This window comes from Malus sylvestris, chromosome 11 (assembly GCF_916048215.2).
Source record: "Malus sylvestris chromosome 11, drMalSylv7.2, whole genome shotgun sequence".
Lineage (NCBI taxonomy): Eukaryota > Viridiplantae > Streptophyta > Magnoliopsida > Rosales > Rosaceae > Malus > Malus sylvestris.
This window is the reverse complement of record NC_062270.1, coordinates 31,796,873-31,867,956: the sequence shown is the minus strand read 5'-3', so window position 1 is coordinate 31,867,956 and position 71,084 is coordinate 31,796,873. Positions and strand designations below refer to the sequence as shown.

Sequence of the window (71,084 nt, the reverse complement as noted above, 5' to 3'; positions counted from 1 at the left end):
GCCAACCTAGAGTTCCCGGAAGGTGTAGCCCCTGCCCGAATCCTAGCTGAAGCTGCTCCTACTGACCACTCCACCTTTGCCTGCTTTTATTTTTTCAAGGTTTGTAGGACTCGATTAGATCTGGAATTGGGTGCATCAGTCTTGAGAAGATATCCTTGGTTCTTCAATCAGGCCTTCCAAGATGCTCCTGGTGAAGATGCCACCTCCTTTTGTAGGGAAAAATTTATTAGTTGCATTCAACCGAGAGATATGGCCTGGGGAGTTCGGGGCAATCGGTATGATCGAGGGTTGGAGGTATATCACCCTAACTTTTGCAGCAGGCAATTGGGTTTCAGGCAAACCATCCCCATCCCATTTTTCGACTCTGTTCACTGTGGCACCTCTTTTCGTTTAGTATCTCCTTCTGAGGTGACCTTTAGAGCTGCCCAACGCAGCCTTGAAGTCATGAGTCAAGCTGCCTGAAAGTCCATCGTCCTTAATTTTGAATGTACTTCACTCTTCTCTTCTTGATGGGAAGACAAATGGACCAAGAAATATGGAGGAAACTTGAAAGAGACTCATGATCGCCTGTTTGGTCAACTTTCCCTTAAATCATATCCTAGCTCGGGCGAACTTGAAAATTGGAAGGAGATGATTCAAGAGAAGAATCGGGTTCTTCTGATAGGTATCCTTTTCTCATCTTGATTCCACAATATTTCCCTTAAACCCTTTTAACTTTTTCTCCTTTTAACCCTGCAGCCCAAGTGGATGTTGAATCAGTACCTACTGAGTCCGAGGATGACTCAGCTGATGCAGCAGTTCTTCATGGAGCCGCAGCAGAGGCTGAAAGGCGAGAAGCTGGAGGAAGTGGGGACGTTTCAGAAGATTCAGGGGCTGAAAAAGAAGCATCTGAAGCTACCATCCAAGTGTCTAGGCGAAAGAAAGCAGTCGTGATTGAGAACTCAGATTCTGATCCTGCATCCCCCCCCAAGACTAAACGATGAATTCCTACTCCTGCTAGAAAGAGTAAGAGAACCAGAACCGCTCAAACTGTTAAGTCCTCAGACCCACCTACTCCAGTCGTTGAGGCAGGCAGAAAGAAGCAAAAATCTTCAAGTAAGTTGTGTCTCCTTCTATTAGGCTGCTACCTTTCTTCTTTATCTAGTTCCTTATGTTTGAATACAGGACCTCAAGCATCCAAGAAACCAACCATTGCCTCCAAGGATGAACCCTTAAGAGCTGCAATGTATAAAGAGGCTGAAGAATTGAGAAACCTAACCCTTAAAGAACTTGAGGTATAATTTACTTGTATGTCTACATAATCTTTCCTGTTTTTCACAAAAAAAAACCCTGAACAAGGTTTACTTGAATCAGGCTGCAAGAAACGAAAAGCTCCATCCGCCCGAGGTCTCTTCACCACTTACTCAAGAGACGAACCTCTCCCCCCCCCCCCCCCGGGTTGACCCTCCGAAGGTATACTCCCTTTCTCAATCCTTAGGTAACTTTATGATTTCTGGGGGTAATGCTTGATCATTTCTTTCTTCTGACTTCAACCAGGTCGGGGTATCTGCCCCCTTGCCTAGTCAAAGTTCTCCTTTGATTTCTCCTTCTATCCTTGAGGCAACTCCCTCTTCTCAATTTGATCCATCCACGGGGGTAATGTTGCACTTCGTAGAGGAGGACAGTAATTTGGTGAGTAGCCATCCTCACAGTGATCTCCCGTACATTTTTTTGATAGTAACCTCTATCTACCTCTTTCTCAGCCTTCTTCAACACAAAATCTGTCAGTGGCAACAAGAACAAATGACGAACCCATAATTCCTGAGATTCCTGTGACTTTAGAAGCAACTGTTTTGCAAGTGTTTAACTGCCCGACAGTTACTCTTGATGAACTTCCTTCATCTCTTCAGGGTCGAACTCTGGTAAGAAGATATTTCCTTTTTGCTCTTTCCTTACCATCTGCTTAATAACCATTGATGCCCTTCATGGACACTTCCAGGGTATTGGTGAAGGTTCAGGTGCAGTTTCTTCTTCCCCCATCAGTGGTAGTGGTAGGGGGATTGGTACTCTTCCTTGTGAGACTCCGAGGCTTAGTCAGGTATATTTCTTCCTCCCAAACTTCCTTCATTTCAAATTGTCTATTTAACCATCTGATCTTCTTTTGGTCTTTGCAGCAAGTTCCTGGAGAAACTTTGCCTCCTTGCTTGGTTCGTAAACCAAAGCTCCCCCGACCTCATTTGACTATTGGGAGTGCTGGGACTGTTCATCCCGGAATGGAGAAGGTCGGAGAGCCAAAAACTGCCCCATCAGTAGGCGCTACTTCACTAAAGGAAACTGGAGTGCGAAGTCCCCCATCAGCTCCAAAAATAGCTAAGTTGCCCGAACTGTTTGAAAAATTCGGGCAGCTTGAGACAAGGCTGAAATCTTCGAAGTAATCTTCACCTCTAGGTTTTCCAGAATAGAAGCGAGTCTTTCAAGAATGGGCAAGGAAGGATTTCTCCGCTTCATTTAGCCTTAAGGCCCTTCATGATCTGGAAAAGGTTACAAGTAAGCTTTTCAAAGCCGGCCAACTGTCAAAAACCCAACATGATTCCTTCTTCTCCTTCTTTGAAAATTTGAGGGCTCTTTGAGATCAACATAAGAAGGCAGAAAGACAAGCCAATCATGTAAGGTGTTTCCAGGATAAGGAATCAAACACTTCTGCTCAAGTGGACAAGTTAATGAATGATGGTTCATTAACGAAAGAAAGAATTTGAGTGGTGACTGCTGAAATCCAAAAGCTAGAGGAACAACTAGTTGTTCTCAAGGCTGAGCAAACAACTCTTCTGGACTCCCTCGAAAATCAAATCGAAGAAGTGAAGAAGACAAACTCGGAGTTGGAACATTCTAGATCTCAGCTTGCAAGCAGCCATACTGTCCTGGCCGAACCTAGTAGGATTTTTACCATTATGCAGACATATCACTCCCGAATAATCACCCTGAGTGAAGATGTAAATTTATTAGACTAGGAGCACTTGTAACCCCTCTCTTAGTGGAATGAACATGTATTTGTCTTTTGCTCGCTTTGCTTCTGGCCCCTATCAAAAAAAAAAATATTTCTCTCGGGCAACTATTTGCCCCCTTGTTTACTTTCTTCTTTATTTGAGCGAGGGTGTCTTGACGATCTGCGATGGATCTCAACCATCATATTAGCTTGTGGTTTGTCAAGTAACAACTTTCCCTTCACTATAAGGTCTTGTACCCAGTCTCTGAACTGGACACAATTAGTTATAGAATGGTTAAAGGTATAGTGTAACTTGCAATACTCATTTCCCCTCAGCTCTTCTAGTTTGGGCATCTTTTTTGTACCGTCGGGCACAATCACTCTTCATAAATCTCAGGTGCCTTAGCCAGATCGAACGAATAGCTCTGATATTTGAGAGGTTTTATCGGGACAAAGCCTCCATCGTTCATCACGATCTTCTGGTCCTTGATGGGCTGAACTAATCCTTTTACCATTAATGGTTTGAAAGGTGTAGTCATCTCAGCAACACACACCTTGATTTCCTCTCTATCATGATCGTCCTCCTGCTCTGGCCCAATTTCTCCTACCTCCACATAATGAATTGTAGCTTTGTTTTTGTAGAAGGGAGGAGTTTTAGACGTATGCTTCACTTGCTGTTCTTCTAGCAATAACTTCTCATATCTTGTGGCAGCAATGACTAATTCCTGTAGCTCATTAAATTATGTATCGTAAAATCTTTTCCTCAAAGGTAATTTCAGAGCCCTTTGAGCAATTGATATGAGTTGAGCTTGGTTAACAGGGAATTGGCACCTCATCCTTGTCTTCCTGAACCTCATCATGAAGTCATCCGTGGACTCATGCTCGTACTGTTTGACTTCAACCAGATCATTAATAGTCATTTCTAGTTCTATTCTATAAAATTGTTCATGGAAAGCCATCTCCATTTGCCCCCAGTTGGCAATAGAGTTAAGGGGTAATAGAGAATACCACTGGGATGCAAGTCCTGCTAATGAATTCCCAAACAACCTTAACTTGTAGTTCAGGTTGTCCTCATATGCCACACAATGATTAAATAACTTGAAAATGTGATCTCTGGAGGACACACCGCTGTCTTCACCCGTGAATGTTGGGAATGCGGGCATCTTGAAGTTAAGAGGAAACGGATTATGTTCATCAATGTATTCAGGATAAGGTTTTTGATAGTTAACCCTGAATACTGGGCGAGCTCGTGGTTGAGTATTTTGAACCACTGCCCTCCTCAATTCGGCCAACTCATCTTTTAGTTGTTGAGTAGCTATATTATTCTGGAAGAGAAGGGCAGACTCGTCCTTCGGGCTTCGGTCATTGCCTATGAATGCTTCTTTCTTTGACTCAGGCTTCCTCCAGTTGGTTCCCCCTCCCTTATGAGCCAATGGGGGTGGCCTATAAGGAAAAGGTTTGTCTGGGGCCGCGGAGCTTTCCTTTTGGCTGGACTCTCCCGTTGTTATGGGCATCCCATACTTTGTCCTTTCCTGCTCGCTTTGCTTCCTGTTATTAAATGTTAACAACGGGAAGCTAGGAAACTCTTTCCCGAGGACGGGCTCTATCGCGGGTTGACTCCCTTCAGGAACTGCTTTCTTCTTTCCCCTATCCGTTTCTTCTTCTAATAGTGGAAATAGGGGAATTACTGGCTCACTTCTGATGGTAACCTGGCTCATCCCACTTTCCTAAGCGCCTTTTGGGGTGGAAAACTCCAGATCGAGCCTTCTCTGTAAATTTCCTATTAAGGTACACAGTCTACTAACTTCCCCCTTGGTCTCCAAAGAGATTTTTTCCATACTTATCAGTACTTGTATCATAGTAGCCTGTAATTCCTCATTCGTTCCTCTTTTCCTTCCGACTTCTCGGATGAAGATGGGCTTTCTAAGACCACTTGTCCTGATGGGGAAGAAGGATTTCCTGATTGATCCGTCATTGATAGCAAAAGTTGAGAAGAATAGCTCTTCGTTTCCTTTCTACAAAGTATATGGCTTTTCTTTTTGGGCATGCAAGATCTACACAAATGAAATCCCACCGGGCGTGCTAAAACTATGTTCGTGGCGGGAATTTCCGTGGGGAATGCTTCCTGGCCGACGAGCACACAGCTCCCCGAGAGGTTGGCGCCGGTTGATGCTTTATGTCGGGCTTCTACTTTACTGGCAGGCTTATCGGGCAAAGCTCGTCGGGCAAGGCTGAAAGAGAAGGACAGAGTTAACTTTGAAATGTGCCTTTATGGGGCCTTGAATGTAGGCCTTGAGACTCACGATCAAGATTAACTTTGAATTGCTCAGGCGTGCCACTACCATCTTCAGCATGGTAGATGTAGAGTGGATGTTTGGGTTTTAGTTATATGTGTTCGAAAGCCTATGTTAGGTATTGACAGGTGCCTTTGTAGGGCCTTAGGTGTAGGTCTTGAGGCTTCCCGTAACTAACTTAGTACTCAAACACATAAGGTTCATTTTGTGAGTTATATGGTTCTTATAACCATTATACTTCTGATTACCTGAGCTCAAAGAGCAGAATTGATCCAAATAGGTACCTTTGTGGGGCCTTGAATAGGCCTTGAGGCTTCCTATCAGAACCCCTTCTATACTCAATGTTCTTGCCCGAGAAATATGATGAATCCAAATAGGTGCCTTTGTGGGGCCTTGAATAGGCCTTGAGGCTTCCTATTAGAATTCATCTCATACTCGAACGTTATATGGTCATCATAATATAACAGAAATAAAACTAAGTAGCAGGTCAATTACTTGCGCCCCAAGTAACTTCGGACTTCTTGTTATCAAAGCTTGTCGTGGATGGGTTAAGTTCACATCAGGTTCTTTTTTATGCCTTGAGGCCAAGGACTTTTAGAATGATCAAATCTTATATGCCCGAGGGCTTAGAACTTAGATCTGGTTTGAACTGTGAAGACATATTCAAATCGGATTCAAGTGTTGAGAGAGAGCCTTTTAATAGCCATATTACTAGAAATAACTTGGATATAACGTGAAGTATACAACATATTGCTAGGCTAATGAATGAAAAAAGACAAAAACAAAGAAGGTCGGGCAAGGTTTAACCTTGTCGGGTAAGGCTGATCGTCTTGCAACTTCCTATCTTTGTGGGTTAACAGAAGGTTTGAAGGCTTAGAAAAGGGGTTGGGAAATGAGTTTGCAGAAAGAAAATCGATGAACCGGGTAGCAAAGCTATTACAAAAGGTTTATCCCGAAAGGGATGAGGGCTTGGGTTGACTACAACTTCGTTTTGAAGGCAAATCTGGCTTTAAGCAGAGTTTGTGCTTGTATTTGTTTGTTTTGAGTGTCCTTAATTCTGACTTCTCCTTCTCCTTTTATAGCCACCTTGGTTTGGCCTCCTGTAGCAATAATCTTGCCGGAATGTAGTTTGAAGAATAGTGACTCATCAGCTATTTACTTGTACTGCCATTAAAAAGTACTTTTTGGGCTGATTAGCTGGCTGGTCTATACCACTTGACCATTGGGTAGGTGAGCAAGTAGTCTGCATGGCCTGCACCTAGTCAGAACTGGGCCTCTCTTGTCTTCTAGACTTCGGCTGGGTCTCTTCCTTTTAGGCTGCTCTTTGGGCCAACCTCCCCTGGGCCCAAAGTTTCAGTTTTGATCCAAACAAAAGGTTTCACCAAGAACCTCTTGATTCCCTGCAAACCAAATTCAATCCTAATTTCCTTGACCAATCGTCTCCTCTAATCCCATCTAACTATTCATCAACATAAGTTCATATCCTATATGCCATGAAATGCTAAACTTACGATTCACAAACCTGCAATTCCAAAATCGAAATACAAACATGAATCAGAAGACCACCAAATATAAATCCAAATCTCAGGAAGTTTGAATATTATAAATAAATAAAGAAAAATCCATGATCTAAAGACAACCAACAACAAACATTCATTTCTTTAAAAATACCCAAATTAATTTCAAACAAAATCTGGTGAGGGTTACTTCAAACGAAATCTGGTGGGGGTTGCTTCAAACGAAATATGTACAAACCAAGCTAAATTAATTCATTCAAATAATTATTTGCATCCTCTGCCCAACCCAAATTAATTCAAATAAAATTGGGTAAATTACACAAAACTACCTCAACTATTGGGTCATTAACAGTTTCATACCTCATCTTTAAAAAGTTTCAATGTCATACCTCATCTACGAATTTGTTACAATTTCATACCTTCCTTCAATTGTCTATCAATTCCTCCATTAAAATGCTGACGTGGCTTGAGGCGGGACCCATTTTCTATTAAAAATTCAATTAAATATTAAAAAAATTAAATATAAATAAATAACCCAAAAACCCCAAATACATATCCATTTCCCCTCGAAACCCCCCATTCCCTTCCCATCTTCCTAGTCGGTCCCCATGCCCCCCCCACCCCGCCCCTCAAAACCTTCCTTCTAAGCCCAGAACCCCTCCCCACCCCTCTTCTCCCTCCCAAGCCTCCCAACCACCTCCCTCGCATCCACTTTCTTCACCTCCCCTCCCATTCAAAACTTCAAAAAATAAAAAATAAAAAAAACAACCAGTTGAGGTGGTCCGACTTAGACAGGAAGGATAAGTCCGACTTCGACAGGAAAGATGAGTCCGACTTCGACGGGAAGGAAGGGTTGGATGGGATTGCTAGAAGGGGTGGGTGGGATTTGGGTTTAGGTTTGGGGAAGATGAGAAAGGAAGAAAGGAAAGCAGATGAACGGAATGAGGGGAGGAGATGAACGGAGGGAGGGGGAGTCAAAAAGATGGCGGAGGAGAGGTGGGAGTGGTTTTGGATTTGGGTTGCAGGGAAGGACATCGGCCCTGGGTTTGGGTTGGGTGTGGTGGATGGGATTGCTGGAATGGGTGGGTGGGATCTGGGTTTGGGTTTAGGGAAGAAAGGAAAGAGATGCAGGGTCCGAGGTGGGGTGCGGGAATGATGGATGTGCAGAGGAGGAAGGGAGGGAGAATGGAGGGGGAAGAAAGGTAGAAGGAGAAGGGATGGTCAGGGAAGATGAATGGGATTTTTATTTTTTATTTTTTATTTTTTTTAAGGGTAATTTATTATTTTATTAATATTTTAATAGAAAGTGGACCCCGTCTCAAGCCACGTTAGCATTTAACAGAAGAATTGACAAACAACTGACGGAAGGTATGACATTGCAACAAATTCGAAGATAAGGTATGACATTGAAACTTTTTAAAGACGATGTATGAAACTGTTAATGACCCAATAGTTGAGGTAGTTCTGTGTAATTTACCTAATAAAATTTGCATAAACACAAATTAAAAGATCAAACCAAATATACACAATGCAAATTAAGAGATCAAAACCAAGCTAATCCTTTTCTTTTGGATTTCTGAGTCTCCTTCGGAGTTGGCGAATCGAGCTGGGCGAGGTGGGCGACATCGACGGTGAGAAGAAACGGCATCGTGGTTTGGTGAAGGAGGAGAGAGAGGACTTTTAGATAGAGAAGCCAGAATCTTTTAGAGATGCCATACCCAGAGAGTTCTAATTGCCGAAAAACACAGAGATTTCGATTAGCTTTAAAACTCAACCATTGCACACCAAATTCACAACCTAAGCTAATATGAGGGTGTAGACTAAGAATAACACCTTCGCAGGACCCAAAAAAGGTCAAAAATGCTTGAAACCAATCGAAGAAAACTCAAATCTTTGTCGAAAAAACCCACAACAAGCTGGGTTATGGAATTCCTCGATCGAGGGGCAAATTCGAGCATGCAAAACTCAAATGTTGTTGTGGGACTCTCCTAAGTTGAATAGATGTGGTTGAAGGGCCGGCTGGGACCGAAAAACTTATGAAAGTCGACGGGAATGTCAAAACCAAATTAGGTTCGAGGGTTCGGGTGCGGATTAAGATTGATGGAAGGCATGGTTGTGTTGGTTTGGAGAAGGAGATGAAATTGATGATTTTTGGGTTTGTCGTTCAAACGGTGAGTCGCAACGCGGCAACGAAAGGAAAGAAGGAAGAGGGAAGAGGGAAGTAGAAAAAAAAAATTGTATATACATTTTCTCAAACAGTGGCAGAAACGTAATAAAACAAACTTAGTTGGGACCCAATAAGAAGCACACTATGCTTATGAACAGTGAATCAGTTATATTTGGGTTTTAGTATATATTCAATTTATATACATATATCAGTATATGATTGATGATCAATGATGTATGTAATACATGTTCTGTCGATTTTTATTCTCATGCATGCAATCCTTGTATTGAGCTAACCCTAATCAATAAAGTTCTTACAGGCAGTGCCACTGGATGAATGTTGTCTAGTTTGATTGGTGTTGCCATGTTGGGAAAACATAGATGGCACTTTTTAGTGAATGGTGATACCACAACTTAACTTGGAAATTCTCTTTAGGTGGTATTGACTAACTCCTAACTCTTGTTATCGAATTATCCAACTTAAGATAATTAAGAAGTTATGGGCTGATTTGGCCGTTTTGTTTGAACAGTTGAGATCCATGGTGTTTCTTTTAGCCTCTCGTCCATGCAAAGTGGCACATGCGATCGAGTAGGACTATTTATTCTGATGAGCTACGTAGGTAAAAACTAGCTTTAATAGCATAGTTAGGCAATTGAATAAGCAAACTATAAAATAGGCAAATCGAGCCCTGTATCTCATTTTTTATAAAGTATTTTATATGGAGAAGGATGACAAAGCTAAGAGAAAAAAAACTATATCTTTTAGATTAAAAAAATAAAAAACATTTTTGCTAACTTAGTTTGCCTAATTCATTGTAGTTAGAAACTTTTTTTATAAGACAATTGAATAGACAACATGTTGCGTCGATCCTTATAACGTTGAAGATGCTCTATTGTAGGAAGGAAATTCACAACCAAAACTGTTATGATTGTTTAATATATAGCAAGGAATGTAAACGTCACTACTTGTATCTAGTAGACTTTCCTAGTCTGAAGAAAAAGAAAATCTTGTATTTTCTCCAAAGATATATCCGAGGAAAAAACAAATACTAAGATATATTGTTCACAAAAAAAAAAACTCTAAGATATGTTGATTAGGTTAGTCAAACAATGTGTCTACTCTTTACATTCAAGTTTGAATGTCTTTGTCCTCCGAGTTATCTGGATGGTTTTATCGCAAACCATTAACAATTCACTTGAGAAATTTCTAGGCTTCCAAACAAAAATAGAGCAAATCACAAGTACGTACATCATTACTAGCAGAGGGGAACAGGGATCCTCTCAAAATCCCTTCCACCAAATCTTCCTCATCAACCAATCTAGGCCCTTGAAATTTGATCTAACAGCTAAAGTTATTATAACTTTTAAAATGAGCCTCTGTTTTTAGCTGTTGGATCAAATTTCAAGGCCCCGGATAAGTTGATGGGGAGGATTTAGTAGAAGGGATCCAGAGAGAATCCCTTTCTGAGGGGAACACCTAGCTATCAATTAGCGTTCAATTAGCATTCATGTTCAATTCAAGGGCAGAGTACTAGAGCAATCATATAACAACGAGACATGATTAAGGGTGACTGCAGGAGAGGTGAATGAGAGGGGAGAAAGTTCAAAGGTCCGATTAGTTGATGAGGAGGATTTGGTGAAAGGGATCCAGAGATGATTCCTTTCCGAGAGCAACACTTAGCTATCAATTAGCATTCTTGTTCAGTTCAAGGGCAGAGTACCAAAGCAATCATATAACAACGAGATATGATTGAGGGTGACGGCACGAGAGGTGAACGAGAGAGGAGAAAGTTGGATATTGATAGAGAAATTGGACCATGCTTTTTGCGACAATTTATCAAACAGTGATGGAGATTGCGGTCAATAAAATATACCAAAATAAGGTGAAAATGATCGTAAGCAGTCAATAAATATACCAAAATAAGGTCAAATTGTAGTAACGAAAGAGAAATTTAAATCATCTGTTTATTAACTTATAAGAGTATTTATCAAAAAATGCAAGGAGATAAAATGTGTCATATTAAGCGCTAGTTTGGTATTACTGTGCTTTAAAAAAAATTATTTCTGTTGTGCTGTGAGATTAAACAGTTGTAAAATAAAATTGTTGAGTGTTTGGTAAACCTTTTTTTATGTAAAAGTGTTTTTAATAAAACAAAAGTGTCTAAATGTTTGGTAAACTTTTTTATATAAAAGTGTTTTTACTAAAAAAGCAATGTCTAAGTGTTTGATAAATTTTTATATAAATTACTTTGAATATATTAAATAACTAAAAAAGATATGGTATTTACTATGCTATAATAATTGTTAAAGACAATAATGTAAAGGAAAAAATTGTAATTTTGTAAAACATGTTGGGGTATACTTGTTATTTGAAAATTTCATTAAATGAGCATTGATTACTATGCTTGAAAAAAAAAAACATTTCTGTTTTTCTATGTTTTTCTACTTTCAATGACAGTAGTTTAAAAAAAAAAAACATTTTTTTTTGTTTTACCAAACACATTTCATGTTTCAAATTTTTTTATAAGCTGCTTTTTTTTAAGCACCACAATCTCAAACCAACCCTAATTATATGCTTACATGAGTAGTCATTTTTTGTAAGTACGTGTCCTATATGGACATGCAAAATAGTACGATTAATTATGACATGACATGAAATATAAACCTAACAATATTGATTGAAACGACCCATTTAAAAAAAAAAATGAAAGATTTTTTGTTTACGTAACAATATTCAATAATCAAACAATTTCAAGTGGCAAAATTTGTTTTTAGGGTATCACGTATGCCTACAAAACACTCATTCATCCATAGTTTTCTTTTTTCGTTAACAAAAAGTTTAGCCGGATGGGAGGCTACCTCATTTCAAGATCATTTTATATATACTACAAATCTCTTCGAGAATTTACAGAGGGGTCATAGCCCTTTTTTAGGTTTTTAAATCGCTCATCAAGAGAGACTACCGACATCGAGACTTGAACCTAAGTTTTGGTATAGTGAAAAGAACAATTCTTACCAATTCAATCAGCCTTCGTTGGCCTCATTCATCCTTATTTGCCGCATACTGAACTTTGCCATTTTTATAAGAATTAGCTCACTCACAGTGGCATAATCACATTACACACTCTCAAGAACAAAACTAGAAATATTTACAGAATTAAGATATAACTTATTTTTTCAACGATTATAATGTGTGAGTGACAAACTAGTATTGTCTAAGAGATATGTCAATGGAGTTAGCTAATTTTTGTTGAGGGTTAATTTCTATTAAGTAGGGTAAACTTCTTAAAAGTTAGCACTAAATGTTTGTTATTTCAAAAACTTGAACTAAGCTAGAGCGAAACCCTAATCTAGGGTGCTCTCTTCATCTCCTTCTAGCTTGCTCCTATTAAATTGCAGCATATCTGACTAATGCATCAGATTTAGGATTTTGACCAAAAAATAAATAATCCTATAAGAAACACAACATCTCTGAGATATACGGTTTATGCCGGAAAGGTACGAAGTTGGACTAATTTGGAAACATTGGGCAATTTACTTTATACCTACTGCTATTTCAATTTTTTGGTTCCTATCTAAAAAAGCGATTGATCCACTTAAGATAAGATCGATAGATAGTGTACGGATCATAACCAACACTAACAGGGAACGTAGAACAAATTTATTTAAAAAAATCGCTAGACAAAATAAAAAGTTTGAAGAAAGGTGACTGGGGTCGGAAATCCAACTATAGTACATGAAAATAATGATTTTTAAATCACAAGGACCCCCCAAAGCAGCAAAACGAGGGTGTGTGACAACAAAACACTACACCAAAATCATTATAATATTTAAAATGATTAGGCAAAGAGGCGAGGGCCAATTAATTTAACTTAAATTAATTAAAAGGATCCGAAAAATGGCCCAAATTTCACGCGAAATGTCACCGTCGCGTCCGACTGAGGATGGCGACAGCCCAACTTTAGCCATTGTAGTTGTGGCATGTCACCTCACACGTGGGCTGTGGGCCCTTTCAAAAGCCTCCGACTTTCCCCACCCTCCACCACTCGCACGTGAGACATATCTGATTTGTTTTCTTGCCGGGCTCACACCATGGGCCCTCTTGGGTCGGGTCGGGCCCAAAACTTCGGTCATCCACAGTCTTATTGTTACTTGTTGCTATTACTTTTAAAGTTGCAAGAGAAGAAAGAGAGAACATTGTTCTTCTTTTCTCTTCTACTCGGGTTTTGATGTAAGTTGTTTGGGTTATAGTTGTTTCTTGAATCCTAATCTTTTGTTTTCATCATAAATATTTGGGAAATAGTTGTTGGTAATTGTCAATTTGTGGGATTCAGCTTGTTCGTTTGTATGTATCTATCAATTTTTCACGTGCACGTGAACGATTGACGCTAACATTTCTCTCAATCAAGAAGCGTGAATTGAACAGAACTAAAACCATTAAATCGTTGACAAATGAAACAACAAAAAATGCAACCACACTGCTACCTAACTCCATTCAAACATACATTGGTTTTGATTGGTTAATAACTTAATACCCGATTAATTATTTTTGATTAATTTCAACTTTTTGGACAATGGTTTTCTCTTTTTAAAATTACATTGTAGAGAAGTATGGAAGCATTCTTCTGGATTGGCCAACCACTAAAATTATTCCTGAGGTCAGTACTGCGGTTTCATGATATATACTTGTAGTTATTTTTCAATATTTGTGTTTAAAAATGGATTTAAATATATATATTAAGTAGGAAGAATTATTATTATTGTTATCATGTTTGGGTTTGTTGGGAAAGCTCATAATTTTTCTAGTCCATAGTATTTTTAACACCTAGCACTGTTGAATTTGACAACCCCTAACATGATGCTATCATGTTTCATCACAGCTAATATAAAAAAAATAGGATACAATTAATTAAGTAAATGGGTGTTCCATGTTAGAACAAACAGGAAAAAATAAATAAAATTTTAACGAAAAGCTTCCGGTATCGATTATTTTAACGAAAAATCACATTTTTATACTAAAAAGTCAATCCTAGCACTATTCACTTTACCCTTTATTTTGTTCTTATCGTTAAAACTCAAAGTATTCGAGTTTTTTTCATTAGTTTTTCTAAAAAAAAAATTATAACATGATTTAATTTATACGACAACTACAACAACCAAGTTTTATCCTATTAAGTGAGATCGACTCTATGATTCTTAGTGCTACTGCACTCTATTTTGCGTCAAGTCTGCCGTTAGCTCAAAGTTGATAGACATATATTGTGTGGCTGAGATACTGCCACTTGTATTCATATTAGAGAGTTAGTTAGGCAGTTTGGTAAGAATATTGAGAAGGGTATAAATACTGTTGTATGTGAGATTGCTTAGGAATTAAGAAAAGCAATATACTGAAAGTTTATGTTTTCTACTTCTCTCTCTAGAATTTCTTGAATCTCTTCTTCCTCTCACTACATTTCTGTAGATTAACATGGTATCAATCGCCATTAGAGCTTGATCAGCTTCTTTGATCCGAGTCTTCCGCAGCTCCAACACTTCGTCTTCCTCTGAATTCTTGCTTCTTGCACGAGTTTCTTGATTGATTTGACTTCATCTTCTCTGATTTCTAGGTTTTTATTGTTTCCGAGTGCTCTGCAACTACGATCTGGTTGCGTCTTCGTCTTCTTCAACTATTGCACTCCAGGTGTTTGGTACATTGTCTCAGTGAGTTTCCGCAGATATTTGATTGCTGTTTAACGTGTACTTCCGCAACGATGGTAACAGCTTCTCAACTTCAGCTTCTTCAATCTCCAATAACTGCTCTAGTTTTGTCAATTTCTACATCTGTGAATGTTAAGTTGGATGATTCGAACTATCTCAATTGGCATTTTCAAATGAAATTACTACTTGAGAGTAATGGAATTCTAGGGTTTTTCGACGGCACTCACCCTTGTCCTCCTCGACATTCCTCACAATCTGGAGATTCTGGTGTCAATTCCTCAAATTCAACGACTTCTTCTGCTAGTGATGAGTATTTGATTTGGATGATGCATGATAAAGCCCTAATGCAGTTACTTACTGCTTCTTTGAGTCCAATGGCTATGTCTTGTGCTATTGGCAGTACAAGCTCTAGGGATCTCTGGATTCGATTGCAAGAACAGTTCTCCACAGTCTCCAAGACTAGCATATTTCAGATGAAGTCCAATCTACAAACAATTAAAAAGGGATCTGATTCTGTTGCTCAATACTTACAGAAAATCAAATAGGCCAGAGATTATCTTTTTGCTGCTGGGGTGTATTTTGTTGATGAAGATATTGTCATTCTTGCGTTAAATGGCTTGCCACCAGAGTATAATATATTCAAAACAGTAATAAGGGGGCGTGAGAATGTTATCTCTCTGAAAGAGTTTAGGACACAATTATTTGCTGAAGAAGCTATTCTGGAGTCAACTGTCAATACACCATTTATGACTGCAATGGTTGCCAATAATTCACCTCAGAGAGCACCTACTCAATCTAATTTTGTATCTGGTGGATTCAAGCAGTTCAATGCTCACAAAAACAAGGGGAAGGGCCGGTTTCATCAAAATAACAAGAGTTATTCATCCAGGCCATATTTTCCCACTCAAACTCATGTTCTCCAAACTCCAAGTCCTGGTGTTCTTGGTTCCTTTCCTCATCAGCAGCAATCCACTTCTTCTACTCCACCACTACTATCCTGTCAGCTTTGCAACTGTGATGGTCATTCTGCGCCTTTTTGTCCATCAAATTCTCCTGCGAAATCAAGATGTCAGATTTGTGGCCAGTTTAATCACAGTACATGGTTCTGTTTTTACAATGAAAATGGTCCCAACTATATTGGTGCTAGCCATAGTTCATCTCACTCTCAGATGGTTTCTTATCCACAACAAGGGCATCCATATTCTCAGCTGTCCTCTTATCCACAGCAAGGGTCTTCATCCCAGTTTCATGCCCAACAACAACTTCAGTCTCAACCACCAATGCAGGCTTTTCATACTATGGTGACACACACATCTTATCCAGCAACATCTTCATCTAATTCACAAGTCTGGATAACTGATTCTAGCGCAACGAATCATATGACTGCTGATCTCTCCAATCTGTCTCTAGCCTCACCCTATCCCACTAATGAAGTCATACAAACTGCCAATGGTGAAGGTTTGCCTGTATCTCACATTGGTAGTACTGTTATAAAACCATCTATACATCCTCTAAAATTGAATTATGTGTTATATGTTCCCAAATTAACACAGAATCTTCTATCCGTACATCGAATATGTTTGGATAATAATTGTTAGCTTATCTTTGATGCCTTCTGTTTTTGGATCCAGGACAAGGCCACAGGGAGGGTACTCTATAAAGGGTTGTGCAGTAATGGACTCTACCCACTCTCATCTCTAGCCAATGTGTATCATGCCGCTTCTCAAAGCATTGCTCAAAATAAAGCCCTACTTGGTCAGTTGGTTACCTCTACTACTTGGCACAATAGATTAGGACATCCATCTAATTCGATTGTGTCTCTCATGTTGCATAAGTCCAAAGTTGCATTTACAAAAGAATCAAATCCTGTTATGTGTCAAAGTTGTCTCGAGGGTAAATTTTGTAAACTTCCCTTTGCATTAAGTGTCAATAAATCTGTAACTCCTTTTGAAGTAGTGCATAGTGATCTTTGGGGTCTTGCACCTTGTAAATCTGTGGATGGATATCGGTACTATGTTACCTTCATTGATGAATGTACCCGGTATTCCTGGATTTTCCCGTTGATTAATAAATCAGATCTTTGTGCCATTTTTATTGCTTTTCATGCTTATGTTCTCACTCAATTCTCTGCAAACATTAAAATATTGCAAAGTGATGGTAGTGGTGAGTACATTAGCAAATCTCTTCAATATTTTCTTCTCCAAAAGGGCATTTCCCATCAAAAATCATGTCCTTATACCCCTGAACAAAATGGCATGGCTGAGAGAAAACACAGACACGTTATTGAAACCACAATTACTCTGTTGCAAACAGCTAAACTACCTTCAAAGTTTTGGTCATTTGCATGTCAAACCGCCATTTATCTCATTAATAGAATGCCTACTCCCATTCTACAGAACAAGTCTCCTTTTGAAGCTTTATATGGTGCTGTTCCAGTGATTCATCACTTGAGAACATTTAGTTATGCTTGTTATCCTTTCTTAAGACCTTATACTGCTACCAAACTTCAAGCTAAGACTACAAAATGTGTGTTTTTAAGGTATGCATCCAAATTCAAGGGATTTATATGTTATGCAGTTTCCCAACATAAATTCTTTGTGTCTAGACATGTGGTGTTTAGTGAACATGAGTTTCCTTATACATATTTGTTGACACGAACCACATCTCAATCTACCAATTCTGTTCACATTACTGATATGCCATCTCTTCCTGTGGTCACCTCACAACATGTAGTCACTATACCCTCATCTAATACTTCTATTCCTCCTAAGTCTCCATTTCATTCCCCTTCTGCTCCAAGGTCTTCATCCTTCTCACCAACCACATCTCCTTTCCTTGATACACCAACCTCTCCTCAGTCCATTACTGGTGCAGTTTCAAACACTAATCACATCCATGTGGTACTTGATCATAGTCCTGTTACACTGCAAGTGGTTCATTCCATACCACCATTGAATATACATCCTATGCAGACTAGGAGTAAGAGTGGTATCAGCAAAAAGAAGGTTCTTTTGTCTACACTTGCTACTTCCATGGATGCTGACTTGTATATGTGTGAACCCAAAACATATAAATCTGCTCTCAAGAGTTCTGTGTGGTTTCAAGCAATGAAGGAGGAGATCAATGCTTTGCATACTCAAGGAACATGGAGCTTAGTTCCTTTACCAGCAAACAAGAATTTAGTAGGGTGTAAATGGATTTTCAAACTCAAGAGACATTCAGATGGTTCAATTGCACGGCATAAAGCTCGATTGGTTGCCAAGGGATTTAGTCAAGAACCTGGTTTGGATTACAGTGAGACCTTTAGTCCAGTTGTTAAACCCACCACAGTGAGGATTGTTTTAGCACTTGCTGCTCAATTTAATTGGTCACTTAGGCAACTAGATGTCAAGAATGCGTTTCTCCATAGAATCTTACAGGATGAGGTGTATATGGCTCAGCCACCTGGCTTTACGGATCCCCAGAATCCAACTTTGGTATGTTAATTGCATAAATCCCTTTATGGATTAAAACAGGCCCCGAGGGCATGGAATGACAGGTTTACTTCTTTTCTGCCTAAGTTGGGCTTCCATAACACCTATTCTGATTCCTCATTATTTGTGAAAACTGTTGGTGCCAATATTGTGATCTTATTGTTATATGTCGATGATATTATCATCACATGCAGTGCAACCACTGAGATTCAGCAAGTCATCAGTGCTTTAACTTCTGAATTTGACATCAAGGACTTAGGTCCTCTTCACTACTTTCTGGGAATTCAGATTTCCAAGACTGCCAATGGGTTATTTCTGTCACAACAGAAATATGTGCAGGATTTACTTGTCAAAACAGAAATGCTTGACTCCAAACCTTGTGAAACACCATGTTTACCTTATAACAGATTACTCAAGGATGATGGTGAACCTTATTCTAATCCTACTTTATATAGGAGTGTGGTGGGTGCTCTTCAATATCTAACTTTCACGTGACCTGATATAGATTTTTCTGTGCATCAAGTCTGTCAGTTTATGCAGCATCCCATGGTCTCTCATTTCACTGCAGTTAAACGGATTTTGAGGTATTTGAAGGGCATTATGACTCTTGGCATTACCTACTCTAAAGGGGACTTGGCACTATTTGCGTTTAGTGATGCCGATTGGGCTGGAGATCCCAATGATCGGCGATCTACAACAGGGTCCGTTGTGTTATTAGGGAATAACCCTATATCATGGTCCTCTAAGAAACAGCAAACAGTGTCACGATCTTCCACTGAAGCAGAGTATCGTGCTTTATCTTCCACTGCAGCAGAACTTGATTGGATTCAACAAATCCTTGCATTTCTGTATTTTCCGATATCTGCACCTCCTATGTTATTCTGTGACAACCTTTCTGCTATAGCATTGTTTTTCAACCCAGTACAACATCAACGGACAAAACACATTGAAATTGATGTGCATTTTGTTCGAGAGCTGGTTTCCAAGAACAAGCTTTTGGTGCAGTTTATGTCCTCAAAGGAGCAGTTTGCTGACATATTAACCAAAGGCCTCAGCTCCCCATTGTTTCTTTTTCATTGTAACAATCTCATGTTAGGATCATCCAAACATGAGATTGAGGGAGGATGATAGACATATATTGTGTGGCTGAGATACTGCCTCTTGTATTCAGATTAGAAAGTTAGTTAGGCAGTTTGGTAAGAATATTGAGAAGGGTATAAATAATGTTGTATGTGAGATTGCTTAGGAATTAAGAAAAGCAACATACTGAAAGTTTATGTTTTCTACTTCTCTCTCTACAATTTCTTGAATCTCTTCTTCCTCTCACTACATTTCTGTAGATTAACAAAAGTACTCCATATATTTTATTATAGTCTATTTCCAAGTCTTCCTAGGTGTTCTTCTACTTCTTTTGACATGAGCAGGGCCTCCCTTGAGGGTGTATGAGGTGTGCAACTGCACAGAGCCCCCGTTTCAATGGGGCCCCGAAATTTTAATATCCTATATAGTAAATACATATATAACAAAAACGTAAACATAGTTAACAAAATTCCCATGGCGGAGATGGCAAACGCTGATGTTTTTAGTTACAGGGCATCAATTCGACCCCGACCTTCACATGCCTTTTAATTATGAGTTGTTTTTTTTTTCGGGGTAACCATTCTGGGCCTCTTTAGTTAGACTATCTTTTTCTTGCTACACTTTACCTAAAAAACAAAATCTTTTCTTGCTACACTATTTTTTTCTTGTTTTAATTATATGTAGTTAATTTCTTTCATTATAAAAGCTCACTTTTGCTAATAAATCTATAATTAGGAATATCATAATAAATTAAAGTTCTTAAAAAGTTGAAGATATAATCTTTAAAAGCCCACTATTTTCTTATATGACATCATTTAGTCATTTATTTAGTCATTGTTTAAATGTCACACTCCTAAAGTACCCTATTGATTACCGCTGGGTTAATTTAGTATAATTAATTTAAGACACGAATCTCAAAATTTTAACAAATCTAACGACAATCAACCGAGGCGGGGTGAGAAACATCCTTACTTTAGAAGGTGAGCAAAAATGCACTAAAAAAACCGACAATTCATCATAAGCATGCTACTAATATCATAATATGTAATTTGTTTAACACATAATTTTTTCTTGAGATGAACTCTACTGATAACAAGAGCAAGAATGGTCCTATTACAATATTTGTAGGGTAATATGTTTGCTACATAGTCACCACACCATGCTTTTTGTATTAAAAACTAAGGAGGTTCGAACCCAAAAACATTGGGGAAGCAGATGAGTACATAGCCACCACATCATGCTTCATTTTTATTTATTTTATTTTACGCTATGTTAATTTATACACAATGAAATATAAAAGAAAATATAGCAACCAAAATTCTAGACTATGTAAGGATTTCCGTTTGAGTATCGCATAGGGCTTCTAAAATCTCACGACCGGCCCTAGACATGAGCCTCAACATCTCATAGTTGCCTCTTTTAATCAAAAGATCTGTAAATTTTCGATTCACGTGTTCAATCAAACCACCTGAATAAACTGTTCGGTTTTTTAAGACGGATAGGGAAACAATCAAACCAACTGAATATATTAATATGAGTCTTATGTTACTCTTCACCTGCCACTGAAGACTGAAGTCATATGGAAGAGAAAAATTCATTAAACAAAATAACTTTGGTTGAAAGCTCATATCACTAATAATAATTAGGGACATTCTATACAAAATAAGCTACAGGAATCTGATGATAATCTTTTTTATGTTCTAAATGTAGAGCGAAAAAAGGAAAGAAAACATGTCGCATGTTCAAAGATGGCGTCCTCGGACTTTAATGAGGAAACCCTAATTAAACTAGTAAATTAATAAACCCTAAACCCAGGAAAGTCTAAATAGTTGTTGCAAATAATTAGCTTTCTCCGGTCATACTGCAGTTTTTCAACCTTCTTTAGCCAGGAAAGTCTACATTTTGTTAAGATCTTTAAGAATAATTGTTATTTTGGAAAATAATAATAATAATTGCTACACATATAAATGTGTAAGCTGTCACATATCATTGATAAAATGAAACTATATCTGAATAAGCAAAGAAATCCATAAGAGATGTAAAATGTCCATATTATATTTTTTTTCATTGACAAAAAAACTCTTTAATAGTGAAATGTAATTTATTCATCTTCGACATAAGATATGAATAAACTATTTCACCGTTCAATTATTGGGCTAATTATTGTTGTTTAGCGTTGTGTTAAGATGTTAAGATCATTAATGTCAATGTCTTCCAACCGCCATCAAAAGATTATACTAAAATAAACTACTACAGTTCATGTGTCAATGGTTACGTCTTTAAAACTGTAATACATAAAATGTATAAACAAGTTAACAGATAATGTTGACGAAGATCAAGGACACTAAAAACTATTGCAGATAATTTGACTAGTAGGAAATGGTGACGCGAACTTGGAGGTTGCTTCCTACTATGAAACAGTTCTAAAAACTACTAGTTGCAGTTGGTAAAGCAAACAGTTGGGTCTTCAAAGATAAATTATTAAGAATTAATTTTGTATTACGTTAATTAGTGGATATATAACTAATCATGCAAGACACGACTGAACTAGTTAGACCTGAATAATGATGCAGTTAATTATTCTTCTCAATTATTATCTTCAGTTTTGTCCTCTTGGGTGCTGTAGTTAGCTTGGAATGCTTACACTCTCATCCGACTAAAGTAATGATATTGAGAATAAATCTCACATTGATAGCAGAAGACGTAAAATCTTATTCTAGATGTTAATGGATTACCGTTAAAGTCACTTAGCTCTCAAGTAACTTGCATATCAAGTTACTTGATACTCAAGTGATCTTAAATGATTTGGTTAGTATCTCCTTCTTGTAATAGGCTAGATCGAGAGAAACCTTAAACATATAAAAAGAGGTGTCCCTGTTCTCACACACATCCTTCTTCCCATTGTGCTAAACCGTATTCATAAAGCATAGAACATACTTAGTGATGAGAGTAAGAAGATCTCCTCCCATTTGCCAGCCATGTCTTCATCTGCAGTTAACTAGACTTGCAGTCTACTACTTCTAGTCATTATATTGACAGTGGCGGATCTAAAGAGGGACCTGGGAGGTCCCAGGACCCCTCGGAGACCCTAAATCGTGCCTTGAAATTTTATGGGGACCCCTTGTACTCGAAGACGACGGCCGGTGTAGGTTGCAGCGACGGCGTCTTCCTGGAGAAGACGACCGAGCAAAGAAAGGTTTTTTTTTTTTTTTTTTCTGTTTTAAGACTCGGCCCATAAAGCTTGTTTAGGCCAATTGTTTGGTTTTGTTCGATTTTTGTTGTTTGTTTGTGGGCCTAATATTTTGTTTAGGCTTTTGGTGAGATGGTTGGCGTTTTGGCCCACTTTTTCTTTGTGTTACTTTTTTGGGTCCTTATTTTTTCACGTTTCTTGGTAACTAATGAATTTTACCTTTGTATCATTAAAAAATAAAAATAAAAAACCCAAACCCCCAACACGTCCCCTGCAGTCCCACCCCATCCTTCCTCAACTTGATATTATATTCTCCCTTTTAAAACAAAAACTTGATATTTATATTCATTTTGTGCATTTTGATAATGATTTTTCTCAATTAAGAGGAATTAGCAATCTTGCTAATAAAAATGGTGGAAGAAAGGGTTGCAGCAAACGTTTGCATATGTATATTTGGTTATTCATTGGGCTTTGGTTTTACTGGTTGCAACTACTTCAATGGAGAGGACATTTTTTGCTATGAATATCATTAAAGGTCTACTCCGCAACAAAATGAGAGATCAATAGTTATGTGAAGAAGACATTTTTCACTATAAATTTTTTTATCTTTATTATCGGGACCCTCTGAGTCCAAAATCCTGGATCCACCACTATATTGATGCATGTTTGTTTCATCATCTACTATAATTCTATATACATGTTGATGCTTTTATTTAATGTCTTGCTAAAGGGACCTTGCATGGACGTATAAGGAGTTGGACTAGGGTGTGGGCACATTCCCTTAATTAATTTCCTTAGCTCATGTGCAAAGAGATTTTGTGTATTAAGAAGTCATTATTTTCACGTAGTGCGGTAAAGTGGGATAATATTTAGAATTATGATAGGTCAAGAATCAATCCTTCAAAAATTTTAAATATAGCAATAATATTTTTTTTATTTTTATGATGGAAAAAACAATGACTTTATTTCGTGTTTGTAGATTAAGATAGTCAATGAAGAAAATTGAGATTCTACTAAATAATTAATTAGTAAAATAGAGAATAGTCCACACTTTATAAGTACATGCAAAGTTCGATAAACTTCCTATATGAGACATTTCTTCACATCCTCGGTCAGCAGGCTCATTATTGTGGCATTATAACACAACTAGATTGGAACATTGGTATATGATGTCAAACACAACAGCATATATTTTGGGTCATTTGGATGTATTGGTCAAATCTTTCGGCACATTCAGAGGCTTTCATAATCAGCAGACCCAGCCCAAAGAAACTTGTGTGTAAATTGTAGCCCAATACTATTAGCCAGTTTAACGAAGCCAATTCCAATTTGGGTAGCCATTTTCCAACACCATCTTTAACTTCTAATGCGCATTTGTTTAATATTGACCGTCAATTTTGTTTGATTTATTTGATTTGATATCCATAAATTAAAAGCCTAAGAAGCTAAAAAGGGTGTGTTAAAATCACTTCCCTTCCAATTTTTAACTAGATTTGTGCTTATTTTTTTGTCAAATTAGAACTCAAACATTTTTTTTTTATTACAATGATATTTGTTTATGCTAAAAATTCACATTAAGAGACGAAAAATTTGAACTAAGTTTCTCAAACTCACCTTCAATTTTAATCTTATAGCTTCAAACACTTCTCAACATATATAATCTTCGTCTTATCCTTTATTTCTTATTCCGACATATGCGTTACTTGTGTAGAGACAAGTTAGGTGCTTGCGTCGTTTTGAGGTAGGCGAGAAACTAGGGTTTGTTTCAAATGAGACAATTCCTATAGTTGGATAAAGAAGATGAGGTTCAACTTTCATACTACGTAGCATTAAATGTTACGAGCATTGGATGGTCTTGATTCACGGGATCACAATAAAAGTAATAATCCAAATCAATCTAGGTCGTCCAATACTCGTAACATGGAATTTAATGCTTCATAGCATGGAATAATTGGAATGGTAATAGAACAAGTGAATTGTCGGAAAATCATGGTGTGCAGAAACAAAATTTTATTTGACAAACGATATGATATATACACTGAAAACTCACTTATTCTATTACTATTTGTAAACGCCAAAAACAATTTATCCTAATCTCTCAACAATGCCCTCGTCCCATAGTTTTGAACCTAAAATTGACCGTAGACAAAAACTTTCCTTTATTAAAGATTTTTTTCAAGCAAAATTTATTGTCCTTGCTCTTCAAAAATTATGATGGACCTTACACAACCAAAAAGCCCAATTCCCATGGCCCAGCCCAAAAAATAAAAAACTATTCAATATAATACCTGAAAATATCCCCCTTTCTCTCTCCTTATCTACGCTAACTCTCCGTCCCTCTGGTGCGAACTACGAAAATGGCAATGGCGCCGAGCCTCTTTCTCTCATCCAAAGCCCTAATACTATCCCCAAGGCCCTCCCTTTTCCCTCCTTCTCCCCAACCCTCTTTCTCTACGCTCCGATTCAACTCGGATACTCGGCCTTTGACTCGCTCCGTTCCCTCTAAGCTGCGCGTTCGAGCTGTGAACGACAGTGACTACTCGTCGAGGAGAAGCAGCAGCAATGAGCAGCGGGAGACGATTATGTTACCGGGCTGTGACTATAACCACTGGCTTATAGTCATGGAGTTCCCTAAGGACCCTGCCCCAACTAGGGAGCAAATGATTGAGACCTACCTCAACACTCTCGCTTCTGTTCTTGGAAGGTACTTCTTCACCCTCTAATTGTCCTTCAATTTCTATGATTTTTACAGTTTTTTATTGTTTTAATGGAAAATGGGTTCTGGGTTCTGTTTTTTTGGGGGAAAATTTACACCTGTGCTAAATTTTTAGTGAAATATGGACAAGTATAAGGCTTTCTGGATCGTTTTGTTTCCACTCTGAGTAGTTGTTGGATTTTTCGTGTGCGGAAATAAGTTTCGATTGCGCGAAAAGAAATTTTTTAGCCCAAATAACAAGTTGAGTGAAGTATGCTTCGTAAATTTGTTCAATAGTTGCAAGGAAATGGAATGTTTATATAGGTGACTAGGTTCTTAATCTGTTTATGTTTATATAGAACTCGAAAATAATTACTAAGTAATGCGGTGAGGCTTGGTAATTGTAGTATTGGTTCATTACTTTGCATTGAGCAAGAGATTCTCTTTATTTTGGAAGTAGTTTTTGTAATTTATTGGATACACTAGATAGTAAGCTATCTTTTAATTTTGAGTTAACCGCTGGTACATTTTTATTTACGAAATCAAGTTCATTCTCGTATTGTAAATCTCATTATAGTAAAGCTAAAAACTTGATGGTGTGGGACAATGAATTGGAATCATCTCAAATTAGTTTTGGTTGATGATGGTCAAGGCTCTGCTGGATTAGTTAACTTAGGATTGTTTAACTTAACCTGAACATGTGGGTTTTAGTACTCTGCTAGGTTACCTACTTAGTGAGAGTCTCTTAGTTATTAATCTCACAACCTCCCATGGTTCTTTATGTGACAGCATGGAAGAAGCAAAGAAGAACATGTATGCTTTTAGCACCACCACCTACACTGGATTCCAATGTACTGTATCTGAAGAAACATCTGAAAAATTCAAAGGTAGGCATTGTAGTCGGGTGCATCTTTTTGCGATTTTCTCGTGTAACAGTGAATTTGTAGAGCTGACTTGGTTCATCCTGATGCAGGATTGCCTGGTGTTCTCTGGGTGTTGCCAGATTCATATATAGATGTTAAAAACAAGGATTATGGAGGTATGTTTTGTTGCAACAAAGGGTTTGTTTTACCGCTTACGAATAAGTATAATGATTTCATCTTGGGGGTTATTTATAGGTGATAAATATGTTAATGGAGAGATAATTCCTGGAAACTACCCCGTTTATCAACCAAAGAAACGGAGAGAATCAAAATTTGAGAGCAGAAGATATGAAAGACGAAGAGATGGACCTCCTCCTGAACGAAGAAAACCAAAACAAGAAGCAACTCCATCAGAATCAGCATCTGGATGAGGTAATCAGTATACCAGAATGCCATTTATCCAAGCATTTGTTTTGTTCTTTTCAAGTTGTTTTTAACTACTATTTCCATAACTCCACAGTTGATGAACGTGGGACTGCAAAAGCAAATAGTACTTTATGAAACTACTAGTGAAGGTTATCCAATGGAGGAACTCATCCAGGGGTGCATGTATCTGTGCTTAGATTTTTCTGGTGAAGTCTTCTTGTCGTCTGCTTGGATAAGGAATGGTGTCATATGAGCTTGTTATCAAAGACATCAGTGTTTGTGAATTATTCGGTAGGTCCAGGATGACCTTTGTGATATTGTTTTTGCATCGACACTAAGAATTTGAGTTCAGCTATATAGTTGAGTTTAGTTGTACGGATGTTTGATTTAATCTTATGATTCTATTTTCTGATCTTGCATTGTCTTTTCTGATTTCTTCGATTTAACTCTTCTGGTTACGAAGCTCATCTCCCTTTATCTTTCCTTATCCTTGCGGGTGTTCTTGTGCATCTGGGCGCTGAGCACCAAATGCTCATACCGCTATGGTTGATTGTATCCTCTCATCAGTGTGATTTTTCTTGAAAAGGATTTCTTGTTTATTATTTTTCCAGAAATGCTCATAAGATCGCGAACAATTTGCTTAATCAAGGCTGTCTAGAAGTGATTCTGGCTGAGGAACATCATCCGGTAGAAAGCATAAGGTGCTTAAACTTGTGTCCATGGTAGTCATGTCTATTGATTCTTCCGTGGCGGGAACTCCACCACTATCTTCACTTGGTACTTCACAGGAGCATGATTTCTTCAACTGAGACCGTCTTTTCTACCTTCTGTATAGTTCACGTTCATCGAGCCCGTGCTTCTTCAAGATAGCTAGCATCGAGCAACTGCGAAGAAAACCATTATTCGATCGCGTTGCTACATGTACATTATATTCAAAATTCGATTCTCATTGCGCGCAATATTTGTGTATGCAACTAAAAGCTAATATTTGACCAAAAAGAATGTCACAAGTTAAGGATCCAAATCCTCTCCGGATCTAAGGATCCTGAGCTTAGGGATCAATTGATCCGGCTCGTTGAAATTTAATCTAACGGCTACAAACAGGGGGTCTCACTAAAAGTTATAATAATTGTAGCCGTTTGATCAAATTTCAATGGGCCGGATCAATTGATTCCTAGGCTCAGGATCCTTAGATCCGGAGAGGATATGGATTAACAAGTTATATCTGCTTGCTCGTGGCTTGTGGATTAACCTTTGAACTACATGCTCGTGGCTTTTGCCTTATCTTAGAATAGCTGGGGTTTACGGATACATTGAAGCAATCCGTTCTCTTGGTCACCTGGTGAACAAATATATATGATCACTCATTTTTTTTATTTGATATCAAAGGTTGAGATTAAAACATTAAAAGTACATCTAATTGTATTTTACTTCTAATATCCAATCAAATGACGTGTGACCACATATTCACTTCTACTGACTATGATATTGGAAATTGGGCGCAGTAAGTTACAAACAGAGAAAGCTCGAGCATCGAAATTCGTCAAAAACCAACTTATTGCAAGTGAATAAAAAGGAGGAAAGTATGTTAAAAGGGCAACTACAAAACCACAATTTTTGTTTAAAATGTTGATTTGTTTGTGAAAAGAAGTAAAGATCTTCAAATCCATGAAAAGACTATGCAGTGAAAGCAAAAGGAACATATTTCTGATAGGCTAAGATGCCATCAGAAATTCACAACACAAACGATCAAACCTGTGATATCTGTGAAGGAGTATGTGATGGTGGATTCCTTGGGTGGACAAAGCTGAGAGAGTCCGGTCCTCCAGGTATGCAAATGATGAAAACTTAAAAGGCAAGGCCTGTAGGTCCTACCAACAAACCTCTTTTGAGTCCATGAGTCCGCAGCTGATTTTTGCTAAATTTGAAGTGTTACGTGGGATTACCACTTAATACTATAGTCTAGTAGTATTCATCTTTACCGATAAATGAGAGGTTTTAGGTTTAATTTTCTCTAAAAGCAAATTTAACTGTATTATTGCTAGGTCATTATGAGGTTTAGACCACCTCCTTACCCCTGAAGACTTGCTATCCCAGGAAGCAAACATATTTTTTGCCAATTATTAAAAGTTGTCTTTCTGAACTTTTTCCAATTATTAAATAATGAAATACTAAAAAAGAAAGTTAAATGGTGGAAAATAATAAAACACTAATATTTGTAGAGTTTGTTGAACTGTAAAATTGTCAAGTAACAAACTTTAGTCTTCAACTGCAACAAAGTATTTAAAGAAGTCAAATTTGCGTACTCTCTTGGAAATATTCTTATTTGTAAGTTTAAATTTAGGGAACTTTAACGAAAAGCTCCCGGTACTGTTCACTTTAACGAAAAACCACATTTTTACACTAAAAAGTCAATCCTAGTACTATTCACTTTACCCTTTATTTTGTCCTTATCATTAAAACTCAAAGTTTCCAAACCCTTTTCATTAGTTTTCCTTTAAATTTAATGTAAAGAAAACAAGGATAAAGTTGGCCAAAATATAAAAATTATACTATATTTCGGTGTATGTAAGGAATGGTACTCCTGGATGTACAATGAGGAATTTAACGACTTCCAATAATGCATACTAAAAAATTCCTCCATATGGGACCTATCTTAATAGCCAATTTGGTTAAACCACATCTTCGTTGGACTTATCTTAATATTTTTTTCTCCATATGGGACTTAACCTTTTTCCTTTACACTATGTTTGGATGACGGAAATAAATTTGGAATTTGGATAAAAATCAGAATTTATAAATTGACATGCACCAAACAACAAAATTCCATGTAAATAGGTGTCATTTCCCAATTTCTATGATTGGGAGTTTAAAATTAACAAATTCCGTTTTCAATTCCATTGTTCTTTTAAGTTAACCAAACAACAAAATTCCCAAATTTTAGAAAATAAAATCCCTTCATTTCAATTTCTGTCATTTTAAAATTTCTTAATAATCTTAAATTTCTTCATCCAAACATAATGTAAAACGGCTGCTATACTGCTTCCACATCCTTATCCTTATGAGTGTGTTGCGTATACGTGAGCCGCACAATAGATTCTGTCACTAGGGCACCATCGAGGCACCGGGGCCTACGGGCTAATTAACAAGCAATCTACCGTTGAAAATCACTCAACATGAAATCTCCATTCCATGAAAACAGTATAAAAGTTGTCGAAAGGTGAAACTTTATGATGGTTGTGGTGGATGAATTAACCCGGGTAGGGTTACATGGTTGTATTTTTGTCAAACAAAGACAAGTATCCAAGGGGCGTCTAAATGCCTGTTGAGTGGGAAGAGTTGATATATGTTCCTTGCGGAGGTACTTCCATCCAATATTCAAGGGAGGAGGAGGATTTGGTCCTTAGTCCCTGTAGAGTTGGGGGCTAGTCGCATAATTTTGTCGAGCTACATATTTAGTAAAGTTAATAAATATTATATATCAGATAATTAAGAAATCTTGCATGAACTTATTATTAATAAATTATATTTATTTTTGTAATTCGGTTAATTGATTTCGAGGTGGAACTCTAAGTTCTAATGTATTTGTGGAAGTATGATTCTCTCCCCTCTTATTCACATTCACTTCCCTTCTCTTCCCTCCTCTCACACATTGTTTTTTTATCTTATTGACTTTATAAAAAAAATTAATATAAAATGTTGACGTGACTTAATCGTAACCGTTAAAATAGGAAATGAGAGAATGAGAGAGAATCCTCCTCCAAATTTGTGACTATTAAATTTCTTCGCGCAACACAATTTTAATAGCTTTGACGTCTTGACTACATAAGGGGCATTCCAGATTAACCTATGAGTTCAAAAAGCTAGCTTTAGATTTCCTTAAAAAAAGAGAAGATGATAAACTTTCAACTTCCCTGAATCAATTTGTTAACATGGGGTTGATTTAATAGAGTTCCATAAAAGGAATCGTCAACTATATACGATTATCAACCACCACAGGGTGGTTCAATGATTGGGGATGAATTTCAGGTTCGTATTTCATATGGCACGTCTTGAATCCGACTCTTAATCCACGTTGGTGAATCAAAAGATAATGGTTAGGAGAAGACTGAAATGTCTCTGTGAGTCTCTCCAATCTTGAAAGAGTGGATTGCCATGGCGTAGACACACTCTGTTAATCCTTTAATAAAATTAAAATAAAACTACATATGATTATCAAAGTATTGACATATCCTACGTTTTTTTTTTTGTATACAAATAATATTTTGTACTAAATTTATTAAATTATGATAGGGAGACTCAAATTTAAATACATAAAAAACACACTACTATAATCAACTTGATTAAATCAAAATCTACTCTTATATGCCCCCTGTAAAACACAATTACTCATATTTTGGGATGACTTCAATTGAGTGATACAAAAATTAAATGACTGAGAATAAAAAAAATATGAAAAATTATCGATTAAATCTTATATACAAAGATTTAATAGATATTTTCAACAATATATTTTGCATAAAACTCGTACTACATGTAACATAGGATTTTAACCCAATTCAATTCATACATCAAGGATCAATAATATACCAATAGGATCCTCTTCGAATCTTTTAGGTGAGGATCCTGAGAATTCGTAAATCGTGTACGTTCATCGTACATCGTGCGATCATTATTTGTCAAGTATTATTTATATTTAATTTTAAATAAAAATATTTAAAAATAATTTATGACCGCATAATATATGATGAACAGATATGATTCACGAATTCTTAGAATCCTCACAAAGATGATACAGTGAGGATCGGATTCAATAATATAGAAGAAGAAGTGACGCTCATGTCATGCATGGGACCTGCAAGCAAACACTTGCATATACTCACACTAAATTTTATTCATTGGCAACGCAACAGACGATCACTGACAGGATATTTTCGTAGTGGGGCCAGGGGGAGCATTTACCAGGTAACTTTTAATCATTGCCTCGTAGAAATTTTTTGTTCATTGTTCAACGCGGGTTTCTTTTTTCACTGTGCATGGACAATAGGAAATCATCATCATCTCTCTTTTTTTGATATAATCCACATGTAAAAAGTACGAGAAAGTGTTGAGATTATGAATCGTGCGTAAGAAATATAAGGAGTTTCACTAGTTCTTATATTGTAATTGATTTTTTTTTAATATAAAATTTGAATTTTCTTTTGAAAGAATTTGAATTTTCTTCATGTACACAAAATGTGCAGAAAAACTTGAGCGGTAATTTAATGTCGTAAGTAAAAATCTTAAGTTAAAACATAATAAATGTTATATAAGTCAATTTATAAATAAATTAAAAGTTCGGAAGACAAGTGTTATGTTTCAAATGAATGATGTTTACCACATACAGTATATTCTTAAAAGTGAGCTAGGCGCGAGACTACCACCTAGCGATATTTGGAACGTTAGCCACATGACATCAAATGAAATTCCCTAAACATGTTTTTTTTCTTCTTCTGTAGATCAACTCTAATTTAACAGTAAAGGAAAAGAAAAGGGTATGCAGCAAGTCCGCACTTATTAGTCACCATCCTTTCTCCAGTTGCAGAATTCATGTGAGGGACTTCCTGGATTCTGACTTTTCCACTGCACAGATGGAGCCGTTACTATCTGGTTAATTATGTATACTCCATTTGTTCTTATGGGATTGTAGGATGTCTGAAATACCCTTACACGCTAATAGTAAAACTCTTTCAATTATTTTTGGATGGAAATATGTGCACGCTATTATAACTTCGATTATGTACACGGTCTAACTTTGATTAATATACCTCCGTTTAAATTCGGAAGTCTCTGTTCAATGAGTTTCTTCGTGTGCTCCCTCTGCCATCTTATAGTTTTTTCGTGAATTATCATGTCAACATTATAAAACATTGTGCGAATAATATGAGGTAGCAGAGAGTCTCACATTTGAAAGAGTCCCAACAACATTTCTCTTGCAGGTAAAACAACTAAATGTAAAAAGAGAAATACTACGGGGACGCTCTCAAAAGTGAAAGTTCTTTATGAACTCTCTATTACCTCATGTTTTAGCATAATATTTTATGATGTTGGCACGAAAATTGACTTTATATGGACTCTCTGCAAACGCAAATGAACTCTAATGTCAAAAGAATGTCACTTTGGAGAAATTTTTCAATGTGTTGGGAACACAGCCTGGTACACTAAGTGTCATAATACAAGTTTGGTGACTTGAAATTTTTTTTCCAACTAATTGTGTTATGACACTTCGTCTACTGGACTTAGACACACAAAAAAATATCTTGTTACCTTGAGTTACTTATCAATTAATCGAGAAAATTGGAGTACTAATTTCTAAATTTTGATCTAATTAGAGCTTTAATTATTGAACTAAGTATTTATCACGATGTGTATTAATAATCCTTTTGTATAATATCATTAGAACTTTCGTCCAAAATAAAGAATTTTAAGAGACGAAAATTATAGAAGTGTGACAAATATAAAGATCAAAAGTCCAATTAAGTCATAATCTAAAGACTAATGCTCTAATTTTTTTTAATTAATAGTTAATGAAATAATATATAGTCATACTTTGTTGTCAATTTTTATGACAAAATGGCCAGCAGGAGGTCCGTTGGCTGAGCTGTTTGGACCACTTACAGACCTTTTATGGTACATTTTCTTGTATTTAAATGATACTTAGCAAATTTAATAAGAACAATAATGTTCATACATGATTATTAAGTCTGAAGACTGTACAGACGGCAACATTTGTCTTTTATTCTGGCACTTTTTAGTCTTTAGCTGGATTTCATTTCGTTCAAAATTATAGGATTCTTAAAGTTTTATTATACGATATGAAATTAGGCATTCCGTGAAGCTAACTTTGTTATGGGTGTTGTTACAAATCTAGGTATCACTCGTTATATAGTCTCTTTAATCTTGAGAGCACTGCTACTTGCCTCTTTCCGTTGTAATTTCTTTTATAACTTTGTTCGACTATATTAGATTATGTTTGTAACTTGAAAATACTTTGTTCTTTAATTTTTTTTTGCCAACAAAACGAAAAGACAATATTTTGAACAATATTTTGAACAATATATCAACCAAAGTGAATTAACAAGAGCAGACCCATTCAATGGCAAGGGCGGACAACTCCCCACTCGGCCTCGAAGAAAAATCTCGTTATCGGTGTTGGATTTTTGTCATCCAACAATTGGGCAAGGCAGGGTGCTAAACGCCCATAAATCTCATCTTCGACTTGAAATCAGCAATCATTTTTGTCTTTTTATCTTCTCTATTTCAAAATCAATTCACCTATGTTCTCCGAATTCACTCAAATTTCTCTATCTCCAACTTTTTTCCTCAGTCATTCAGACGACAGTATTGCTAAGACTCGCTCGCCAACAAAGAAAAATTAAGGCAAGAACGTCATAACAAGTTTCGAAGATGTACCTCAGTTAAGTTGCACCTAAAAAAGCTTACATGTAATTAAACAATAATTTAAGTTGAATTAAAAAACTACAACTAAGACTGACATGGAATACATGATTAGTAGGTGACAAGAAAATGTAATATAATATAATATATTTATGGTGTAGAATGTAGATATACTAGATACAACTTTACGAAACAATTTGGTACAAGAGCAAGCAAGACAGCGAATGATTAAGTTAACTCCATAATTAGGTGCTACAGTACAAGATAATTAAGCTCATTGCCCCCACCCCCACTTCAAAACAATCACCAACCTAGGGCAAAATAGTAAATTCAGACACCGGTCCTCCTTTAATAAACAGTCTTTCGACTTTCCAACTCTCCCAAATACATATCATCATCCCTTAAAATCCACACACTCTCACACACACTCTCTCTCTCTAGGCATTTTCCATCCAAACCGTCACCATGTCCCTGTTTAACACTCAGTTCTCCTTCTTCTTCCTCACAGTCTTTCCATGGACCTTTCTCCTCTTTCTCTCTCTACCCCTCTCTCTCTCCTCCACCAACATCCATGACCTCCTTATCTCCCAGGGGCTGCCACCTGGCCTCCTCCCAAAGGAGGTCAAGTCCTACACTCTCTCAGACAACGGGGAGCTCCAGGTCTTCCTTGATGCCCCATGCCTCACAAAATATGAGAACAGGGTTTTCTTTGAGAGTGTTCTGAGGGCAAATCTCAGCTATGGAAGCCTCATTGGGGTCGAGGGTTTGTCTCAGGAGGAGCTCTTTCTTTGGCTGCCGGTCAAAGACATCATTGTTGATGATCCAAAATCAGGTCTCATTCTCTTTGACATTGGGGTTGCTCACAAACAGCTTTCTTTATCACTCTTTGAAGATCCCCCTGACTGTAAACCATCAGGTAATCAATTCACGGAAAATGATTTTCACACAGCCCTATTTATTTTTGTCGTTGATTCTCCTTTTATTTATTCAATCAAACGATGGATATATACAAGAGTTTCTAGGGTGAAGAGTAGGGTGTGTAGAAATTACTGATCTTAATTCATTTCTATTTTTTTTTTCATTTAATTATGTTTTTTAAGTTCTGTTTGTGCAGTTAATCTGTAACATGTGTTGCAGTTTCTATTGATGTTGGTTTCTGGGTGGTTTTTTTTTTTTTTAGGATTTTAATCTGTCATGTCTCATTTCTGGTGATAAATATTGTGCATGTTAGTGTTTCATATGTTGGAAGGACTTGTTTTTTATTTGTAGTTCTTTGTTTGTTTTATTCCTTAAAAGATATATTTTTTCTTTGCCCTTATTTTCTGTTCCTACACCTGATGTATCAAAATTTCCCTATAAACAATTAAAAAATGATAATATTGGTAGAAATTTCCTGTATAAAAACAAAAGAAACAAACTTTTGTTGTTGGTTGATCTTTTGAGGGAATTGATTAGGCTTCTAGCTAGCTAGCATTTCATATTATAAGTGTACTAATATATATATATATATATATATTTTATACAACCGATAGTCTAAAATACTAGGATTTATAGATATTTTTAGGCGGCTGTTTAGTATTAGGGTTCAATAATATTTTTCAATTTCAGATTTAATTTTGTTAAAGGTAAATTTGAATCACATTATTGTTAACTCTATTGTGAGGCTACACTCACAATTTTCCTTTTAATGTAAATAATATCGTTTATTCAAAAGAAAAAAAAGAAGACATTTTTAAGCAGGTATATACGGCATAAATACTATACCGATGTACTAACCAAACTCACGTCTGCAATAAATATTACATACTTTTAAAGTTTGCATGTAAAATGGTGGTCTTGATCCTTGAGCGCCTAACAATTTTCATGTGACTGTTTGCAGGTGTGCTGAAGAATCATGTGAGGAAGGCGAAAGGCTTTTGGGGTCTGAGATAGGGAGAGTGGAGATGCCAACTTGTTTCCAACTATGTCGTCTTCTACTAGACTACTTCTATAGAATATTAATGCAATTTTTAATATTTTAAATAGCACTAAGTGTAACATGGTTAATTGGCTTGATATTATTAGAGGGTTTTGAGCAAGGGGATTGTAAAGATGTGAACTCCTGGAATCAGATTAACGGTTCTCATTAATCTTCTAGCTTTTGACCAAGTTTTTTTTCTTTTTGAACAAACAATATTAGCTGGAAAACTGGGGTAAGCATTACAATAGTCCAGTAATGATGTAGTTCAAATAGCTTTTGACGAGAATTGAATATAAAACTTCTCACTTACAAGCAAAGAAGGATATCATTACACCGTAGTATTAAGTGGGGGTAGTCCAAGTTTTTAAATTATGTGATGTATTGCCAATAGAAAATAACTACGTCATCGAATCATCAATAATTACGTCATATAGTTTATAAAATATAATTTAAATAGGTGTGTTTTCTAATTCATCAAATGAGAATCCTCTCCGGATCCTCAAATTATGTCTGTTTATCGTAAATTTCGTTAAATACTATTTATATTTAATTTTAAATAAAAATATTTAAAATGATTTCTGATTCTACGATATATTATGAACGGATACGAAGGATCCCCGGAATCTTCATTCTAAATCGTCTAATCTGTTTGATTAAGCGAAGCAAAAGATCAAATTCATTTATTCCCTTCGGGTAAATTATATTATATTTTCATGTTTGACTTGGCAAGGAAATAATTTTTGTTTTTGTAAATGGTATTTCTATTAAACTAATCTCTGCGCCGAATCTGCCGACTCTCCATCTGCTTGGTAGTAAGTGAGCCACTTTGAAACTGTCAATCGACATCCTACTCCTGGTTCAAAATTATAGAGGCTAATTGTACTTTCTGTTTGTTTTGTTTTTTTGTTTTTATTAATGATAGGGTTAATGGCAGATAAATCATCTATTTGAATTTTATTTTGCAAACCATATAATGTGGTGGTTGATAATTGAATTTCCTGTTTAAATTATAAAAGTAATAATTCAATCATCAACCAAAACATCATGAGTTAATAAAATATGGTTTAAGTAGATAGCATTTTTAACATCACTTTTTTTGTGTAATACTAGGAAGACCATCAATTTAAATCATATAACATGATTGCTAATTATTGGATTCGTAAATATTGAATAATATGTTTATTTACTATTAGTGATATATCACATAATTTACAAATGTGTCTAAAAAGTCGTTCTACCTAGTATTACTCTCTTCCTAATGTTAAATCTTAACCATTTATTAACACCTAGGGGGCGTTTGTTTGTCCTCACTAAGTGGGACTGGACTGGACTGGACTAGCTGTTAGTCTAATACTGTGTTTGTTCTATGCTGGGACTAACATTAATGAGACTAAAGGGGACTAGCATGGATAAAACCCTTCACTAAGAGGTCTTAGCGAGACCCCCCAATAACCATGGGACTAGCTAAGACTATCCTCTCTCGTCCTCGTCATGCTCAACAACCACTCCCGATAGACTTCTCGTCATCTCCGGTCACCTAGATCATAATAAAATATTAATAATTTATATATTAAATAATATAATATTAGAATTTGTTATTATCCAGCTTCTTAGTCCAACACTGCACCAAATGCTTTACTAAGTTAGTCCAGCTTAGTCTAGTCTAAACCAGTCCAGCTTAGTCCTTAAAGCTAGTCTAGTCCGAGATAGTCCGGCGTAACAAACGCTCCCTATATCTCCACAGCACAAGGTGAAATGGCAATTTGATCTTTTATCACAAAATAAAATATTGGGCAGTAATGTATGTAAATCAAATTTTGCTATTTTTTAATCCTCACTTATATGCCATCATAGTATCACTAATTAAAAATAGTAATAAAAAAAGCCCCCACTCTCTCTCTCTCTCTCTCTCTCTCTCTCTCAAACTTCAGATATTTTTTTCGAGAATTGTTATTAGTACTAAAAAAATCTCATTTTGCATTTTAAGCTTTCTATAATTAGAAGGAAAAATATATTTGCTAAGAGAGTAGAATAAGAATTTTGGAATGCTAATAACAATTTTCTTTTCTTTTTTTTTTCTTTTTAAAATTTTTATATTTACACACACAATTTCATCTAGTAATAGCTTTGCAAGTGGCCCTCTGCCACAATGGTGAAGATAAGTATTGCCCTTACACTACGACGTGAGTTCAAACCCCGTCGACACTCTAATCTAACATCTAATCTAGTAATACCTTTAAATAAATTAATATTTGGGTACTACTCAACGAACTATCCAATTTGTTGACAATCTCACGAGGCCACTAAAACTTTAACACCTATAATATCAAACTATATCTTGCTAACCAAACATCCACCACTCTTTTTGAACCTATAACCAGACACCATGTTTCTTCTTCCTTCCCTTCCAAACTGCCATGACATATCCTACCGTGGTTCTTCGTCTACCCCACCAACCCAAGCCCATCTCCTCTTTTGATCTGACGGTTTAGAGCATTTTTTAATGGAGATTTCGAAAGATACATATACATATTTATTTAGGGGTGTGATATCCACACACCCCATTTTACTTCTCACACACCCTTCCAATTTTCGACCGTTGGATCGGATAAATTGAAGAAAATTAAAGATAAAAATTAACAAGGGTGTGTGAGAAGTAATTTGGGGTGTGTGGATAGCACACCCCTTTATTTAATGGTTGACGTGGTAATATCAAATTTTCTCTTTCTCCAACATATATATATATATATATAGTTTTGTTATAAATGATATTTGTAGGGTTCATTTTTAAAAAGAAATCAATTAAATTAAATTTTCAAGATTTATGATTGATGCATTAATGAGACCACACAATAAAATAATTAAAAAAATTAATTGACAACACCTTTTCTCATATTTCAAAATTGATCACAACAAAGAATTCATATGTCAATCTATAAGATTAACATATCAATTGGAGCTTATTTCTACTTTCAAATTGGATTGCATGATATTCCACATAGGATATAACATCTTCTTTGAAGATGGTCTTACTTGTCACTAATAACTCCTTCATCAACATATTCAGCAACATACATTCCTGTTCAATTTTGATCTGAAACCAAAAATCCAATTCATAAACTCGCTTTCTGCGATTTAGGTTTTCGATTTCGGTTTGGGGTTGGGTTCTTGGTGCTGGTTTAGCTTTGTTTCAAGTGAAATACCAGAGCAACAAAAGTTGTGGTGATGCTCTCCAGCTTCTTACTACGTATGGCAGAAAACTCCAGTCTCACTTTCGATAGAGTGAAAGCAGAATGTTGGGCAATTTTGGGTGAGAGAGAATAAAGGTGTTGGTTCAGTAGAATGAGTGCATGTTTGCTACCAAAATAGTTGATGGGATATGGGTGCCTTTTAGCTCACCACCTCAAGTGGCGGTAGTGGTGATAATGTTCATCATCCTATTTATTATCAAGGAATGAGTTTCAATTGTGAGATTTGTGTCTATCCACTACATAAATTTCAAAATTAAAACTTATTTAATGGTGATACATAGGGTAGTGAGCAAAAATATTCCCGACAGGTTGTTTTGTGAGTTAAAGAAAGAAAGACATGTGTTATTTTCTTGTTGTGCCACATAACAAGGTCAATTTATTGGGTACTGACCGGTCATTACTCAAGTATTGTTATTAAAAAAGGAAAAATTAGTATCCGATCCCTAGTTCTTACTGTTCATTGACTAAGACCTTATTAGTTCTCAAATTTTGATTCAAGTCCCTAGCATTTATGTGATAATGAATTTACATGTTTATTATATAATTTTTTAATATAAAAATTAGTAATTAATTTAGGGTTTAATACTCACACCTCTATTAATTACTTCTAATTAATTTTCAATTCAAACATTTCCAAAATAATAAAAAATTAAATTAAATTAAGTTTGTACCTATTAGTTTATATATATATATATATATATATATATATATATATATATATATATATATATATATATATAAAGATTCTCAATTTTTTAATCTTAAATGTATCCATTCATATAATTTTTTAATTTTTTTAATCTTAAATGTACCCATTCTCAAATATATCAATTTGTTATATGTAAAATGTACCTTTTTTTTAATATAAAATCCATTCAAATTTTTTAGTCCATGTTTAAACTTATATGGGTACATTCCTTTTTCGTTAATTTGAGAATGTATCCATGTTTTGGTACAATAACTTTTTTTGTTAATTTTGGTTAATGTACCCATACATATATGTACACACACACACACAATATAATAGAGAGTATAATTTATATTTTATTATTTTTAATCCCATAAATTATGGGTTTTATTTAAAATCTCATTAATATAAACAATTACAAATTTCAATTTTTAGTTTTCAATTTAAAATATATAGTAACTTACATTATTACATTAATGTCAGGGACCTCAATAAAAAACTAAACACTAACAAGGTTTCAATCAAAGAATATTGATAGCTAGAGACCGCATCAAAAGTGTACCTTAAAAAAATGATAATGGTTTTGAAATTTAAACTTGAAGGTGTGCATGTTTGCTAGGTAGACCAAACCTCAAAATTTAAACTTGAATATGGAAGGTGAAGTATACTGCTTTAACCAACTTGAAAATGTCTAGGATAAGCGTTTTGAATTTTTTTTTATTTTTTGAAAAGCTAAATTCATTACCAACAAAGCAATATTATAGAAAAGGAGGTCCAAATACAAACATAAGCACAAAATAGAGGAATGACCCAAATGCAAAAGTAAGCACTAAACATAAGAATGGACCCTCTATACAAACAAAAGTTAGAGCCCAATACAGAAATTGGAGCCCACAACAGAAAAAACCAAAACACAAAGAAGCCCTATCAACTTCTGCTCTCTCTCTCTATTACTGTCCTCGCCAAAGCTTGAACACCAAAGAGGGGATTGAAGCCTCGACAGGAGATCTGCAGAGAATGGTGTTGTAGCATCTTACCAGAACCAGCAACCAACGTCATCATCAAGCGATCAAAGGATGGGTCAAATGTGACCCATGAACTACACAACTCACCACTGCAGATGTGAAATCCACAAAAATGGTAAGGTGAGATAAGGGCACCAGCAGCAAACGAATACAAGAAGACATCAAAAGCAGAAGGCCCAAAAGGAAAAACATCTGATGAAACCTTAATCCCCATAAAATACAAGCCACATGACTGGCTCAACTACCGAAATAGTTTTAGTTCGGAGTGTTTCATTGGCAATGGACTCTTTGGGATGGGCCTCATTTTCCTAGTTGTTTTAGCTTGTGTAAGTTTGTTTTGATTTAAAACGTTGGTGTTTTGATTTTTTGGGAGATAAAATGAAATCCTTGTCAACAGAGGCAAATCCCAGTGCGGGTAAATGAGTAGCGATTCAAAGAAAAGCACAATGGGCAATGGGGATAGGCCTCAATGGTGATGGCCTCAAAGAGTTGAATTCGAAATGGAGAAGTTAAAAATACGTATATGTTGTAGCTGGAAAAAAAATTACTTATTTTGATGGTTCCGTTCATCTAAATTTTTTTATCTAAGGAAATTATGGTCACTTAACGTTTGATCTTAATTTACAAATGAGTGGTCATTTAACTTTTTTTATCATACTTTCTCCTCTATGGTTGAATTAAAATCGAACAATAACTGACCATAATTTCTTTGAACCATGTGAGTAGGATGCTGCATTGTGAATACCAATATATATATATAGAAAATGAATGAAAATTGGAATGAAAAAAAACCTGATGTTCATACTTCTATGTAAAAACCTTTTATATAGAAAACCCTAAAGAGAGCTTTTTTTTTTTTTTTAATGCATCGATATTTTTACACTAAGGGGAGGAGAAGTTTGGCTAAACCACATAATGAGCAACCTAATTTGATATCGAATTCAAACCCTAAAGAGTGCTTAAACTTATAGATAAATCGTTCCAATAAACTTGAATGTAAAATGATCTAAACTTTGAATCTTGCACACTTAAATGAATAATGATAATGCTAAATTTGAGAAATCAAGATAATTCTATTTAAACATCATTCTTGCATGTCACACAATAAATCTTACCTATTTTATATCAAATTAAAAGAAGTTAAATAAAAATTCTAACAAAGAAAAAATAATTCATCTACAAATTTTTCTACTATGCGCCAAAACATTGTGTCACTAATATACACTAGATTTTTAGGCAGTTGAATTTCTTGAACTTTTTGACCAAATAAAAACGTTAACTTTAAGGGGGCGTTTGTTACAGCTCCTTAGGAGGGACTGGCTTGGACTAGCTTAAATAGGACTATAATCTTGTGTTTGGTGGCTAGCGGGACTAACATTAATGGCACTAGGTGGGACTCGCTTTCACAAACTCCTTCACTAGCTGGTCTTAGCGAGAGACCCCGACACCCATAGGACTAGCTAAGACCTTCCATCGTCCTCTCTTGCCTTCGTCCACTCTCGCTGCATCTTTATCTCTTTCGTCTGCTTCGCTGCCCTGGGTTCATCGACCTCGATTTTCTACGGCATGGGATTCAATGAAAGCTGGAAGTTGGAGAGGCGTAGGGACAAGTAAGTTTATAGAGATTGGAGAAAATGGAAATAGGAGGGAGAGGCGGAGGGACATGGGGAAAAAAGGGTAAGGAGGATGGAGAGGCGGGTGGAGAAATAAGGTTACAGAGAGATTGGAGAAGGGGAAAAAGGGAAAGGGGATGGAGGAAAGGGAAATAGGAGGGAGAGGTGGAGGGACAAAAATGGGGTAAAAGGGAAAGGGGGATGGAGAGGTGTAGGGACAAGTTAACAGAGATCGGAGAAGGGGAAAAAGGGAAAGGAAGATTGGAGAGGATGATGATTATAGAAGAAGGAAAAAACAAGATAAAGTAATAATAAAATATTAATCAATATATATTAAATTAATATAAAATAATATAATATTGTAATCCTGCTTCTTAGTCCGACACTGCACCAAACGCTTCACTAAACTAGTCTAGCTTAGTCTAGTCTAAGCCAGTCCAGCTTAGTCCCTGAAGCTAGTCCAGTCCGAGACAGTCCGGTGCAACAAACGCAATATTGAATGCATGCCGTACATCGAATTGATGATAAAATTTTACTTTCTTTCTGTCCTCATTGAACCAGGATCCTCTCCTGAGCAGTTTCCTAGGGATCCTAGGGATCCCACAATCTTGTCCATTCATTTTATATCGTGCGGTCAGTTTTCGTTAGATACTATTTATATTTGAATTTTAAAATTTAAATTTTAAATAATTTCTGACCGCACGATATATGATGAATGAACATAATTGTGGGATCCCTATGATCCCTAGGAACTGCTCAGGAGAGCATCCTCCTCCGTCCTCATTGAGCGTAACTACGACCTCTGTTTTTCAGTTTCTAGTTCTTGATTTAAATTATTTTTAAAATTAAACATAAAACCTAAAAAAAGTTGGATAAATTGAAAATATCGGGTTTTAATTAAATAAAAAATTGAAGATACTTTAAAAGAACGGCAACCAAAAACAAGTTAACGAAAATAATATTAATAATCCACGTGGCAACCCAACAGCGATCATTAAAGATGACAGTGCTGCGTGGAGGTAATACGGAAATTTCCTCGTGGAAGGAACTTTAATAAAAAATTGTTAATACTGTTTATTTTAACGAAAAATTACATTTTTACATTAAAAATTTAATTATTTACTTTACCATTTATTTTGTCCATATCGTTAAACCTCAAAGTTTCTATTATTTTTCTTTCAGATTACGTTTCCATTCAATTTCTCACAAAAAAGAAAATAAATAAATAATCCTTTTCTTTCTCTCTCTCCCTCTCTCTCTCTCTCTCTCTCTCCCCACACACTCTCTCTCCTCCACAAATTCGTATAAATCCGATTATCCTCCGATAAACATCAATCGGCGAGAGAGAGAAAGCGCGAGAGGTTTCAGGTTTGTACTTTCTAGGGTTTTACCACTCTCACAGCCGTAAAAAATTATGGGAGGTGGCGGAGTCATGAGGTCGGTGGCAAAGGTGGCCGGGATCGGCGGCGTTGTCCACGGTGGCATACTCCGCGGCGCGCCGGGCGTTTCTTCGCCGACTGGCCATTCGGTCCGCAAGGCCTCAATTCCCGTGGCAGTGACCCTCACGGCTCAGAATCACGGCGGAGCTGAAGTGGCGGCGATCGAGAAGCCTGCGTGGGACGCGGGCGACGAATTTGTCGACTGGCAGGTGGTCGGCGCCGGAGAAGATGATCTGGTGATGTCGGGCGGCGAGCCGATGCCGAGGGTTGTCTTCGACGCTGCGCCGAGCTTCAAGGAGGCCAAAGAGGCTACCGCTGAATTGAAAGACGCCCTCGATAAGTATAATTTCTCCACAAATTAAAATGATAAATTAATTTAATTGTGTTATTTATTGTTTATATTTTCCAACGAATTTCCATTCTATTTTGTGTAGCTTGTGTTATGCTCTGTTTGGTTAACGAGAAAAGTAAGAGAGAAAATTGCAGAATTATGAAAATTTACTTTTCCGCAATTATTGGAAATTTACATTTCTTGTGGAATTGATTTATTTGAATTAGAAATTGCAAAATAGAAAGCGAATGTTTGAGATTGTGCTTTTCTAGTTTTTGGGAATTTTTCATTTGGGATAAATGAAATTATTGAATTGTTGAAGCCGATTTTGTTGTTGTATATGAATGGGTGAAGAAATTATGCACTTTTTTGGGTAAAATTTGGAAGAAATTAATTATGGAAATGGTTTCGGTGTGAAGAAAATAGATTTTTTGAGTTTATTGGTTTTTGAATGGAATTAACAATTTCTGGTTATCCACATGACCTCGATTGATCCGTAGATGTCTTCGTTGAACATTTGCTTGTATTTGTGATTTCGTATTTTGGGAGGTCCAAAGTTTTCCCCTTCTATAAGCGTGATCGGTTGGACCGTTATGAGGCACCAAATTTTTAAGATTGAAAGAGTTTTCCTTTATTTTATTGATCTATATGTATAATCTGTAGACAAACATTCGTTCTATCACGCGTACTGTACATGAACTTTCAGGGTATATCTTTCTTCACCCAAATCTACTGATTCTGGGGAGCAGTCTGCTGCTGATAATGTGGCTGGACTGTCTCTGATCACAAACCCTGAACCTGAGGAGATGGAATCCCTACTTCTTACTAGGACTTCAGTGCCGAAACATGCTCTTCGGGCATTTGAAATGCTGAGTCAAAGTTCTGAAGCTCAGGTAATTGATTCCATCCATTGCCTTTCTTTGAACATGAAATTTGGCATGTGACTTTTCTTCTTAAAATGTAAAGATGGATGGCTTTGTATAATTTGTTAGCGGACTTAATTTATTTTCTTGGTTTCATTCCCCCAGAATGTTGTTGCTTCAATTGCAAGTGACCCGAATATCTGGAATGCTATGATGGAAAATTCTGCGGTCAAGCAATTTATGGCCAACAAGAACTATAATCATTACATGGAAGAATATGCAGCAGATACCTATCCAGTTTCACACAAGAAGCTTGAAGACGAATCAGAGAAATCTGACCGCTTGGAAGATATGCTCGGTGGTTTTGTGAAGAAAATCAAGATGACAGTGGAGAAGTGGGTCAGCGATTTGTCGTCATTCATCCAGAACATTTTCGAACCCCCTGCAGGTGAGACTGAAGCAGATGGAGGGAATACAAAGTCAGTTGTAGCATCTGCGTTCATGGGACTAGCAGTTATGGTTGTTATGGTGGTCTTGCTGAAGCGTGGCTAGTTAATTCTAGGTGAATCTGCCGAAAAAACAATCCCAAATGTGTTTTATCTCTGCCTAATGAGCGTTGTGGAATAAATAAAAACAAATTTGATGCCGAAAGTATTGCCATCAGATGAGCAGGCCGCGTGTGTATTTCTTTAGTGTAAGTACATCTTTTTCTTTTTCTGTTGATAAATGATTTAACTGATCGTTTAATCAAATAGAGAAGCTAGTTAGATAGCATGTACAGCTTATGCAGCTTCGGTGCTCGGATTATTGTTATGGTCAACTTTCTGTGAATGTTTTGTTGTAAGGTTTTCGTTATGATTTATGCGTTTAGAATGCTTGATCTTGACTAGTTATGCGTTTAGAATGCTTGATCTTGACTTGTTTGGTATTCTATTTGAAATTTTTTATTATTTCTCAAAACATTTCTTAAGAACATTTCTTGAAACAATTTTCTTTAAGACTAAAAAACTTGATTGGTTTGTGTTTTAAAAATTTTAAATCTTATAACTTCAACTAGACAAAGAGATTTAAAAAGAGGGGGTTGCAATAGAGGGAGAAAGAGGAGAGAGGATGAAAGAAAGTAAGAGATGATTGAAGGAAAGAGAAAGAAGAGAGGATCGGACGAGATAGAGAGAAACATGGGTAAGAGAAAGAACCGAGAGGATGAAGAGAGCAGATTAGAGAAGAGACGAAAAAGGTAAAAAAAGAGGAGAGGGAAAAAAGAAAAGATAGAGGGATAGATTTGGAGTGAGAGAGGAGGAGGGAGCGAAAAGAAATGAGTGAGTTTAAGTTTAAAAACTCTAAAAACTCACTTTTTATGTTTTTAGAGAATAGACTATATTTTTTTGTCAGTCTTGAGTTCAGTTTTTGAAAATAGTCATATCAAACAAGTTTCTAAGGTCTAAAACTTGAAAATTGTTTTTAAGTTTAAAAAGTTAGATTCAAATAGAGTACCAAACAGACCCTGCACTGGTTGAAGTTTTATTTCTGTTTGGCTTTGCGCTGTGAATTCAAACAGTTTTTTCATCACATGTTCCTTGTTTTTTAATATAATTTTGTTTTCAGTTTTATGAAACGAATATTGACCAAGAGAGATAAAACGAATATTGACCAAGAGAGAGAATCGAACACAGGATCGCATGCGAATAGATAAACGTCGTTAAACGCCACAAATAAAAGACAAGGTAAAAAGAGTAAACAATGTAATTCATTTGATACATTTGGCTGGGGTTCACTTCTGAGTGGTTAAAACCATTTCTTATAACTACAAACTGTTATTTCCGACGGAGCGTTGATTACGATGAAAGTTACAAATCTTAAATCTTGGATCTTTGTAAATCTACAAAGCTGATAGTAGCTAGTTGAGTCACTCAGCACTACGGTCTGGTGGTATTTCTCATCCCCTGTAAGTAAAATATCTTAGGTTCGAATATCATGGATAACGAATTCGATACCAAATTAGGTTATCCATTGTGTGACTTAACTATTCTCCTCCTCTCATTAGTGTAAAAATATATCCTTGTACTCAGGAAAAAAAAAATAGTAGCTAGTCGAACATTGTGGGGATTCGGGCTCTTGGGCTTTCCCATTTGGCAAACACGTTTCTCCTGTGCTGCCGATCATTCTCCTCTTCTGCCGAAAAAATGGATCTTCGAGACATCATTGGTGTTGCACTAGTCATTACTTATGTACATGACGTCCTCCTTTGATATGTTCATCTTCCCCTTGTCTCTTCTACCGTTTACTTGTGTCCGACCAGGTTCCCCTCGCTGAAAACAACACAGATTTAACACACAGCAAATGCAAACAGACTACAATAATGGTAACAGCAACACAATAATGAAAGATCGCATCGGGGTACAACGAGCGTGCGCTCACCTTCCTCAAGACAAATGCCAAATAGAGATAAGCTACTTCCCATTCGTCTTTCGATAGTGTGCCTGGATATTGACAAGCGGAATGAGATGCATTATCAGACACAAGCAACCGAAACCATATTTTCACAGTTGATAGGCAACAAACTTACTTTGATCTTGGTTACCATCGCCTAATGCACCAAGCCTCCGCATTAACTCCACAAATTCTGGCTTTTTCATATACTCATGAACAAATTCGTGGTTGTTCTTCACAAAAACTAGCTCCATATCATACTGCAAAAGGTGAATTCATTCATATGAATACGAGAAGATTCTTAGCCTAACAAGTAGGAAAACGTTTCAGATAGCTCCTATCACATAGCAGTGTGTGCTTCTGAATGCACTTCTGTCACCGTTTGTGCTGATAACCTTAATAGCAATTTCAAGAGGATGAAAGAAGATAGTATACCTCTTCAACCAGCGATTTGAAAACATGAAAGGGGACAATCCATTCCGGGCAATCAACAGCATCCTCCAGGTGAAACTTGTACTTGATACCAAAGGGGCTCGAAGACTTGAATTTCTGCAGCCATACAAGAAGTATTTGTCAAATTAGGAATAATTACAAATAGTTTATAGATTCTAATGTCTCAGGTTGGAGAATAGCCAAATTGAAAAACAAAGCATCTGAGTAAAGTCATACCTTTTCAGAAAAGTCATCATCAAAACGTATCCAGTAGACGCTATTACCAAAGACCAATCCTTCAGCTGGACATCACAACGAAAATAGGATCTCCGATAAATAATGGTTAAAGTAGTCTGCTATGCCCAAGAATCTTAATGCGAAACATAAGAGAATGAAATGGGAAATACGTATATCTAATGAATTTCACCATCTACTCGCCCAGAGAGAAAATATTGCTTATGAGACAAATGACTGCAGTTATCAGAGTGTCAAATTTGTTTCCGTTTCCTAGGTCACAGTTTAACATGACTCTCAAAGGAAATGAATCAACAAGGAATAAAATAAACCTTCTCTAAGCTTTTTGATAATCACATTCGCATCGGGCATTGTTCCAATAAAAGTACCGCCAGGTCGCAGTAAAGCAGATACATTAGCCAAGGCTCGCCGTGCACGTGCCTCAGTAGACCAGGAATAATGCAAGGCAAACTGCAAAATAAAATGTGTTTTAATGGGTCTGTTTCAAAGGCTTTCCTCCCCTCAAATCTTTTAATTACTATACAGTATAAGGTAGAAACTAGAAAGCCATTAGTGCCCAACAGGCTCACCTGGCAACTGACAACATCAAAGGGGGCATCGTCAGCCAGGACTTTATCCAGGCGAACCTGAAACCATGCAAATGCATAGCATTAATAATCATATGGTATACAAGCACCACGCAGCGTTTCCACATATGCTGCTTCCTAATGGCTTCTTTTTTGATAGAGTGAAGCAAAGGCAAGCTCCCTAGGAACAAAACAATGGCTTAGTTAGCAGCTATTAAATTTGCAATTACCTCATAGCAATCTCCACACATAAGATGCGCAGGAAATGTAAACTTTTTACGACGCTGATGATGGTCGGCATCGCCATTGTAACGGGTACGACAATCTTCTATCTGTACAAATATTTGAACACAATAATAAGATGGTTGATGACGGCTCACTTTTAAAAATAATAACACTGTAGGCAAGAGGCAGACAGCAAAAATGACTTCCAACATTCTTGCTAAGGTCTTGAGAAAAAATGTCACTCATTTTTCATCAGACAAATACATACACATAAAGAATATTTCATACATGAAAGAGAAGGATGACATTCAAAAAGATCTTTACTGTCATAAAAACTGGGAAATCTATCACTACATGATGAGATGGTGCAAATAAAAGAAAAACTAAAAGTAAATCACAAGCAAAGAAAAAACAGAAGTTGCTTAGGTCGGAAAAATAGCCTTAAACCCTCTCAAGTCTCAACTCACCTACGGAACAATACCATATCATCCTAACCTGGATTTGTCCACATGATACAGTCTGCCAAACTCATACCTCGTTTGACAAGGAAAATACTTTCCTTCCATACCAAATAAAAACTAAATAACTATTGCAAATAAAATTTCTCCCAAACATTAATGAATTGAATAGAGGACACTTCACAATAGCAATAATGTAGGACAAATATTAGTCAATAAGTACTAATGCAAATTTTCCAACATTGATGAATAGAATAGATGACAATTCACAAAAGCTATAATGTCAGGCAACTAGAAGTCTATTACTACTAATGCAAAATTACACATCCTGAAATGTAGGTTAGTGGCTGTGTAGAAATACAGCAAAAAATGGTCCTCGAATCAATTTTTCTACTCCATTAAAAGATAACTAGTTGACTACGATGAAGAGCTTAAACAGACCCAACAAAGCTTTTATCAAAAAGAAAAATGATAACAAATAAGCTAAGTATAACCAAATTTAAGTACTTACCGAGCCTTCAGCGATATCAATTCCAACATAATACGCAATTTTAGCCTTGTCCCATTTGATGAGATCACCTCCCTAGCCAATAGAATACATTCAAAAGAGAACGTTTAGTGGAAGGAAGGGTAAGAGAAAATATACAAATGAACCAGCAATACCTTGCCACATGCAAGATCCAGGACAGCATCTCCTCTATGAGCATATAGCTGGATTAAAACACTCTTAATCTGGTCAACAGGATAAGGAACTATAATCAACTAAAACGTAAGGAGTGTGATCAAACCATTTTGGAGTATTTAGAAGACTAAAAGACAAACCCAATTGTTAAGCTTCTTTAAATGGATGATTGGACTAGCTTCTCGTTCTTCTAGAGTTTGATTCGTCCTTGCACTGTAATGATCGGCCACTTTACGTGCGAATTTTTTTGTGGTTTCATCCTCCAAGAATTCTGAATCACCTAAGACCACAAAGTAATAAACCATGATTAGAAAAACATGAAGATATATTGTCCTTTGTTGGCTATTACACACACACATAGGCAAAAAAGAAAACATACATATTTGCTTTCCTTTGTTTCTGCTATAAAATATAGTAAGAATTAGAAAATTCAAAATTATAGTCACATTCCCTTCTTCTCAGTTTCCTCTGTTACAAAATAAGTTGGGGAACTAAAAATCCCAGGTTCGAATGAATCACCCTAGTAATCAGGCACACAGAATAATTGAATAAAGGGTAAACTGGCAATCCAAAACACAAACAAATAAGAAAAAAAGGTTCAAACTGTTACAATTCTCTTCAAATTCCTTCACTTTATCAGCAAAAACCCACAAAACCCAGATCCAAAAACTCCCAAAATAACCAAAAAGATTGCGAATTCAGCACAAGGAATAAAAAATCGGAACCAGAAAACAAAAGGGTTTATGTTATTTACCTTCTGGGTTGTGTTTGAATCTCGATTGGGGAGGCCCGAGAGAGGTGGAGGACGATTCCGAGTACCCTCGTTTCATGGGCAAGAATCGAAATAGCACCGGCACACTACTCTGCGAGGAAGAACCGAATGCCGGCGCACAATTAGAGCTTTGATAACAAGAAGCAAAGGGAAGCGAAACAGGGACAGACAGCAACGTTATTTTTGTTTATATCTGTTGTGTTTAATAATTATTTATTAGTGAGGTGAGATTTGAGAGAGACAAGGAACGAAGGATAATTGAAAGGTAGCTTTGAGTGGTGTTTTTATGTATCAGATTTTATGTCTGCAGGTTGTGTGGACCTCGCATTTGGGACCGCCTTCAGAATAAATCCTTTTGCTTTTACCGTTTTGTTAGAAGCATGTCAACAAAAGTTCCGGGTGCTTCTTTAGAGCATCTCTAAACGAGGTGAAATTTTTAGTGTGCTGAGAATAATCTGTTATACCAGATGCAGAATTTAATTGTTTAAATTTTATTTTTTAAGTTTTTAATTAATTATATTATTACATATAGGGTACCAGTCGTGTTTTTAATATTTTGAAAAATCTCTCTTGAAGAAGATGTCAGATACAAAACATTAAATTTAAATTTGATGGTTTATCCAAATTTTATGAGTCCATCCAATATGTCATAAAGTTTGATTTTATATTAAGCTTTTTAGCCAAAATGAACTTTGAAATTTGCATAACATATCACTTTAGTCTCTGAGATTGAAAATCAATAGAAATAGTCCATGAGATTGTCCACCATCCATCATTTTGGTCATTCCGTTAAAAACTCCGTTAAGTGTCCCGGAACTCTTGGCCGAAAGTTTGGGCAATTTTCAAAGTTTCATAACTCAATCTTTTCTTAACCAAATTTGACCCATAATATATCAAAATGAAGATAGGAAAGTGTAGAACAAGATTATATCTATTTGGAAGCCCAATGGTTGTCAGAGATGGCCAGAAAATAGCCTGAAAGGGGATTGGTCCGCGGGAAAACTGAAAAACTCGTCAGAAACTGAGTAAACTTTAAACGTTCATAACTTCTTCAATACTCAATGAAATCGAGTGATTCAAAAATGAAAATCATACTTCTCGATGAGACGAAGAGAATGTTATCTTTCTAGACAGCTAAATCGTAGTGGTTTGGCTTAAAAACGGCTCGAAAGTGGTTGTCTTGGTCTCACGATGGCCACTTTCGAGTCATTTTCCTGCCAAACCAAGGCAAATTAGCCGTCAAGAAGGTACCATTCTCTTCATCTCATTGAAAAGTATGATGTTTGTTTTTGAATCACTTGATTTCGTTGAGTATTGAAGAAGTTATGAACGTTTAAATTTATCCAGTTTCCGGCGAGTTTTTCAGTTTTCTCGCGGACCAATCACCTTTTAGGCTATTTTTTGACCATCTCCGGCAACCATTGGGCTTCCAAATAGGTATAATCTTGTTCTACACTTTCCTATCTTCATTTTGATATATTATGGGTCAAATTTGATTAAGAAATGATTGAGTTACGAAGCTTTGAAAATTGTCCAAACTTTCGGTCAAGAACTCAGGGACACTTAATAGAGTTTTTAACGGAATGACCAAAATAATGGATGGTGGACAATCTCAGAGACTATTTCTATTGATTTTCCATCTTAGGGACCAAATTTAGGCTGGAAACAACTCATTCAATCCAAGTCAACATTTAGCTCATCGGTTAGAGCCACTTTTACTACTAAAAATGTCTGTTTTTGTCTATTTGACATTTTTGACATCTTCTTTGGATATAAAAGTCATTTCTATGACAACCAAAACATAAATATTTATGTCAAACACAATCAAAATGCGTTTTTGATGTACACATTTTTTTAGCACTTTTGAATCCCTAAGGGTATGTTTGTTTGCCTTCACTAGCTTTCATTGGACTGGACTAGATTAAGTGCTACTCCAATCTCTTGTTTGTTAGATGTAGAGACTAAGTTTAATAAGACAAAAGTGAGACTCGAATGGACTAAACGTTTCGTTAGTCGTTCTTAGCGAGACATGTCGAAGCAGAGCGGGCTACTAAGACCGCTTCGTCCATCCTTGATTCGCCCATCCCATATGCTTCATCTTCCTCACTTCGCCCTTCCCATCTGCTTCACCTTCCTCGCTTCACCCATCCCACTGAGAGCGTCTCGAGTTTTTCGCTGTTCAGAGAAAACCCAAAACGAAAACCCAAACACCACAACCTAATTGAAAATCGGTCGACAAAATCAGTAGAGAAGCATGGAGGGTTGTCATCGTCCTCAACGTTGAAGATCAGCAGTAGCAGCAAAAGCGGCAGCGACTCTACTCTCAATGTTGAAGCTTGTCATCGCCGTCTAATCTCTCATCCATTCTAATTCATTTGCGAGTTATCCGTTTAATTAGTTTTCATTTTCGAATTCAGGGTTTCTTTATTATGCTTGAGATTTTTTAGATTCGTTTATAACATACCAGAGCCCATTGAGAGCAACTCTACCCTTGGAGCCCTCCCCCCAGGCAATCCACTATTCAATCCGCCTTGTGAACAGTAACTGCAATAATGAATAGTAATTACCTTTTGTATCTCCACTATCGCACTTGAATAGCCCTGGCAATATGCAATAAAATATTATTAATTTTTTTTACAAAATAATACTAAATAAATTTATAATTTCGGATAATTAATCTCTGCCGTTGGATTTAAAAACAATTGAATTCCAACACTCCAGATTGTGCCACGTGTCACAACGGTAACTTTTTTTAATTTTAAAACTTTTTTTTTAACATCATGAAAAATGGTCGAGCATACATAACAGGGAGAGCTCCATAATTTAAAATCATGAAAAACCCAGAACATCTATTTCCCATTTCTCTATTTTGAACCACTACAAAACTAGACAAAAATGGAGATGTGGGATATCAAATCACTCCCAGAAAATAGAGATGGACACTTCAAAAGACATAGCAAAGATAACCCATCTCTCTTCCGCCCTTCTTGACTCCATTTACAGTTCCATTGACGAACCCATTGCCGAGAACTTCGTATTCGATGATATTCCATGCCAGGTTTCGAGATGAAAAATTTAAGATGCAGCCATCAGAAAGAGTTCCCGATGCATTCTAGTTCCAGTTCTTCGGAATCGAGTGGTGGGTTTCTTCGTCCAAGTCGGACAATACGTACGGATTAAAATCGAGGTCGTCATCGTCATGCTACAGCATGTACAGGCTACATAGTCCACCACCGACGCCAGGCATGACGTCAGCCTGGCGTCACACCCCTCGGGCTGAAAGGCTGTCAATCCCTCATGGGCTTGGCCCTCGGGCTCCCACCCTCACTCGGGCTGCCTAACGCTGGAGTCGAACCCATCGGCCCTCGGGCCATTTCCTCTCGCCTGTCCCCTGAGCAAGGTCCAACAGTGGACTTGCTCTGAGGGGGCATGAATCCCAGAGAGTTTCATGCACTGACAGTGCTCCATTTTTCTCCCAAAACAAGAAAAAGAAAGTCCACAAAATAAGAATTAAAAATTTAATTAATCTAAAAAGATGAAAATTTTCACCTATTTATTATCTTATTCTTTCCTTGTAAAACTTCGACCTTGTTCAATCACCAACTTCAGTTTTTGTCCAGCTATCGAAATCTTCTGCAGGTCAGTTAGGATAAAAATATTTTTTTAAAAGCTCCAATCTTTGTTTATCCAAATGCATTTTGTGTGGCGAATTATGTTTCTTAATTATATGTATGTATATTATGTTTGGTTTCTAAGAAAATAAGAGATCATAAACTTGATTAATTGGATTCCAGGTTGATGTTTTGGCTAATTGCATTCTACGTATTAATGTCAAAGATAAAAGGAAAATAGGTAATTTAATTGGAAGCCTAGGAATTGAACTAGAATTAGAAGTTAGTCCAGCTTTTTAGTCTGATACTACATTAAACGCTTTACTAAGTTAGTCCAATTTAGTCTAATCTAAGCCAGTCAAGCTTAGTCCCTGAAGCTAGTCCAGTCCGAGATAGTCCGGTGCAACAAACGCACCTCAAATGTCTATTGTAGCAAAACTCTAGTCAAAGTTGAGCGATTATGATGTAGATCTAGTTTGGTAGATTAAGGCTCCAATTGCATGATGGTACTTGCAAAACTAGTGAGGGAAAATTAGATTTTTATCTCCTGCAACTTGACACCTCCTATTTGGATTAAGCCAACAACTTATGCAAGTAGCCCAAAACTAACACCATTCGGTAGCTTGCTGAGGCTTTTCGCACAACACAAACTACAATATGTGTTCTTTCCGGACAACAATCTTAGGCTGCGACGGTTCCAACCCCATCGTTTCCATTCTTGCCATGCTCCTTGGTTCTTTTCTCCAGAAATTATATATTTTTCATTTGTTCAGAAACACAGTTAATTGAAAGTTTAATCGAAGCAATATGGGTTGCAAAAAATTGCAATGTACTTTTGTCGGATTGCCATCAATTTTGTGATGCTTGAATCTGAGTCCTGTTACGAACTTTCGAATCTGAGTCCTGTCGTTTTGAGTATATAATGTGGTGTAGTGGTTTAGGCCAAAGTCCATGGTTCCAACTAGGAATTTTGAGATTTCCTGAGAAATCTCTGGTAATCTCTAACCTACAAGTATCTTCATTGAAAGCGGATATTCGCCTAAAAATAGTGGAACAAGGAACCTGATTTAACTTTTCTGTGTTACGCGAGTTTAAACACAATTTTCAGAATCTCCTAAACATGCTGCATAAAACATTTACAAAGAAGTTACCATCCCAATGAGAAATCAATTGCTCTACGCGCTGCATCTATGTCCTCCTCTTTATCAGGTACATGCTCATACCATTCGACATCCAATGAATCCATTAAAAATAAGAAAAACCTAAGTTACATTTTCTTTGTTTTCTTTTAACATACAGCATAACGATTACTGTTTGAGTGAGGAAGTATACTCATATAGAGAAATGAGGGTACCTTGAAAAATTGATGGTAATTATGATAAGTAGCAGCATGAGACAGGAGGAGTTGTGCGCAACAATGTACAGTTCAGTAGATGAATTTCCGTTCTTACAAAATACATGACATAGAAGCTCGTTGGAGCACGCTACCATGAGGCTCGTTGAAGGTGATCCAGTTCTTAACGTTGTCGCCAAAAGTTTTGAAGCAGGTGAAGGCATAATGTTGTCTTTTCTGTATGTGGATGAAGTAATGTCAAGTTTTTTCAGTATTTTCCTTTTTTGCAGCTGTTTGATAATTACACTATCTTTGCGCCCAACCACCCTTCATATCTGCATGCAAGCGTTTGCGGAAGATCCCAGGGTTTATAGAGTTACAAAAGGTTTGAATCTCTGATCGAAAAGCGTAGTTTGTCTTCAATAATGTTGTACTCAAAAAATAATTATTTTCTAAGAATCTGTTATTCATTTAAATGGCATTATAAAAGCAAAGCAATCGAATTATATTCTCGTAATAAAATCAATTTATTGTTTTCGGGGGGAAATAGGTAGGGGTGTTCCGTGATTGAAACTCATTAAACATTGTCGAAACGTGAGAGTGATGACTTAGGCAGAATAGTGTGGCTACATATTGAACCTAAATGCAAAATCCTAAACCTCGAATATAGAATAAAGAGGAAATATTTCTTAACCACTAGAATTATAAACAATGCTAGAAGAAGATTCTCGAATGTCCCCTCTAGTCAGTTTGAGGTTCGTAAGGCCATCTCTAACCGAAGGGTCCAGAGGGCTAGAGGGCCGAAAATAGCCCTAAAACTGTCTCCAACCGAGGGCTAGGCCAGAGGGCTCTGGAATCTGGGAGGGCCCCACGGGATCAGAGAGGGCTGGAGGGCTGGCTATTTTTTTTTTATAGTTTTATTATTCCTGTCAGTTATAACCGACATGAATACATACTATTATTTAATATACTAAATAATGGTGTATTCCTGTCGGTTATAACCGACATGATTGTTTTAAAAAAAATTCAAATGAAACGGCTACTAGCCGTTGCATTTGATTTAATTTTTTTTTACAAAATTTTTCATATAACTTCTATTTTTTCCTATAACTTCTATTTCACAAAATTTGGTTTTTTTTTTTTAAATTCCATTTTTTTCCTATAACTTCTATTTCACAAAATTTGTTTCATATTTTTTTTAAATTCCATTTTTTTCCTATAACTTCTATTTCACAAAATTTGTTTCATATTTTTTTTTCCTATAACTTCTATTTCACAAAATTTATTTCATATATTTTTTTTATATTCCATTTTTTTCCTATAACTTCTATTTCACAAAATTTGTTTCATATTTTTTTTAAATTCTATTTTTTTCCTATAACTTCCTAAGCCATTATACAACATTAAATTAAATTAAGTAACATGAAACAACATTAAACAATATGAAACAACATTAAATAAAATTAACCAACATAAAAATTATACAACATGAAACTTAAACAACATTTTAGTTGTAGTTTTTAAATAATAAATTATGTTTGACCCTATGGCCCTTTGACCCTCGGTTGGAGACGGTTTTTTGTGATAGGGCTAAAACGAGCCCTCTGGCCCTCTGGTCCTCGGTTGGAGATGGAGGCAAATATGGCCCTGTACTGTTCATTAAAATATTAATATCTTGGAGAATCTTGGAGGGCCAGAGGGCTAAAACGAGCCCTCTGGCCAGCCCTCGGTTAGAGATGGGCCTAAGTAGACAAATGGAAGAGATTGGAGAGCTGGTTGGTGAAGTTGGCAAGCTCAAAACATAAAAACACCTACCATTTAATACTACGGTCTAATGATATTTTTCTTCATTTGTAAATCAGAAAGACAAATGGGTCGGTCAGATCGTACTGGATTCTTGAACCCAAGTCCAACTTTGAAGTGGTTGTTGCTTGTTGGGCTGCCTCTTCGGCCTGAAATTTGTATAATTGTTGGACGAAAATATCCATATCCAATTTAACCATTTTTTGACCGTTACCCATTAGAAACGGAGGCCAACATCGTAACTTCGCCAACCATCTCTCCAATCTGCCTCAACCTCTCCCTAGAAAGCCAACATCGCGGGTTTAGCTAAATGGGTTTTAGGCTATTCTGCGGCATAAACCCTCGAACGCAAAGACAATGGCTTTGACATTGAGAGCAGCGGCGGCCGCCGCGGCGGGGTCCACTCGCGGCTTGAGTCGGCTCTTCTCAACAAGTTTCATTCCCCCAATGAACTCCGCAACGCCCTCGGCTCGAGAGCAGGCTGAGCCGAGCACCAACCTCTTCGTCTCCGGTATGTCCCTCTCTTCCCCCTTTTCCCGTTTTCCCCCACATTTCCTTCATATTTACCGATATATCTCTTATGGGTCGTCGGTGTTTTGGTCTATTTTTCTTTAATCTGTAAAAAGATCGCATCTTTGTGTCGCTTATTCAATGATTTTGGAGTTTATGAGTTTGTGGTTGCTGAGAAAATGAAGAAATAATTACAGGAAATCATAACCTTTTTGTTTTGTTTAGTATTTTCTTAATACTTGCAACCTAGAAACTGAACGCCCCCGCTTATTTGATTGGTTTGCTTACTTCTACAGTTTACCATTTTGTTTTTAGTTACAGAAACCCTAATTAGTTACAGACTGTTGTTTTTCAATTTTCTATGTTTTTTTTTTTGACAAACCAAACAGAGTGTTGCAGGGTTAAATTTTGCAACTTCTTAATTATAGACTCATATTAGATGTTGGATATGTTCGGTCCCGTTTGTAACTACTTTGTATTTAGTTTTCACTGTTGATGCTTGAAGAAGGGTGGTGGAGGGAGGGAGGGGAAGAAATAAAGATGAATGAAGGATAACAATTTCGTTTTTAGTTTTCACCGTTTGATAACTATTTCGTTTTTGTACCTGTACATTTCTTCTACGCCTGTCTGACCATCCTTCCTCCACTTATGTATATCCCTCCATATCTCTCGTTTCTTCCATGCATTTCCCCTCCATATCTTTCGAGTTTTTGTTATCTCATTCCTTGACATTAGTCGTTAGCAGGTGGTTGGTTTTTTTTTTTCTTATACGTTTTATGTCAGGTACAATAGAAGGAATAAATAGTATCTTTTGGAAATGATTGTTTACTCCTCGGTCAATGTAATTTGTGAGTGTGCAAATGACTGATGTATTTAATGGGTATTGAATTTTGAAAATCCATGAACCACTTGATGCTAACAACGAATAGGCGACTCATCATCAGTGAGCTACTGTTTTGTTTCACATGACCCGTCAGTCAGATGTATCTTCTATGATCTGCTCTGACCACCTTTTGGTACAAATTTGAAGATTATTAGTTTTGGATTTATTTATTTTCATTATTAATGGCTGGGAGTGAGAATTTATTTTTTAAGGCAACAATTTATTTTTGTTAAATCATCTGAAGATTTTCGGAAATGAACCGTGTACATTGATTATCTTGAGAGCAATTTCTCTGTCTTCTGTTTATTTTTAGATTAACTTCTTTCATTTTTTCTTTAGCAGATAAGTGCCTCGCAGACTTCAGTAGTGTAGACTTAATCACACTTGAGTTCCCTTTTGATGTACTATGAATTTTATTAGGTCACTTATCTGTTTGTTTTCAGGGCTCAGCAAACGTACTACTACAGAAAAACTACACGAAGCCTTTTCTCAGTTTGGTGAAGTAGTTCATGGTGTGTAGTTATTCTGCACAATTGTTACTTTTATTTAATATTTTCTTTTGTAAATACTGATTACTGATTCTGTGCTGTTTACAGCTAGAGTGGTAACTGATCGGGTATCAGGATATTCTAAGGGATTTGGTTTTGTAAAGTATGTTACCTTAGAAGATGCTGCCAAAGGCATAGAGGGCATGGATGGAAAGGTCAGTTGACAGTATTCCTTGCATCTTTGGATGTATTAGACACTACACGATAAATTAGTACGAAAACACAATATTTCTGCTATTTTCAGTATGGCGTCTCCCAACCCAACAAAAGGGTTCTCCTTATTTGTTGGGTGGTCTATTTCCATTGGATATATTGAGATTTCGAACTTCAGAACTGTAAAAATGAAAGATGCTTAACAAGTTGAAACTCTTGCTTCTAAAAAATAGTTCGCCAACTCTTCATGAAAACATTAATTAAAGAAAATTCCTTTTGAAAATGTTTTCAGTTACTTCCCACCGGCTCAAGGCAAACAGAATGCACTTACTTTTCTTCCATTCAGAAGGAAGCTCTATGACTGATATGAGCACAATATAAGTAATTTCCAGTCGGAACCCTGATGATTGCATGAACTTAACATTCCAAGCACTGAAGCAGTTTTAGCATATTTAGTTTTCTTTCAATGACATCTATCCTAAAAACCAAATAAGTTTACTTTTTTTTTTCAGACTAAAAAAAGGTTTCTTCCTCTAGGATACATCAAATCTCAATCTGCAAGCTCCATATCTCTAATTTGGTTGCACGTTCATCCCCTAACCTGCAAAGCACATGGTCCAGTGTCCAAAGATCATTAGCCACCATAATGTCACGTTGTCCAAACTCATAAGTGCAGGAAGCTTTTAGGAGTGTGAAAATAAGTATTTCATAATACAGAGGTTATGGTATGGTTATTTAGTTATCATGCATTGAACAAACAAATGTTATTGAGGCCTGTTTGGGAATTTACTTTAACTTTTAAGGCCTTTTAAAAACGAAAGTTTCCAAGTTTTGATACGACCCTTTCTCTGGCACATCTTTCTTATACACACTTATCTATCTTGGAACTGAAGTTTTTGTTTTGTTTGTGCATAGTTTCTTGATGGTTGGGTCATATTTGCTGAATACGCAAGACCAAGACAGCCGCCTCCACCACCTCAGAACAATATGGCTTCTCCATATAGCCGTTATTAAATCCTGTATCCAAGGCGAGAAAGCGTGTCAGGTTAATAATATTTATCAACAGCTGGAATTTATTGATCATACTTCATTTTTTGGTTCGAGGTTGGGTGGTCTTCTTTGCCTGCGATTTCTGAAATGAAGCGGAGATTGTCCTAATCTGACCAATAAAGACAGAGAAGTCAAATGTAGTATAATTCGTCTGTTTTTATGTAGTCTGCAAGACTGTTTGCTTTTGTATACTTGTTGCGAATTTTCTTCTGATATATCATCTATTCTAAACCTCTTTTTGAACTTTAATTTTAATGACTTTGCTTGGTGGTTCACCGTCAGAGAGAGGCAGCGCTTAGATACTGTTTATATTTAATTTGAAAATGATTTCTGATCGCATAATGAACAATGAATGAACACAATTAATTGATCTTCTAGATCCCAACAAAGAGGATCCCACTATGATCCTAGTCTGCCTCAATCCGCGATTGTTGGAGGTTGTGGGCCTGAGCAACTTTTTATTTCGGAATATTGATTTCTCCTCTTTTGATTATCATCCAAATTCTTCCTATTTCTCGCCATTGTGTTCTAGATTTCCATTCGCCCCAAATGAACCTCAAATCTCTAACCCATGTTACAGATCTAGCCTTCAAGATTGTCTTTTGCTGTCAATTTGTCCGCCTTCGAATTAGAAGTCCAATTGAGCTCTAGTGTCCACTGCTCACCTAAAGAACGAATCGTCACTCATTCAGTTGAAGGTGTGCGAAATCAAGGTATTGGGTTATGTGCGGAGCTTTGCCCCGCCCCCTTCTTTTGTTCTGAATTCTTGTCCTACTTCGTTGGCGTTGGAACTGTGTTGTTGCTGGTCCTTTGGCAATGGATATAGTTGTGAGGTTTGGCTGCTCTTTTCGGTTTGCAGGCTAATTGGTGATAATTTTCATGTTTGTTTTGGCTATTTTGATATTGTTGATATGTGGTATAGAATTGTTATTATTTGGGGTTTTTGAAGGGTGATGTGGGGTGAACAACTGTTGTTTTGTGGTGTGGAATTGGTGGTGTGGTTGGTCGACTTCTGGGTTCCGGGCAGTTGCAACGGGTCATCCCTTACCTAGGCTTCTTGGGCTTTCTCTACTAGCCACTTCTGGATCTCTACTGTTTAAGCCCTTTGGAGGGGTTTTTTTTTTTTTTTTTTTTCCTGGATTGCAACTTTTGCAATTGCTGTAGGAAAAAACCGTTACTCATGCTTTGTTTGCATAAGTGTCGTTTTCTTTCTGTATGCCGGTCCTTTCTAGGGCTACGTTCTTTGTAATTTCTCTGCTGGGACTTTGTTTATGAATGTTTCTCTACATTTACAACAACAACAACAACAAAGCCTTTTCCCACTAAGTGGGGTCGGCTATATGAATCCTAGAACGCCATTGCGCTCGGTTTTGTGTCATGTCCTCCGTTAGATCCAAGTACTCTAAGTCTTTTCTTAGAGTCTCTTCCAAAGTTTTCCTAGGTCTTCCTCTACCCCTTCAGCCCTAAACCTCTGTCCCGTAGTCACATCTTCGAACCGGAGCGTCAGTCGGCCTTCTTTGCACATGTCCAAATCACCAGAGCCGATTTTCTCTCATCTTTCCTACAATTTCGGCTACTCCTACCGTACCTCGGATATCCTCATTCCCAATTTTATCCTTTCTCGTGTGCCCACACATCCCACGAAGCATCCTCATCTCCGCTACACCCATTTTGTGTACGTGTTGATGCTTCACCACCCAACATTCTCTGCCATACAACATCGCTGGCCTTATTGCCGTCCTATAAAATTTTCCCTTGAGCTTCAGTGGCCTACGACGGTCACACAACACGCCGGATGCACTCTTTCCATCCAGCTCATATTCTATGGTTGAGATCTCCATCTAATTCTCCGTTCTCTTGCAAGATAGATCATAGGTAACGAAAACGGTCGCTTTTTGTGATCTTCGCTAGATTGCTCCGGTCATTAGTGTGGATAAGTAAATAAATGGATAGAGATAGGAAAGCAAACACAAGATGTACGTGGTTCACCCAGATTGGCTACGTCCACGGAATAGAAGAGTTCTCATTAATTGTGAAGGGTTTACACAAGTACATAGGTTCAAGCTCTCCTTTAGTGAGTACGAGTGAATGATTTAGTACAAATGACATTAGGAAATATTGTGGGAGAATGATCTCGTAATCACGAAACTTCTAAGTATCGGAGTGTGGTGTCGTCTTGACTTGCCTTATCTGTCTCATAGGTAGATGTGGCATCTTCTCTGGAAGTACTCTTCCTCCATCCAGGGGTGGTATCTTTAACTGGTGGAGATGCACAAGGTAATGTATCAATTTCACTTGAAGCTTACTTGTAGTTTCAGGCTTGGTCAAGCGCGATACAAACCATGTAGTAGGAGTCCCCCAAGTCGCCGAGCTAGAGGGTCTGCTGAAAGAGGTGACAGACAAGGTAAGCAATCAGAGCTCCGACTGATTGTTCACCTTCTCCCCATCTTGCAGCAGCATGAAGGATAAAGAGAAGAAAAATGAGAAGAGATGATATGAGATACTTTTGCTTTTGAAGAAGTAACTTTCCACAGGCTTATTCTTGAACTGAGCTGGAGGGTTTTCTGGTTTCCTCCAGAGTATAAGGCCGACTGAAGAATTTGAGGGTCAAAACAAGTCCATCAAATCTAGAGTACGTTCCACCCTGCTGATATGGGATACTTTTGCTTTTGACAGAGTAATGGATGTATCGGCACGTGTGCTGTTACGCTTGTCTCCACATGCTTCCTTGTATCCTTCGCACTTGCCCTATCTGTTCCTCAAGCAGATGCGGAATCTTCCCTGGAAACATAAGATGTTGAAGATGAGTACTCGAGAGCAATGCCAGGTAAGTAATCAGGTAAGGGGTTCCAGGCAGTCAGTTCCTGGCTGGAAGCTTGATTCCAAGTGCTGACTGATTGCTCTCTTTCTCCTTGTCTTGCAGGTAAAAACAAGGCCAAAAGAAAAAACAGGAAAAAAGCATGATATGGGATACTCTTGCTTTTAACCCTGATGATATGAGATATTCTTGCTCTAGTATAGCTTGTTTGCAGAGGTATTATCGGGGGGAAAGAAAGCTGAATATTTCGAAAGGCTTTGTTGGGAGTGCCCTCTCAGATATGATGAAGGGTTGAGCATTTTTGCAGGTCTGCCTGTCCGTTGGGGATGGAGGTCGACATATATAGGAGTCTCCCTAACAACAAGTAGTAATGCTATTCCTTTACCCTGCTTGGTCATAGCACGGTAGTGGGAGCTGCCAGTTTCACATGTTTTAACTCTGTCAGAGCACTTTGAAAAAGTGGTCTGTGGTATCTGGCTCTCGAGATTCGGAGAACGATGCCTCTTCGATTTTTGAGAAAGCAATCATGTTGGGGGTCTGACTCTCGAGATTCGGAGAGCAGTGTCTCTTCGATTTTTGAGGAAGTAATCATGTTGGGAGTCTGGCTCTCGAGATTCGGAGGGCGGTGCCTCTTCGATTTTGGAGCAAGCAATCTTGTTGGGAGTGTTGTCTCGAATGTGAGTAAAGGTTGGACATGTTTGCTAGTCTACCTTGCCACGAAGCACAAAGGTTGACACATAGGGACTTTCCAATTATCCAGCAATGGTACTGTTCCTTTACCCTCTCTTCGATTTTGAGAAAGTAGTCATGTTGGGAGTCTGGCTCTCGAGATTCGGAGGACGGTGCCTCTTCGATTTTGGAGCAAGCAATCTTGTTGGGAGTGTTTTCTCGAATGTGAGTAAAGGTTGGGCATGTTTGCTAGTCTACCTTGCCACGAAGCACAGAGGTTGACACACAGGGACTTTCCAATTATCCAGCAGTGGTACTGTTCCTTTACCCTTGTGGGTAATAATATGGTAGCTAGACCTTCAAAATTTATGGGTCTAAACTTTGTTAGTGCTGTTTCTTTGCTATTCTTTTACCTTTCTTGGTCAGAGCGATGTAGTGGGAGCTGCAAGCTTCACGTGCTCAACTTTGGCAGAGAACTTTGGCAAAGTGATCTGTGGTACCCATGAGTTATTGTTGCGTGTGGGAAGTGGGTGATTGAACAGTAAGATTCATGTGCTTTCTACTTCACCAGAAGTCTTCGACAGAATGCCCATAATTTCTGCAAAGCTGAGTGTGCGTGTGACAGGTGCTGACAAGGCTAGAAAAGTAGGTGCCTCTTTGATTTCTGAGATCGGCCCTCGTGGTCTCTGAGCAGCCCAGCTTTTGAGAAAGCGAGCGCCTCTTCGATTGATTCGGAGAACGGTGCCTCACCGATTTTTGAGAAAGCAATCATGCTGGGGGTCTGGCTCTCGAGATTCGGGGAGCAGTGTCTCTTCGATTTTTGAGAAAGTAATCATGTTGGGAGAGTGGCTCTCGAGATTCGGAGGGCGGTGCCTCTTCGATTTTGGAGCAAGCAATCTTGTTGGGAGTGTTTTCTCGAATGTGAGTAAAGGTTGGGCATGTTTGCTAGTCTACCTTGCCACGAAGCACAGAGGTTGACACACAGGGACTTTCCAATTATCCAGCAATGGTACTGTTCCTTTACCCTCTCTTTGATTTTTAAGAAAGTAGTCATGTTGGGAGTCTGGCTCTTTAGATTCGGAGGACGGTGCCTCTTCGATTTTGGAGCAAGCAATCTTATTGGGAGTGTTTTCTCGAATGTGAGTAAAGGTTGGGCATGTTTGCTAGTCTACCTTGCCACGAAGCACAGAGGTTGACATACATGGACTTTCCAATTATCCAGCAGTGGTACTGTTCCTTTACCCTTGTGGGTAATAATATGGTAGCTAGACCTTCAAAATTTATGGGTCTAAACTTTGTTAGTGCTGTTTCTTTGCTATTCTTTTACCCTTCTTGGTCAGAGCGATGTAGTGGGAGCTGCAAGCTTCACGTGCTCAACTTTGGCAGAGAACTTTGGCAAAGTGATCTGTGGTACCCATGAGCTATTGTTGCGTGTGGGAAGTGGGTGATTGAACAGTAAGATTCATGTGTTTTCTACTTCCCCAGAAGTCTTTGACAGAATGCCCATAATTTCCGCAAAGCTGAGTGTGCGTGTGACAGGTGCTGACAAGGCTGGAAAAGTAGGTGCCGCTTCGATTTCTGAGATCGGCCCTCGTGGTCTCTAGGGAGCCCAGCTTTTGAGAAAGCGAGCGCCTCTTCGATTTCTGAGATCGGCCTTCGTGGTCTTTGAGCAGCCCAACTTTTGAGAAAGCAAACGGCTCTTCGATTTCTGAGATCAACCCTCGTGATCTCTAAGCAGCCCAACTTTTGAGAAAGCAAACGCCTCTTCGATTTCTGAGCAGGCGCCTCTTTGATTTCTGAAGCTCCGTCGAGTGCAGATTTTTATAGGGGCTGGCATTAAGTTCCAAAGCACACTTGAATCTCCACCAGTAGAAGCTTCATTCTTGCACTTCTAAGATCTTGATTTGTCCGACCTCTTCTCTCTTCAACACCTTTGAAAATGTCTGGCCCCTCCGACCGTCGTTTTGACTTGAACCTTGTTGAAGAGGCAGCCCCGCCTTCTCCAGACAACATATGGCGCCCATCCTTCGTCTCCCCAACTGGTCCTCTTACCGTTGGGGATTCCGTGATGAAGAATGATATGACCGCTGCGGTGGTGGCCAGGAACCTTCTCACTCCCAAAGATAACAGACTACTTTCCAAACGGTCTGATGAGTTAGCTGTTAAGGATTCGCTGGCTCTCAGTGTTCAGAGTGCAGGTTCTGTGTCTAATATGGCACAACGCCTATTTGCTCGAACCCGCCAAGTTGAATCATTGGCGGCTGAAGTGATGAGTCTCAAACAGGAGATTAGAGGGCTCAAGCATGAGAATAAACAGTTGCACCGGCTCGCACATGACTATGCAACAAACATGAAGAGGAAGCTTGACCAGATGAAGGAAACTGATGGTTAGGTTTTACTTGATCATCAGAGATTTGTGGGTTTGTTCCAAAGGCATTTATTGCCTTCGTCTTCTGGGGCTGTACCGCGTAATGAAGCTCCAAATGATCAACCTCTGATGCCTCCTCCTTCTAGGGTTCTGTCCAGTACTGAGGCTCCAAATGATCCCCCTCCGGTGCCTTCTCTTTCTGGGGCTCTACCGACTGCTGAGACTTCTCCTAAGCAACCTTTGTGAAGGCTCCCTCTTGTGTGTTTATTTTGACTCATGTATATGTACATATTTGTAGCTTATCGGGGATATCAATAAATAAGCTTTCCTTCATTTCAACGTATTGTGTTAAATACACCAAAGCCTTCTTCGCTAAGTTCTTTGAATTTTCTTTTGTTGAAGCTTGTATGTTGAAGCTTTCTGAGTGGAGCATGTAGGTTGGGGTAGTGTTCCCTTAATTTCCCGAGTGAGGAAAACTTCTTGGTTTGAGACTTGGAAAATCCAAGTCACTGAGTGGGATCGGCTATATGAATCTTAGAACGCCATTGTGCTCGATCATGTGTCATGTCCTTCGTTAGATCCAAGTACTCTAAGTCTTTTCTTAGAGTCTCTTCCAAAGTTTTCCTAGGTCTTCCTCTACCCCTTCGGCCCTGAACCTCTGTCCCATAGTCGCATCTTCTAATCGGAGCGTCAGTAGGCCTTCTTTGCACATGTCCAAACCACCGTAACCGATTTTCTCTCATCTTTCCTTCAATTTCGGCTACTCCTACTTTACCCCGGATATCCTCATTCCTAATCTTATCCTTTCTCGTGTGCCCACACATCCAACGAAGCATCCTCATCTCCGCTACACCCATTTTGTGTACGTGTTGATGTTTCACCGCCCAACATTCTGTGCCATACAGCATTGCCGGCCTTATTGCCGTCCTATAAAATTTTCCCTTGAGCTTCAGTGGCATACGGCGGTCACACAACACGCCGGATGCACTCTTCCACTTCATCCATCCAGCTTGTATTCTATGGTTGAGATCTCCATCTAATTCTCCGTTCTTTTGCAAGATAGATCCTAGGTAACGAAAACGGTCGCTCTTTGGTATTTCTTGATCTCCGATCCTCACCCCTAACTCGTTTTGGCCTCCATTTGCACTGAACTTGCACTCCATATATGCAAGTTGAATCGGTTTTGAGGCATCTGTGTAGAATTAATGTCTCGTCTAGTACATAGAAGTAGAACTAGTTGAATCGGTTTTAGTTCACTAGTTGAAGTTTTGAGTTCGAGTTCAATCCTAAGGTTGGGGTCTCGCTATGATGCGAGCTGTTCATTGTTATTGGCCTTTCCATGGGTCCAACTATAAGCTATGTGGCTTCCATCGTCAGTTCAGCGGAGGGTCCCCATTGTCTTCCCCATCGACGCCAAGTCCTCAGCCTCATTATAATTGTTGCCGTTAGTCCCAAGTCGGTAGATTAAGCAAGAATGGTCCCTCTTCTCGTGTTTCTCCTCGATGCCAAGTTGCTTAACTAGGCCATCCAAACCATCTTAGCTCCCATCAAGTCGGCTTTCATGGTGTGGGTCCTGCCTTGCCCCGTTGAGATCGTTTGGTATCTTGCGATTGGTCGACCTGGATTATCCGAAGCTAATCCTTTTCCAGTTGCAAGTTGTTGGGTAATTGTTGTAGAGTTAAACAAAATCTTTGCTTGCTTAGTCTTCTTTCAGTGTCATATTATGTATGATCTGGCACTTTTATAAGTTTTGTGTGTTTTGGTAGATGCATACACATGGTGGCTATAAATGCAGATGAATTTAACCAGAATAATACAAACCCAGAGTCTGATAGCTGCTCCTGCCATTAACTACACCAGGGCAGGTGTGGCTTGAGTCAGCCAATAGCATTCACACAATTTCGTTGAATGGCCAAATGGCCGTCGAGCACCGCCTTGCCATCGAAGCAACTCGAGAAAAATTGTGACAGTGAAAGTGACCAGACATCGGATATTTAGAAGTTAATGCCTCGTCATAGAATTAGGACAAACAATCGCTTTTTTTTGTTGGATGGAATTTATTGGGGGAATAAGAAGACGACAGTATTAGATGCGTCTTCGTTTCTCAGCTGCTATGTAGCAAGCATTTTTCGGGACGGATTTGGATCCTCTCCGGATCCACTTGATTTGAGCTTGCGGATTAAGTGATCCGGACCGTCGAAATTTAATTCAACTGCTACAAACAGAGAGCCCCTCTAAAAGTTATAATAATTGTTGCCATTGGATCAAATTTGGACAGTCCGGATCACTTGATCCGCATGCTCAGATCCTTTGGATCCGAAGAGGATCATGAATTTGGATTGCTGAGCAAGGTGCATATTATACAACCTTTTATGTGGCTCGAGAAACCTTGCATTAGTCACTTGCATTGTGACGAACTATCGTTGACTAATATAAGTCTCATAGATGAAACTTAAAATACTATTGCACAATTGTGTATAACAAAGCTTGATAAATCAAAATATCATAAATTCTGTTTTATTTTATATACTTATGGGAGATGAAGGTTTTTAGACACATAACTGAATTTATTTTAATATTGAGAAAAAAAAGTATCGTTGAATTTAAATCATACCGCGATTAGGTCTATGAAATACAAGACCTATTAAAAAGAGTGAAAATAACTGATTAGGCATTTCGATGAATAACAAGTTAATATGGCACGTTTTGTTGATTGAGCCAAGTTGTTAATAATATACCCAAAATGTGTAGTATATTTGTTAGTTTGTAGTGGATGGACCAAAAGTGTCCACCAGGTCCTTTATCCCCGCAGGCAAAGCACTGCGAGTAACCTTTTGTCATGTGGCAATCCGACGTCCAAGATTATGATCCATCTGTTGAAAATAAGACTGAATTATGTGTTATAATTTACAAGAGTTTAAGAATTTGTTGAAAAAATGACGATAATCAAATGGTGCTTCTGGGATAATAGGGCATTTCACTAATTTTGGATTTTGGATAAGCATGCCCCTCGATTGACATCAATTAATTAATTTGCGGGACACTTCACCATTACATCTTTATTTCTAGTTGAAATGGAACTATCGGTTTGATGCAGTCAGAACAAATATGGCCCCCTCTCTCCCTTTCTTTAGGGCATGTTTAATGCTTTTTTTATTTATGTAGGTTTTGGTAGTTATGCATTTAGTAATATTGCTTGTTGAAGCACTCTAAGTATTTCTTTAATTTTTGAACAAAGCCATTAGAGCAGTAAGTGATGATCATTCTGGTCGATATGGTTTCCTTCTTCAAATTATTGCATTTTAAATTCAAAATTTTTTCTCTTTGTGTAGCATGCTATAGTAGGGATGACAATTTTAACCGTTAAACTCAATGACCGTGGATAACCATCCGACTAGAATGGATTTGGGTATCAAATTTAGGTATATTTTGGATATGAGGAAAAACCATGAATATTATTCTGTTATGATTTTGGATATGGTTATAGAGGTTCCCGATTCGTATCTATATTCAGATTCAATCCGAATAATAAATAATATAATTTATATATAATACACATATATTTGCACACTCATTATTCACTGAACTCATTACTTTGAGAATACAAAAGTTGCATTTGTGGGAAAGTTCAAAAGTTTTGATTCAAAATCAATGTTAATATCTACTAAATTATAATGCGTCAACTGACCGAATATATTTTTTGTACTGATGAAGATGGATATAACCGTCAACTGATGGAAATCCGTTACCCAGTGGGTAACCGATGGTTAATTTGCGGTTATGAATATGGTTAATTTTCATGATTATGAGGGTGAATGTAATATTTTTGTTTCCAAACCGAACTATTGCCATTCCTATGCTATAGTAATATCTGTTGTATAAAAAATTGGAGCCATGAGAAGCATCGTATATTTTGTGATGTTGGAACATAGAGAGGTTTTGCACCAAAAGAGAAAGGTCATATGGGTGAGTTGATTAATGTCAATGAAGGAAAGAAATTAAGTCGCCAAAGTTATATTATTGATTTATTAGCTCATAACTTGACTTACTACCCACCACGAGTCCAGGACTGCGAACCACATCAAAGCAAATTACATATCAAGCTAACACTAAGTGACACATATTTTGTATGAGAAAAGTGGCACTTACAAGTCGCATTCACATTCCAAATATGCAAAATTTAATAAATTGAAAAGCTGACGTGATGGAACCTTTACACAATCACAGTTAGCGATTATGAGTGTTTATTAAAAAAAAATTCATGTTTTGCGGTGTTGGTTGAAAGTAATTATACATGTGTTTTTATATGAAAAATCTTTTACATGCTATTATGTTATTGGTATGATCCTCTTAATATGAAAAAAGTGAATATCAGATAAATAACTGCACATAGTAATTTTATATCTTTATTTTTTTAGATATGAGAAGGTATGGAATGTCTAGAATCATTCATCTTTTCATTTTTTTATTATTAATAAATACAAAATTAAAAATGATACAAATTTCTTACAAATTCATCCATCGCAAGACAAACCCAACCCTCCCAAC

General features: G+C 37.3%; 5 protein-coding genes across 8 annotated transcripts; 4 read left to right on the top strand and 1 right to left on the bottom strand.

Moving 5' to 3' along the window:
- Nucleotides 1–24,687: 24,687 nt before the first annotated feature.
- LOC126588811 (multiple organellar RNA editing factor 9, chloroplastic-like) lies at nt 24,688–26,775 on the top strand. Of its 2 annotated transcripts, none has more exons than XM_050253940.1 (5): nt 24,688–25,083; nt 25,864–25,961; nt 26,048–26,113; nt 26,193–26,369; nt 26,458–26,775. In XM_050253940.1, exons 1-4 carry the CDS (start codon nt 24,737–24,739, stop codon nt 26,366–26,368), a joined length of 687 nt encoding a protein of 228 aa, XP_050109897.1. In that variant the 5' UTR covers nt 24,688–24,736; the 3' UTR covers nt 26,369; nt 26,458–26,775. The 2 variants fall into 2 exon arrangements, with proteins under 2 accessions (XP_050109897.1, XP_050109898.1); XM_050253941.1 differs by having other exon boundaries at nt 26,193–26,376.
- A 7,400-nt stretch (nt 26,776–34,175) lies between these two features.
- On the top strand, nt 34,176–35,929 carry LOC126588816 (uncharacterized). The gene is made up of 2 exons (XM_050253946.1): nt 34,176–34,716; nt 35,680–35,929. Exons 1-2 carry the CDS (start codon nt 34,266–34,268, stop codon nt 35,730–35,732), a joined length of 504 nt encoding a protein of 167 aa, XP_050109903.1. The 5' UTR covers nt 34,176–34,265; the 3' UTR covers nt 35,733–35,929.
- Nucleotides 35,930–43,554: 7,625 nt separating this feature from the next.
- Nucleotides 43,555–45,859, top strand: LOC126588809 (uncharacterized). The gene is made up of 3 exons (XM_050253935.1): nt 43,555–44,116; nt 44,814–45,000; nt 45,136–45,859. Exons 1-3 carry the CDS (start codon nt 43,752–43,754, stop codon nt 45,520–45,522), a joined length of 939 nt encoding a protein of 312 aa, XP_050109892.1. The 5' UTR covers nt 43,555–43,751; the 3' UTR covers nt 45,523–45,859.
- An 845-nt stretch (nt 45,860–46,704) lies between these two features.
- LOC126588807 (mRNA cap guanine-N7 methyltransferase 1-like) lies at nt 46,705–51,119 on the bottom strand. 2 transcript variants are annotated; one of them, XM_050253933.1, is made up of 12 exons: nt 50,773–51,119; nt 50,159–50,298; nt 50,000–50,047; nt 49,848–49,919; nt 48,884–48,985; nt 48,657–48,713; nt 48,399–48,537; nt 48,070–48,134; nt 47,836–47,949; nt 47,537–47,660; nt 47,389–47,450; nt 46,705–47,279 (listed from the first exon to the last, which is right to left on the bottom strand). In XM_050253933.1, exons 1-12 carry the CDS (start codon nt 50,846–50,848, stop codon nt 47,184–47,186), a joined length of 1,095 nt encoding a protein of 364 aa, XP_050109890.1. In that variant the 5' UTR covers nt 50,849–51,119; the 3' UTR covers nt 46,705–47,183. The 2 variants fall into 2 exon arrangements, with proteins under 2 accessions (XP_050109890.1, XP_050109889.1); XM_050253932.1 differs by having other exon boundaries at nt 50,000–50,068; nt 50,773–51,118.
- Nucleotides 51,120–57,831: 6,712 nt separating this feature from the next.
- On the top strand, nt 57,832–60,930 carry LOC126588818 (organelle RRM domain-containing protein 2, mitochondrial-like). 2 transcript variants are annotated; one of them, XM_050253950.1, is made up of 5 exons: nt 57,832–58,048; nt 59,374–59,442; nt 59,527–59,633; nt 60,547–60,621; nt 60,673–60,930. In XM_050253950.1, the coding sequence occupies exons 1-5, from the start codon at nt 57,895–57,897 to the stop codon at nt 60,679–60,681; spliced, it is 414 nt and encodes a 137-aa protein (XP_050109907.1). In that variant the 5' UTR covers nt 57,832–57,894; the 3' UTR covers nt 60,682–60,930. The 2 variants fall into 2 exon arrangements, with proteins under 2 accessions (XP_050109907.1, XP_050109906.1); XM_050253949.1 differs by having other exon boundaries at nt 57,834–58,048; nt 60,547–60,930.
- The last annotated feature ends 10,154 nt before the right edge of the window (nt 60,931–71,084 follow it).

Bases quoted from the DNA above. Each gene is read 5' to 3' on its own strand.
- LOC126588811 (XM_050253940.1), top strand. From the start codon at position 24,737: ATGGCAATGGCGCCGAGCCTCTTTCTCTCATCCAAAGCCCTAATACTA. The intron at 25,962-26,047 runs GTAGGCATTGTA...ATCCTGATGCAG, and splicing joins AACATCTGAAAAATTCAAAG to GATTGCCTGGTGTTCTCTGG. The intron at 26,114-26,192 runs GTATGTTTTGTT...GGTTATTTATAG, and splicing joins TAAAAACAAGGATTATGGAG to GTGATAAATATGTTAATGGA.
- LOC126588816 (XM_050253946.1), top strand. From the start codon at position 34,266: ATGTCCCTGTTTAACACTCAGTTCTCCTTCTTCTTCCTCACAGTCTTT. The intron at 34,717-35,679 runs GTAATCAATTCA...GACTGTTTGCAG, and splicing joins CCCTGACTGTAAACCATCAG to GTGTGCTGAAGAATCATGTG.
- LOC126588809 (XM_050253935.1), top strand. From the start codon at position 43,752: ATGGGAGGTGGCGGAGTCATGAGGTCGGTGGCAAAGGTGGCCGGGATC. The intron at 44,117-44,813 runs GTATAATTTCTC...ATGAACTTTCAG, and splicing joins TTGAAAGACGCCCTCGATAA to GGTATATCTTTCTTCACCCA. The intron at 45,001-45,135 runs GTAATTGATTCC...TCATTCCCCCAG, and splicing joins GTCAAAGTTCTGAAGCTCAG to AATGTTGTTGCTTCAATTGC.
- LOC126588807 (XM_050253932.1), bottom strand. From the start codon at position 50,848: ATGAAACGAGGGTACTCGGAATCGTCCTCCACCTCTCTCGGGCCTCCC. The intron at 48,714-48,883 runs GTAATTGCAAAT...GCATGGTTTCAG, and splicing joins TGTGTGGAGATTGCTATGAG to GTTCGCCTGGATAAAGTCCT. The intron at 48,135-48,398 runs GTTTATTTTATT...TGTGATGTCCAG, and splicing joins TATCAAAAAGCTTAGAGAAG to CTGAAGGATTGGTCTTTGGT.
- LOC126588818 (XM_050253949.1), top strand. From the start codon at position 57,895: ATGGCTTTGACATTGAGAGCAGCGGCGGCCGCCGCGGCGGGGTCCACT. The intron at 58,049-59,373 runs GTATGTCCCTCT...GTTTGTTTTCAG, and splicing joins CACCAACCTCTTCGTCTCCG to GGCTCAGCAAACGTACTACT. The intron at 59,634-60,546 runs GTCAGTTGACAG...GTTTGTGCATAG, and splicing joins TAGAGGGCATGGATGGAAAG to TTTCTTGATGGTTGGGTCAT.